Source organism: Neopelma chrysocephalum, unplaced genomic scaffold (assembly GCF_003984885.1).
Source record: "Neopelma chrysocephalum unplaced genomic scaffold, ASM398488v2 Primary Assembly neopelma1_66, whole genome shotgun sequence".
NCBI lineage: Eukaryota > Metazoa > Chordata > Aves > Passeriformes > Pipridae > Neopelma > Neopelma chrysocephalum.
Window position 1 is genome coordinate 9,671,109 of NW_020897725.1, and position 72,089 is coordinate 9,743,197.

The following is a 72,089-nucleotide window of genomic DNA, read 5'->3' on the forward strand; positions in this document are numbered from 1 at the left end:
TTAGGAGGGACCTTAAAGATCATCTAGTCCCAACCCCCCTGCCATGGGTAGAGATGCCACCCACTAGATCAGGTTGCTCAGGGCCCCATCCAATCTGGCCTTGAACACTTCCAGGGATGGGGCATCCACAACTTCTCTAGGCAACCTGCTCCAGCACCCAATTAAACAGGCCTTCAATTAAAATGGAGCATTTGCATGTGTCCAATTTAAAGGCTACTTAGTATTTTAAACTACCAAAAGTGACGGCATGAATTCATGTAAGACATAACCAAATTCAAATTCTTTCATAAAATACTTCACTGAAATGTTCTGCTGCTTGACTGCACCTTGGCAATGCACCCAGAGGCAAAAAAAAAATAAAAATAAATAAATAAAAGGAATCTTGGTTTGCTCAGCAACTAAATATGCAGAGCTATCAGACAAAAAAGATGTCAGTGTTCACTGAGCTGGTAACAGAGACTAATCCCTTGCAAGGCTGGAAGAAATGTGTCTTGGGTCTTACATAATCTGGACAGCTTAGTTTCAAAGGGATGTATTTTTACATGTCAGAAAGTCAAGCTCTGGTTAATAAGGCATTTAACATAAATGACAAAGAAAAAGTGACAAACAAGCAGAATGTGATGCCTCCCCTACCCTCTGGCTCCCTCCAAAGATGTCTTCAAATCTCGTGCTAATTAGATGCATGTACAAACAATTGACGTGTCATGCATTTAACAAGCAAAGGTTTGTTTTCTATGAGCTAATTTCACTAAAAGTCGTGCAGATCCTCTTGTCTTATCAAAGGGAAGGGTTGCTAAGGGTGACTGGGTACCATATGTTGTGGATCACTTGCCTTCAGCCTTCTGGTGTCACTCACCATCCGACTCCCACTGCCTGGAGAGAGCCTGGAGAGCTCAGGATGAGGCACCCACTGTCGGACTGCATCCACTACTACCAGCCAAAAGTCTTCAAACAAGTGCCCAGGATGCTGCCGTCTTTCTTCACCTCTCCTATATGAGCACTCCAAACCAGAAGGCTGGCTGTCATCACTGGAGTGTTAGGCTATGGATACTGCAGTGTGTCCTAGTTAGAGCAGCCAGGAGCAGTTCATCACTGTGTGGGTGTAACCCAAACTGTGTATTCTACACCCTCTATGTCATTTCCCAGGAACTGTTAATAATAGACCATCTGCAGTAGCTGCCCAGAGCACACCTGAACCCTCAGGCTATAGTTATGGGTGATGTTAACTCTCCTCCAGGGAGTCATGAGCACCTCCACACCCAGCCTGAGGGGTCACGTCTGCTAATGGACCACCAAGGATTCCAAAAATATCTCAAGACTCACAACCACCCATTGTGGAATTCCCCGCCCTGGGGGAGGTACTGGGCATTCCCACTCGAACCTGAGTGTATATAATCTTGGGGTCTTGGACTTCTGGTACCACTCTTTGGATCCAGAGGAGGAGCAGAACCTGGACTGGACTGCGACCACCACCCTCGACCAGACTGTGACCAGCACTCTTACAACAGGTTTCCCCCCTGTTTTTACTTTGAACTCAGGGGGACCACGTGGGGCTCAGCACAGGGGCCAACAAACACCATTCTGTTCATGCCCCAGGGTGCTGGGTTATACGTCTGGGTTTTGTGGGTTAAAACCAATTGTTTGTCCATATAATTGTATTATTGTATTATTTTTTATTAAATTGTAACTCTGACTTGTGGTCTTTTTTAAGTTGGGTTCATTTCTCCTGCTGGTTTACCTTTAAACCAGCACACAGTGGGAGGCTTGTAGGAAGCCATGGATCTAAACTGTATCCTACTTATGAAATCCAGCATAAGCCAACCAAAGGTTGCTAGCACACCCAACTCTCCACAAGTCCCCCCTCCCACTTACCTTCAACCTTTCTGTTCACCCTCATCCTCTAAATGTCTATAGAGTGTAAAAAATGGTAATTTGTCAGACTGCCATAGTATGGGTATTACAGTGCATTATGACCACTGCAGGAAGAAACTTTTTTGCCTTACAACCCACATGTTCCCACTTTGAAACAGGAAGCAGAGGGAGTGAGGACCAGGATCAGGTAACTCCATCAACCCTGTGAGGATAATAGAAATCCTTGATGAGAAAGAGGCAGGTAAAAATAATCTCAGGAAGCTTCAGGGTATATGTCAAGTCAATTCTTCTTGTCTCACTTCTGCAGGATTTTACAAATACAATCAGTGGATAAGGTCTGCAAAAATTTATATCAGACCTTGTTTACAAGGATTCAACACCTATGCATGGAGATGGAGATGCAGTTGAATTCTTCACAGTCTTTCTTGTATTGAAATGCCAGAATGAAGGAGGAGACCAATAAAAACTACCCGAGTTCATAAGGATTTAGTGGAAGAAGAATTAGGACCTGTTTGCAGTTCCTGTATTCAGACCATAACTCCTTCTCCTGACTGATGTTCTCAGGTTCATCGATGTATTTGCCATTTAAAATGCTATATTTGGACCCCCAAGTCATGCTTCACTCCAAACCTCTTTACAATAGAATTCACAATGAGTTTCCTGACTAAGGTCTAAACAACTCTTGCATTTTTTACGGTCTGCCATATTTCTATATCACACTATCAGAATAACCAAGGTTAAACTGTCAAAGTCTGAATCCCCTGACACAGTGCAGTAATAAATTTAATGGAGACACTGTAATTGCTTCACCCTGAAATGCCAATGAATATGTTGAATGTGGTAAAGCTTCTCACTAACCTCTTACCATTTCCCAGAAAGATACATCATATGCAGATATTAATTTGTTAATTGTCATGCAGTCAAAGGCATGCAAATGATGTACAAAGTGGATCTACTAAAGACTATTGACATGCAAATGGTAAATTCTTTCAAGTCTAAAGGGAACAAGAACATTCAGCTCTTTCGAGTTCTAGTGCAGAATAAGAGTTCATTACCTTTAAAAAAAAATCAAAAAGGAATTTGCAAATGGATTTCTAAAGGTGAAAGTCAAAATTTGCACTGATAGCTGTTGGAGAACGTTTCTGCTGGAACGACCTTCCAATTGAAAATGACATTTTTGAAAACCATTGTACAGCCAGATTGCTGTGGAAGTGAAAAGGTCCCAGCAATTTACTCTCAGGCAGTGACATGGACAAAAGTGCTTGAACATTTTGCCCTTAGTGCCTTTGGAATCTCAGCATGTTCTGCTTCCTCCTCAACTCCAGTCCAGAAGAGGGGAGGACACTCTCTCCTCTGCTTTCTCTGCAAGTGGTGATGTCTTTTTTTCATCCTATCTGCCTTCATGGGAAAAAACATCTTGTGCATTTAACTCATTGAACTGCATAAGAGCTGGATGGGAAGCAAGGAGTGTCTATTTTGTGTTTTTTGAAGGACATGTGTTTTTGAAATTCTCACCTTTGTGTTTTGTGACCAGTCTCTGTCTTCAGCATAATCAGAAATGCCACTTCATTCTACTTTCTGTTTGTACATTTCCACATAGCTTAAGCAAGTTTTTAAGCAAGAACTGGTGTGTTCAACTTTAAACTTCTCCAGGGTAACAACTAAAGGGCTTGGTCACTTACTGAAAAAGTGAAAAAAGGCATCTCACATTAGATACCAAATACAGAAGCAACTAAAGTGACCAGTCACTTGAAAGATTTTCTGTCAATATTTCAACTCAAATAGAAACACTTTTAGTGAGTATATGGAAAAGGATGTTCTAGTTGATATAATGCATTCAGTTTTTCAGAAAGCTTTTGACAAGGTTGAAAGATTATGAAAGGAACTAAGCTGCCATGGCATAAGAAGGAAGGTCACCCCAAGGATTAAGAATTTCTTAAAGACAGGACAGAGTAGGAATAAATAGTCAGTTTTCACAATGGAGGATTATCTGTGGATCCCTAGGGAGACCTGGGCTCAAAGTTGAGCCTCTCAAATGGTCCAGAAAAAGAGATGAACAATGAGATGATAGTATTTGCTAAAATAAATTTTGAGGTGATAAAATGGCTTGCAGGAATCATATCTGAAACTGCCTGAGAAGAGCACAAAAATGTGTGGAAATCCCAAGGAGTTGAGTGACTGAAGGAAACAATAGTTTAATGTCTCTAAATACAAAGGAGAAAATAACTCTACCTAAACCAGCTTGATCTGTCTACATAGTGGCAGGTTCTTGTCTACCTATTAAAACTCAGGAAATAAAATCTGAGCTCCCTGTAGGCAGTTTTATAAATATGTAGGCTCAGTGCTTGACAGTATTCAAAAGATAGGAGACCATTACAAATCTGTAGGAAAATGAGAGATAACATGGGGCTATGTGAAACTACGGAACAAGCACTTCTTAGATTTCTTCCTGGTCATTCCTCAATGTATAGAAGTAGAAAAGGTTCTGAGGAAAACAACAGGATGAATCAAAGGAACTAGGAATCCCCAAGGTAATGTTGATAGGCTTAAAATAAACTAAGGCCAATATTTGCAGGATGCATAATTGAAGCATGAAACTTGTAGCCACAGGATACAGAATGGAGGTTTATAAGCATAGTTAGTGTGAAATAATGACAACAAAAATTCACAGAGGAGTGTTCCATCAAAGATAATTGCATGTTAGCCCTTAGGTCAGGCTTTCCTACAGCTGCTGACTGTCTGAGATTGTATCAGGGAAGGATCACTCTTTTCAACATTTCTTATACAGAACAGGGTCAAGTGCTCCCAGCAGGGTATGCAAAATTGAATTTTGCCTCCCTCAGGATGAGGAGGAAGGGGCTGGGCTCTGTTGGAGTGTGCAAGAGAACCACAGTGTCAATCCTGCCTCCCTCAGGGGTTAGCAGGTGTGATGGGGCAGTCACACACAGCCCTCTAGAGTGGTGGCTACATTGCTATTCACTGTATTCACTGGCTTATGAAAAGTCCTGCTTGAACTGAGCCACATCTTGGGCCAAATGTACTCCTATGTGGCTTCAGCTGGTTTTCCTTACACCTACTGCTGTGGGTCATTACATAAGAAATTTATTGGTGTATTTGTGCCTCCTACCCTCAACTGAATGATACCCTCAAGTGATGGGATTCGGAATTATATCCTCAGCTCTGCCACTATTGGATTGAGTTACTGAGGTTTGTCACTTTATCTGAACTTCTTCATGTGCTCACCCATAGGATGGGGATATATTTTCCCAGTTTTGACTCTTAGTTCACCAGTAATTTCAGCATCTATTAAGCTGAGATATGTTGGGAAGCTTTCAGGCCTCCTCAGGAAGTGAGTAGGGACTAGATAAACCAATAGAGCTCAGCCCTTTCTGGGAAACTGCAGGATATTATCCATGGGGTCCTGGAGTAAAGGACCTGTGGATCTGCGTGCTGGGGATTTCTTTCTGCAAAGGCATTTTTCCGTAAGTGACTCATCCTGACAATAAACCATGCTAGATGCAGAATTTAAGAGTTAGTTTGCACATCAAGCTGTTTACCCAAATTCCTTTGGCAAAAGCAAATGGCAAGTTCCTGCGAACATAAACCAAGAACTCTAAAATCAGCATGAAAGATCCAAACCACCTCCACATTCACAAGAAGCAATAGCCTGAAAATGAACTGGTGGAGTCTGGCTTAGTTCAGGACTGAATGGTACTTTTGAAGTGGGTGTCCTGCTTGCATCCATTTGCTGTTCCCTTGTTTGCAATGTCAGGCAATAGATTCCTAGAACCACCTGAAAAGACCCACTGTCATGTCCCAGTATGAGCAAGGAAGTACAGGAGCATTGCAGTATAAGCCGTGGGGAGAACATTCATACTTGTGCTCACACACAGGTGTTCATTCCTTGGACACACTTAACAACACTTTGGATCCTCCTTCCCAACCTGACAAAAGCTCCAGGTCAAAGAATACCACATAAAGTTTTTACAATCAAAGAGGGAAACCTGGAACCTCGGTCTGTCTGGCCAAACTATGCTTTTTTTTCCTGATTGAAGGGGCCAGTGACAAATTCAAGAGCTATCAGGTGCTGAAACTAATTCTGTAGCTCATATAACAGGCAGACTTACCCATCTCTAACTAGGTGTAGTAATTTGTTTTAACCCCATGATTCAGATATTATATCCAACAATAAAATCTCTTCTAATTCAGATTATTTAAATGGTCATTTTTGTCAGCTGTCCTTGAATCTTACACACTGAACCCTGAACTAATACAATGGGAAAGAAGAAAGAGCTTCTTTGTCTATCAAAAGAACATGAACTAGACTTCAGATTTTCAGTGATATCAGGGTTAGGTTGACCCAGGGAAATTCATTTGTCTGAATAACTGCAACTTCCATGACACACATTTCTCTACTATTTATGAGGAAATATTAAACTAAGTAATCTATTTGACACAGGCTTTGAAAAGCTTCCTTCAGTCATTAAATCCTTTCAATGCCTCATTAATTCTAGCAGTATAATCTGGTTTTGATTAACCAGGTTGTTAAGCATCCAGTGTCAAACACTGATAAAGAGGGAGAATTTGCTTTACAGATCACAGGCATGTAATTATGTGTCTCATCACAGCTGATAAAGTGTGAGAAATTACCTCCAGCCCCACAAAAATCCCCCCAGCACAGTCAGCACCAAGTAATCTGATGACACGTTCACACCTATAAGGCACACATTAACATGCTGCAGGAGCCTTTGGCACTTCACTACCACTTTAAGAATGTTCAGGCTGCACTCAAGATTTGTGAGAAGGAAACTGAAAAAGTTTAATTGATTGATTTAAGATACTGTAGACCTGTACTGGAAGCGCACTTGGAAAAGTTTTGAGAATGTTTGACAGTGATTTAGTTTCAAATATGAATTTCCAGATTGAGCTAAACTGTAAGCATAAATTTAAACAGACATATGTTTTTATTTAGAATATTGAAAAATAATTTTAGTGAGATGAATATAGCTTTTACTATAAACATAAGGGAGGGTGGAACTTTTTTAAGCATTTTAGTAGCTGAAGCTGTAACTAGATACTGAGCATAAGCACATGTAAGGAAGTTCTGAAAATGATGCAGGATATCAGCATCTTTAAATGTTCACAAGTACAGTACAAATTCTCAGCTTCATGGAAATTAAAATAAAATGAGTGAAAAAAAAGGGACTTGATTCCCTTAGAGGATTTCCACTGCAGAATGGAGTTTGGTGCAGGAAAACCAGAGACCTTGGATTTCCTCCATAGTTGATGTCATGCTTCACTTCAGCTATGCTTCACAGGTGACTGATAAATCTCCATGGATGTTTTCCCTTTGAAAATTTTATACTGCTGATGCACTTTCATTTAAATATGGAAGCATATTGGAACTTTATTATCAATCTCAGTTAAATCCTTAATTAAAAAGTCAGATGGCTGCCTGCCTTGTTGCAAAACCAGAAGAGCCAACACTAATTTATGTACACTGTCAAACAGGCATAATTATGCTGCTGGTAGACTTGCAGATGGTTAGCACTGAGAGCACAACAACAAGGGTCAAAGCACAGCCACAGCTCACATCTTTCTAGCCAAATGTTCACCAGTCAACTCTTCTATATACATATTTCCCGTGAAGTTTCTGAGGAGAAAGATGCTTAGAGTTTAGAGCTGTGGAGCTTTTAAGTGCTTCTGTTCATATGATACATGCTATAACTTCTGAGACTTTTTTCCCCCAGACACTCAGGCTGTACCACACTGAAAGCTGTATTTCCAGTATCAGCAGTACAACTCCCAGCGTGGACTTGGTTATCATGATTTTCCAATGCTTTTGTTAAATATGAGAAGAGTCCCTTATAGGTTGAGATGCTTCCACACAGTGCCCCATATGGAAAAATTGCCACCGTGCAGATCTGAAGTCATCCAAGGGCAAACTATTTATTATGCCAACATCCAGACAAAGCAGAGGGCTGGTTCTGTACTACACCATCTCCCTAAGGAAATGGGCTTTTGACTTTCAATCGCTGGCCAATTCCCATCACATCAGGGCTTCCCTATGGAGGAGCTGTAGAGTAGTTTCTTAAACCAATGTGTGGCTCTCTTTTAAGCTTTGTGTTAGAGCCTGTTCTGTGGCAGGGGGTCGTGGCTGTTGCCTATAGGAAGGGCTTGTAAGGCAGAAGAGACTATGCCCAGACTTTCTACCTTGCTTTATATTAAAGGAAACAAGGGACAAAGTAACATCTCCAACGGTTGGGTTAATGGGGGACATTATTTCCCTTGCTTCCCTGTTCCTTCTAATGTCTAAACGTTTTATAACTAGTTCAGCTAATCCATGGTGGTTTGGAAAGCGATACAGTTAACAGTCCCGAGGCCTGATGTGGTTTTCTTAGTGTTTTAACTGTGACAGGTTTGATGGGGGAACAATTTGTACAGAACCTGCCTCAGAGAGATCCCAGTTGATTATCATAGTTTCAGTGCACAACTGTGCAACAAACAGCGGCACTTCTGCCACTAATAATCTATTTGATCATTTCTGCTTTTTAAAAAGTAAAACATGAACTGTCAGTTTCAGAGTAAGCTGTGTTTTCTAAATTATGTCATACCTTTTGTCCTTGTTATTTTAGATGCTGTTTTCTCAGATTTCAGCTTCATTGAGCTTTTAGTCTGCCTGGTTGTATCAGAGGTGGAAGGAGACAGCTGGATTCTGTCAGTATTGTTTAAGTGCTGCAAATGAGAACAATAAGCTTCAGCATGCTACAGATGACTCTGTAACAGAAGAAATACATTTATTCACAAATAATTTACAATTAAACAATAAATAGGTGGTGCCCAGTGACAGGACCAGAGATGGTGGGCACAGATTGAAACACAGGAGATTCTCCCTAAATACCAGGAAACACTTTCTTACTGTGAGGGTGACCGAGTGCCTGCACAGATCACCCAGAGAGGCTGTGAATTCTCCATCTCTGGAGATATTCCAAAGCCATCTGGACATGGGCCAGGGCAACTGGCTCTAGGTTTGAGCAGGCAAGTTGGACAAGATGACCACCACAGGCCCCTTCCAACTCTGAACATTCTGGGATGCTGGTTTTTTTGGGTGAAGTTAGTTACCCAGTCTAGCTCTGACAGCAAACACCTGGTCTTTAGCAATTGTCCAGAAAAAGGCTTAATGCTCGGGCCACCCTGCAGCTTTCTTTCAGTATTCATTAACCAGGAAGAAATGTTATCTGCAACTCACCAGCTTCCCCTTCAGCTTCCCCCTATGGCAATTATCAGTTGAAACATGCAGTGGGAAAGCACATTTTGCATGTCCAATGCTGTTACCCATACTGAGTATATTCACAAATACATCTAAGACTGTAAGACAAAAGGCAGTTTTGAACCAAGCTTTGCTATTTTATTGCATGTTGCTCTACAATACAGCTGTAATTGTAAGTGCAGGATAGCTCTACCCTGTCATAGTGTAACAAATTCACTTCTGCTTTGGCTTTTTTTTGACCAAGATGAATCAATTTAGTGCTGGAGGGAACTGGACACCTTCTGTTTTGTGCATCAACAAAACCCTCTTGTTCTGACTGCAAATCCCATCCCAGTTATAGAACAAGAGTAAGATTTTGCAGAAATCCAAGGGCACTCCTGAACCATTACAGATCTTTCCTCTTAATACTGCTAGAATTTGTCATTAACCCCATCCATCCTCTGTCTAATGAATGATGAATAGTTCCGTCCACTGCATACTGCTAAAATTCATCCAGTCATCTTGTTAGAGGTGAAATATCACAACACACACTCCGTGCTGTCTGAAATTTTAATCTACTTAACCCAATTACATAGTAAGAGATAATGCTGTACATTCAACTGCTGAGTCTGCAGTGGCAGAATGAGGCAAGTGGCAAGTCAAAAAGCAGCTCTTTGTTGCCTGCTCTAAGTAGGAGCATCATGCTGCAGATGCACAATGGATTTGATCAGCTGCCACGTCCTCAACTGGTGGAGACGATGTCGGAGTTTCCTTCTTTGCTCTTCCTTTTCCTGGTGAGGGCCGTGACTATCTTTTATTCCTTTTGTTATCCTCTTTGCATTTTCACTGTACAGGGGATATTTTATATACATTGGCCACATGTCCTTTCTCCTCTTGCTTTCTTTTCTCAAAGCTGCATTACCTTAGTGATCAGTAATTGATACTTTGTGAGGTGTGTTTATGCTCTTGTGGGCCACTGGTGTTATCTTGTGTTTATGCACTTCATTTCTCCGTGATCAACCTCTGTTCATGTTCTCCCTGGCCCATACACACACTCTGAGAGTTTTGTTGAAGCTGATTCTTAGAATACACTCCATTTTCAGACTGGACTCAAAATTATGGTACCATATGAAAGAACTCTTTCTTCAGTAGTTCCAAGTATATTTTGGTATCTGCTATTAATTCTCCTATGGGGTGTAATTGTAGCTCAATGCAGTTTTTTGTTTGTTTTTTTCCCAAAACAGCAAAATATTCACTAGAATCTAGATGAAAAAGAGATCTGAGTTGGAATGGGGAAAGATCCAGTTGTGTTATCCTTTGGTTTGGCAAAAAGGATCAATTTTTAGAGCTCTTTGCTTATGAAAAAAATAAAATAATCATACGTGACCAGATGCCTGTTTTCTACAACCTTCTGAAACTCTTGACAGGTTCATCCAAATTGGCAGAAGGTCTGAAAGGTGGATTGTCCCTACATGATTTTCAGAAATAAGCAATGAAGAAAAAGAGAGAAGCCTGCAATGGGTTCAACTCTTAGAAACTTCAGAAAATCCCCACAGCAATCAATGAAACTACAGGAGACAAATTCTTGGATGTGCTGCCAAAATCTACTGGTTTTTATCCTCAAACAGGGAGGATAAAAGGTCAGCAATATTCATACTCCCACACAAAATAAAAGGAAGTAGACTCAAAAAGAACAAGAACATGAATTGCCCATCTGATTGGTAAAAATTACATTGTCTGTTGCCTGTTTCCCTACTAGGGCTGCACAGTTACATAAAATAGCACCAACTTTTAGGACCCTCCAGGCTTCAGGGTGGTCTCTGCTACAGTGAAGTCTTCCTGGGGCTGCCAGGGGGTGACCCCCACCCAGGACCTGCAGCTCCCCCCTGCCCTCCTCCTCCTGCTCCAGCTCCCCTCAGGGTGCCTCTGCTGCAGCTCCCTCCTTGGCTCCTCCCCCTCGGCACAATTAGGCATTTATAGCGAATAGGGACATATTGCAAAAGCAGTTGATGTTTTTATACTCCATTAACCAGAGCAGAGCTAATTAAATAGATTTCAGGGCCGAGAGGCTTGTATCATGGAATAATGTATTCTCGAACTGGAAAAATTGAGTCAGTTCATAAGAAAAATCAGAGATGATATGCCAGTACATCAGATGATGCCCAAATTCCACTTTGGTCTATGTCTTTGTAATACATAAACTTTCTTTTCAGCACTCAGTATAGGCAGCATTAGTATGAAACTTCATTTTTTTAATCCTATATCCATTTCAAATTGCAACCAAAGAAAATGCATCAGTTCAAGCCATCAGCCTGAGTTGATGGGTATATTCTGCTTCTCTTCAGTGCACTTTAAGATAGACTATTTATCTTTATCTTTCATTAAACATCTGTGAAGAATCATAAAGCACTTTAGAGTGGCTAAAAATTCCCAGAATTCAATACCAATATTTTCATTCAAACTGCTGAGTTTTTTTGCATGATGTTTTTCACAATTAAGGATACAGCACTTTTAAAGAATGTGTCATGAACTTGACTATGTGCTGAGGGTATTATGGGCACTATCTGAATCTAGACTGCTACTTAAACACTATAAGTGGAGTTTTAGTGGTTCAGTTATAATTGCAACTTATTAATTTTCTATCTTATGGATGAAAACAAGTTCTAACCAGATAATGCGGGTCGATACTTCCTGACTTAAATTTGCCTGCCCTATCCCATTTGACTAGAAGCAAAAGCTGATTTAAATCTGAAGCATTTTCTTTCTGCAGAACCAAATGAAGTCTTCCTTTACAAAGAAACAATTTCAAGAGCATTAGCAAGGTAATGTAGGTCACTTTTTGCTTGAAGTTTCTCTTTATTCTCTCCCAAAATCTTCATGGAGTGGCATTGTTAAACCAGCTCCAGAATCCAGGAGCTGTGCATTATGCAGGAAAATCCACTGATGTATGGTAGATTACAGCAATGTCCCTCGCTCTCCTAATGCCTTATTTCCTTCTACTGTTGTCCTTCATGAAAATGAAAACACTGAAGGAATGCATAGAGATTTTTTCTATCCTTAGTTTAATAAGAATAATCATAAATCTGGTTACAAGTGCTTTCTTCCTTCCTTGTCTCTTTTTCTACAATGATATATCATCTTTCAACCCAGACAGTAAATTCTTTGAAGAAATTACAATCTCTGATATATGACTCCCATTCTGATTTCACACTAAGTAAACAATGTAGAAAAATGAATTTATATAGCAATATACTAACAGAAAATTCAGCAAAAAACACAAGCATAAAAAAGTTATTGATAAGAAATGTAACGATATTTCCAGCTCCAGCTCTATTATATTTGCTTTACACATAGGGTTCCAAAACCAACTCAAGCATACATACTGCACATATATATGGAGAGAGAGAGAGGGACTGTTTAAGGACGTATTATAGAGGGACTGTTTAAGAATGTTTCAAATTAAGGGAGGAACATCTTCATCATTTTCAAAATCAACACAACTCTTCTTAGCTTCTGTAATCCTCTCTGGATGTAGCTTTATAGGTCCCTGTCCAGTTCGTTCCTTTTCTTGGATTATCTTTGTCACATCAGGGAATGAATATTTACTAGGATCCACTTCTAACTTCTCAACTTTTCCACTCCTGAAACAAGAGGGAAACAAATGGAAAAAAACTTAATTTCAGTGTCAAATAGAAGAGAACTATTTGACTTTATTCTATGATTCCATGATTCTATTTTGAGTGCCTGTTTATAAAAAGATTGACTTTAGTGTGAGGGTTGTTACTAAGTCCAATTAAACCAGGATTAAGAGTTCTTGTAACTTGAAAATTCATTACTATAAAAAACCTCAGCGTAAACCCAGAAAAGTACTACAAAATCTCTAAGATTTTGTAGAAAAGAATCTTTAGTCTATGAACATCAAAATGTAATTTTTCATATGTGTGATTTGTTTTATATCAGAACGTGGTGACTGCTGGTATCACACTAAAAATGGTTGGCTTTTAATATAAGAACATTTTCTTAATCTAATTGTTTTTTAATTTTTTTTCTGTTCATTTTTAACACACTGGCTGTCTATTAATTTTTATGTGACAGATTCATCTTTGGAAAACAGAAATACTTTTATTTAGAGAGAAAACAAAATTGCATAAACTTTTTGATTTGATCATCTAATTTTTATGTTTTGGCAACGTCAATCCTCACCATGTTTGTACTATGAAAAAAAATTTATAGGAAAGGTTAGAGTTTTAACAAAATTTTCAGATTCTACTGCTATTAAGGATACTCCTTTAGATTACACTTAGAAATGTGTACAGGCCACTCATTAAGGCAACTTACACACATCACATGATGATCAAAGATTTGAAATATACTCTCTGTATTTCAGCATTTAATCTCATTGTTCTTTTCTAATAGAGAAGCTCAATGATTAAATGAAAAAAATCTAGCTTGCTTTCATGCAATTTGTGTTTACATGAAAAATAGCAAAATGGAAATTTAATAGTACAATGTTGTTTAATTTCTTCCAATTACAACATGATTTGTACATCTTCCTACTCCATTGTATACTGAGTGGTACTTTGGGTCACAGTTCCAAGCTCAGTATGGCACAAGACAGATGTGAGAAAACTATGTGTGTACCCAGGAGATCAGAACTAGAACAAACAGAAAAGAGGCAAAGTCACTGTATGAGAGAATGCACTTCTGGGATCACAACACAGATGATGAAAACATGTAAATAAAGTATATTAAAAGATTTTTAACTGAAAATACACCATCTTTAGTTGTTAAAACAGGGAGAGTTCTCCCAAGCAGTTTCCAAATTCTGCCAGTGCTTCTTCATCAAGGCTCTGTCAGATCTTAGCAAACATCCCAGCCCACGTCTGTGTGCAGGATCTCTGTCCCAGTGAAGAAGCAAAAGAGTTCATGGGAGGCTTCCTCCTATGCTGTGCAGAGGACAGCATGACGAAAGAAGAGGCAGTCCCCAGCCCAACCACCTCTCAGCCCTATGCCACTGGATTTCTCTTATACTACAGGAATCAATTGATCATTTTGCTGAGGGGAAAACAACCAGAGAAGCAGCCTGCTTTAATAACCTGGATAAACCTTTTCCAAATAGTGGCATAAGCAAAAACCACTCAGAGTAGAATTTTATGAGTAATGAAAACAAATACAAGAAAAGTCTTATTTCTTTACCCTGAATGTTCTTCTATTTATAAGACTAGATTTTTTCCATATATTACACTATGCTATTTAATGAAATAAAAATGGATTCTATTTGTGGCAACATTCTGGAAAATGTTCATCTCCAAAAATTAACAGACATTTTTGCTTCCTGTGTAATTTATGAAATGTGCTGTGACCTGCAATCACTTTTTCAGTAGCTGTTGGTGAGATGGCAAAGAGAGCAGACCCTGTCCAGAATCTTAATCTAATCATTAACCACTAATCTGAAGCACCACAGAAAAAGCTGAAAAATCATAAATATGAAAAGAAATTAGGCTCAGTGTTTGTTTCCATCACATTAGAAAAGAATTTCCTTGATTAGAAGTATTTTAATTAGCAGTGGTATTTCTCATTTATTGAGCAGCTCTAAAATTGTACAAATTGTTAGTCATTCAAATACAACAAACTCTGTGGAGTTTGAGTAGTTTGTTTAGTAGCAGAATAAACTTCAGTATACCAGAAATGAATTAACAGTAGTTTCATAAGTAACAATCCACATCAACAAGCTGTGAAAGGATTATATACATCAGCCATTCTCAAAATTCCATCAACACGTAACCTGGAAGCGTCTTAGCAATAGACGCCAGGTAAGACTGAGTATCAAGCAGATGTGATTTTTTTCCAGAAAGGAAGTGGATTTTTACATACTTACATGAACATGATCAAACATTCTATACTTGTTTAGTAAAGCTTCAGAGTGGGATCACAACTACCATGGTACAGCTTTGGCCAACAACAAGACTCGGTTATGCTGAAGTCAGTGCAGCTACAGCACAGTATCTGCTGAGAATCTGCTCCTCTCATTGTGCAATCCATGCAAAAAGAGCCTGGGTATTGATGACATCAAGACTAACCCACCTGAACATTTTTGGAAGAAAGAATGAGGGGGTTTTCCATGTAATTCTACCTAGCAGAAATAAAATCATCTTCATTCTGAAGCTCTTCCATGAGCAATGGTAAGACAACTGTGATATTCCTTGCAGGACCAGCCACAGCACAGATTTGAAAATCTCAGTGTTTCCAAATTACTTTAAATTCAGGTTTAAAAGAAGATCGTCCCAGTTTTTGGCACTACTACCTGCTGTTGAATGTTCTCTACTCAAAAAATTATGGTCTAAAGACTAGAGCACCATACAAAAATAAATAATACTGGATTAAATCCTTTCTTTTTTCCTGGTATTTATGTTCCTTTGAGAGGCTATTTCTAACTCCACACAGTTTGATAATGCTTTTAAAGTTAAAATGAGAAGACCACAATAAAGAAAGTTAGTGCCTCCATTTTGCATAACTATAGCAGCCTGCTGAACAATCTGGTGTGTGACAGAGCACATATCTGATAATTCGGTATTTCTTGATAATTTACACTTTTTGTTCACACAGTTCTTAATGCACATATTTGATACTTTAATGATTTGACAGTTACATTCCCCTGCTTCAACTTCTGAATTTCAATAAAATTTAAGTTGCTAAAGATTTCTCATATGTTTAATCCAGAATATACAATCATTGAGATTTAATTGAAAGTTTTGTTTCTGGCACCAGGATATCCAAAGATATTTACAAGTCACAACCAACTGCTTTGAAGAGGCACTTTTTCCAGTCTTCTAACATTATGAATGAAACAGCATAAAAATAATATCATCTTAGAAAAATACTAATAAATTCTTTTCTTGAATAAGAAAACAGAATGATTCTGTTATATCGAATATCTTATTTGAGAGCTTAGAGAGAGACAAATCTTTATTTATGTATGTCAAAAACTGATGGCAAATGTCTGACTTTTACCATACTCCCGTCTCAACTTTTGAAAATACAGACTTAGAAAAATCTACTAGGTAATCTAAGCAAATAATTATGGTAATACCTCTTTCATTGTATTAAGAGGCCTTTCAAATCTCTCTACATAGAGAAATGAAACCATAACTAGAGTCTTCAGACTGAGTGGATCATTGGAAAAATATAAATACTGGTAGAATCAAATTCGTTTTTCAGGGACTAAACTACAACCAAGAGGAACTAACAAATCTCTGGTGAGCAGTTCTGATAAATGAAAGGCTGATGACGTCTGGGTCATTCTGTTCTAAAAGACAAATACATCTCACAAATAGGATTCATCAGACTGAGACCGTATATAATAACAAAGTCCAAGTTTCTAAAAGTTAGACAGAAAATCATAATCACTGTGACATTTTAAACTTCACTGTTCCATCCCTTACCTTCTTATGCATAATCACTTCAAGATACTAAATAAACTGACCTTGTCTGTTAGCAAGAAATATGTTCCAATACCTGCAATGTGCAAATTGACTCTGAATTTTTACATGTAGCTGTAATATCATCTTATTTTCACCCCTTTAACTGTTCAATTTGACAGCCAAAGTCGAGTCCCTAGTGTGTTAAACATTAGGGAAGCTTATAGTGACACAAAATTTTATTCTAACAAAGTCGTCTACAAAGTTATGGAATTTTAGAACATGACTTTAAAGTTCATCTCTGCCCTCAGTCTTTTGTCCTTGTCACGTATACACAACTGGAGATAACTTCAGATTGTAGTGACCAAGACCTTACTGAACAGTGTCTTTGAGAATGCTTTTCTCCAGAAGGGCACGTTTCTGAAGTCTCCTTGCCCTTATTACAGTTAGGGATTATCAGAGGCCTGTGTGCGAAAATTAATTTTCAAATCACTTCTGAGGCACCCCACCTTTTGTTCTCCTCATTAGTCAAATGATAGAGGTGTATATCCTCTACTCCATGCCTCCATGAGAATGTAAATGAGTCCATACGTAAAGGTTAATTTGAGTAAAAAGCCTTTGTAATATGTTGCTTAGTCATACCTGACTCTACATGCTGGTTAAATAGTCAATTGAATTACAGTTCCTATGATTCCTCCTTTCCCAGACATTCTAGAAGTTCTCAGTGTCTTCATGACAGATAGCAAACTTTGTAACCAGAAAATATTAATTCTGCAAATCTATTCAACTCTCAAGATTTGTGATCTACTCCCAGGTACTTAACGACGGCAAACACTACATCTCAGTATGTCTCATCTTCAGCAACACTGTTACATCTCAAGTGAGGCAACTGTAGAGAGTTTTTGAAAGAATCAGTCTTTTATTCTTTACTCGTTAATAAATGAAAAAAAGCTCAACTAAAACTAAAATCTTCTCCAAGGAAAGTAAAGTAATGCTTGTTTATCACCACGAAACTACAAACCATAAAGGAAGTTTTGCCAATGACTCTTATCATGATATGCTTGCTAGAAAAAGGTTAGAATTAAAAGCCAATACAGTGATTAAAAACATTCAAGTTTTCCTGGTCCCAAGTTCAACATAACTTAAGAGGCAATTTTATATATTTTATGTCTCTCACAATTAGTGAAATTTGGTTGAAACTGTTCAAAGGCATTTATGGGTGTTCCAACAGACAGAGTGGATATTCCAGCAGTATATTTTTTGGTTTTTTCCCCTTAAGAATCCAGACAAAGAACCAAATCAAACCAACAAACCAACCAAACAACCCATCAAAACAAAAACTCTGCAAAAAGGCACACATTACATACTGCCACCAAGAACTGATTTCATTAGAACCCAAGTCAGATTTCCAACCTAATGCATTGCACAATATTTCCGACAGCTCCTGCTGGCTTAGTCATCCAGTGCACTCCTGCTTAGCTAAGAGGAAAAAGACACTTTGAGTAGGCAGCCAGATTTGCAATGCCTGAACTACACAAATAGAAATTACCTTTACCTTACATTCCTTATTACATTATACAAGATGTGTATAGATCAAAACTTGCTGACCAGTTTTTAATTATGCTTTGTGAAGCAGAAATTGCCACTCTATTCCTTTGCCTCTTCAAATTAATCCATTCTCTGGCTGCATTTCTCAACTTCCATATATTAAGATCTACAGTAAAAAAACCAAACCGAAACAAAAAACAAACAAACAAACAAACCCAACAAACCCCAAAAAAACAAAGAAAAAAGAGTTATATTCTTATATATCTTTCTTTACTGGAGGAATTCAAGTGTGTGTATATTTACATTTAGAGACATTTTGAGTTTTATTCCATTTTTTTTCTTTTCCAATATGCTAAAGGAAGCATAGTCTAAAGCTGAGACAAGGATTATTGACTTTATGTAACTGTTACTCTTAAAATTTCCAGTATTATTCAGAAATGTCAGTTCCATGCAGCTGTGGAGAACTCAACTTCAGTACCTCACAGCTGAACTGTGAGGCCAGTTCCAGTAAGGACTGGCATAATGAGCTACATTAATAGAGGCTTTGTAAGTGTAATAAATCAGTCTGTCAAATTCTTTTCACAGACACTTGCCTCTCTGAAGGTTTGAAATACAGTTCTGTATACAGTCACACAAGAAATCCCTCATATGTGGCAGAAGTAATGACAGTATCATCATGTAATCTAGCTAACAAGAGTTAAAGAGATTTAAAGCACTACATTACAGTTTAGCAGATTATATGTCTGACAGCATTCAGCTAAGACATCTGTAGCTGTCAAGTGTAATCACTGTAATGAATGTTCTGTAATCTAAGAGACAACTATTCAGCAAATTTTTTAACATCTGGCTACTCAGCGACTTTTCAGCTAAAGAGGTCAAAACTTACTATTTTTAGAAAGAGCTGTAATTCAGAGATTCTTTTCCTACTTCTACTTTTGCGATATATATTCCTGTAATATTTTAACCCTCAAAATCTGCAGGAAGCATATTCATAATTACTTAAAACTGCACTGAAATCCAACACCCCTGCAATGAGCAAGGACATCCTCAACTAGATCAGGTTGCTCAACCTGATCTTTAATGGTTACAGGGATGGTGCATCCCCCACCTCTCTGGGCAATCCTCATAATAAAAAATTTCTTTCTTATATCTTTCTCCTCTTTTACTTTAAAACAATTACCCCTTGTCCTATCGCTACAAGCCCTATTAAAAAATCTGTCCCCATCTTTCTTATAAGATCCTCTTTATTATGCAAGGCTGCTCCCTGGAGCCTTATCTTTTCCAGACTAAAGAACCCAGCCTTTCCTCAAAGGAGAGGTGCCCCAGCCCTCTGATGACTTTTGTGGCCCTCTTCTGGACTGGCTCCAGCAGGTCCATGCCTTTCCTGTACTGAGGACCCCAGAGCTGGATGGAGTACTCCAGGTGAGATTTCATCAGAGTGGAGTAGAGAGGGAGAATTCCCTCCCTCGACCTGCTGGCCACACTGCTTTGGATGCAGCCCAGGATAAAACTGGCTTTCTGGATGCAAGTGCACATTGCCAGCTCATGTCCAGTTTTCCATGCACAAGTATCCCCAAGTACTTCTCAGGGCTTCTCTCAATCCCTTCTTTCCCCAGCCTTTATTTATACCAGGGGTTGCCCTGACCCAGGTGCAGCACCTTGCATTTGGTCTTTTGTCTTAGGACATTCACATGGGCCAACTTCTCAAGCTTGTCCAGGTCCCTCTGGATGGCATCCTGTCCTTCAGGTCTGTCAACTGCACCACCCAGCTTGGTGTCACTGGCAAACCTGCTGAGGGTGCACTTGGTTCCACTGTCTATGTCACTGTCCCCTGAGGGACACCACTTATCACTGATCTGCCTCCAGACATTGAGTCATTGCCTACTCCCCTCTAGATGCAACCATGCTACCAATTCCTCATCCACTGAAGCAGTCCATCCATCAAATCCATCTCTCTCCAATTCACAGAGAAGGATGTTATGGGGGACTGTGTCAAAGGCTTTACAGAAGTCCAGATAGATGACATCCATAGCCCTTCCCTTGTTCACTGATGTGGTCACTCCATCATAGAAGGCCCCTCGGTTGGTCAGGCAGGACTTGCCCTTGGGGAAGCTGTGCTGACTGTCCTGAATCAGCCCCCTGTCCTCCACATGCCTTAACACAGCTTCTAGGAGGATCTGTTCTATGATCTTCCCAGACAAAGCAGAAATTTCAAAGGTGAGGCTGACAGGTAACTAGTCCCTAGTGTCCTCTTTTTTTCCTCCCTTTTTTAAAAATGGGTGCAATCTTTCCATTTTTCCAGTCACCAGGGACTTCCCCTGACTGTCATGACTTCACAAATATAATGGAGAGTAAGAATCCACCATTTAGACTGGACCTCCTAAAAATTTTTGAAATACTCAGTAATCAAGATGATGCACTGTTGTGATGACTACTGACAAGACAGGGTGCAGTCCTATCTTCTCATCATGTAGGTTATTCAAGAAAAGAAGTTAATGACTGATTTTTATTAGAAATAACAAGCAACATTTTTTTTACTATCTGCTTAGTCTTTTTGTCAACATTCACCACAATGAAATCAAACAAGGAAACAAGTGCAACATTTCAAATACAAACAGATAAACAACTTAACAAACTCTGTTGTTATCTTATCTTATTCTGTTATAAATACCATTGGCTATAGCAAGAGGAAAAGGAAGGATTAAAAGAGATATCATAGTATTTTTACTTAGGCCAAGTGTCCATCAACCCTGGTGTCTATCTACATTAAGACTTGCTAAGGGTAAAACCAAAAAATCCTGCATCATGGATACTTGCTTCTGGCAGTCACTAACTGGAAGATTTCAAGAGCTGCAGTTTACACCACATTTAACAGGATGGATCTATGTTATAAACCCTTGCAGAATTGCCTTCTGAACCTATTTACTTGCACAGTAGCTCAACCTGCATATCAGTGAGAAAATACATTCTCGACAGAGGTTCGAAATCATTGCTTTCTAAAAGGTTTTCAGACTTGGGTTCCATAGCAAGGAGCTCTGCAGAGCCCATTCTCAGTAGGTGATTTAGTTTTAGTATATACCAGTTAATAATCTGAATGAGCTGATGGTACAAAACTGATGGGCAGAAGTGCTTTTTTGGCTCTGCTATTGGAGGAGATCACTATAAACAGCATCAGACAGGCTATTAGTCTAAAGCTTATAGAAATAGTTTTACTCTACACAAATCAATGTTTTCATATTTTCAGCAATAACATAATAAGAAGCACATTTTCTGGCATGTGAATAACACACCGACAAAAACAAAACAAATGTGGAAGAAAAAAAGGAATTACCTTCTTGCATTTTTTTGCAGTGTATTGCAGTCAGAATGTTTAACTGAAGCTGAAACTTTTTGCTTAGCCAGGATTATTTCTTTAGCCTGAAATAAAAACAGACAAAAAATAATTCTCATAAAAGTTGACACTTTGCTCACAAGCATTTAAATAATCTCTTAAAAATAGAAAATTGAGAGTGTCTGCATAAATTTTCTCTTGTGACATTTATTCTTTCTGTTAGATTTTAACACTCTTCACTCAGCATGAAGCACAGACATAAGGCAAATCTAACCAAATTATCTGAATGAAATTATAGTCAAACATTTATAAAAGTGTATATATATATATATATATGAGGGTATTTAAATATATACATCTATTCATATTTAAATATATGCTCTCTTGTTTAGTACCATGTTAATAATGCATATTACTTATTTTTTCCATAGCTAACTAATTGATTCATGATGTGCCTCTCACTTGTATTTCAGTTCTGGTGTCCATGTGCTTGTTGTTCAGACATTTTTATTACAGACTCAGCTACAGTCTGGACTTCTCCTCACTCTTTATAAAAATGACAAGTGACCACAAACTCCCTCAGCATGTTTGCTAAAACAGAATCTTAAGTTCAAAGTCCAAGTGAATTCTCCTTCTCAAAAAAAGTCTGCCATCATTTTTTGTAAGATGTGTTATTGACAAAAGGGTATCTCATTGCAAAGGAGTCTCTTTCCCTTCTTAACAACATCATGGGAAAGGGATCCCTTAAGCATTTGAAAGGAAGGAGAAGAACAGGAACTCTACCAAATAGTTCATTTTATTGACTATTTCATAGTGTAATTGATTTGAGAGCAGTCTGTTCCAGAAGCCCTGTGAATTTAGAGTCTCCATTTTAAACCCCACAAGAAATAAGACAAAACCTGTAGCTTCTGTCGTTTGTTTCTGGAATTCAGTGTGAAGAGGTTGATGCCCTTTCACTCTGTACATGCTCTGTTGAAGGAAACTCTGTTTCTTTGTACTCTCTTTTCTCAGGAGGCCCTCAAGTGTTCTGTTCTGTTAAAATAATTCATTCCACTGATCCCCTTGAGAATCATGTTCCTTACTTTGCCCTCAGAGCATCATCAAGGATGGTAAAGAAATGTGCTGGTTCTGTGTGGTAGCATTCAACAGAAGATACTTCCTTGACAAGAACTGATCTTGCAACTTAGGTAAGGGTTATTAGGATTTGCCTACTAGAACATCTATCAATTATCAAATATTGCTTGACATAAAAGCTCTTCTGCTCAAAAGATGTCCTCCTACCTCTGTTCAATTAAAAAAAAAAACAAAACCAAACCCAAAAACTAAGGGACACTTTGTAATTTTAGTTCTTTCTGAAAAATGGTACGTGAGCTTCACCAAGCCAGTAACTGACTGTTCGTCCCTTAGTGACAGTGATCACTGAGGAAAACTGCTCTGAAAAACAGAACTGCCATAGCTTCAATTGTGGCCAAAGGTAAGACTTTGGGCTCAGTAGAGAGATAACCGTGTCAAATTTAAAGCCTGTGGTATACAGGAAGATGGACTAAATTAATATGATGAAGCTTTCTGGAAGCTATTCTATGAAACTATTTCTAATATTTACATTAATTAGAAAACAGAAACAACACCATTTTTAAGATCATTATCAGAGAATGCTAGAAATAGGTGTGTTAAATAGAATCTGGAGTATATTTGAGAAACCAGTAGAAATATGTGAAAACCATATTTTTATTCATATTTTCAGTCCACACTTTTTTCCCACAGTACTTTCTTCTTCTACAACGGGAATTCCATTGAGTAACAGAGTTTCACTGAAACACATTTATTCTGAAGGATTATTAGATTTCCAGGGCTCCAGAGCTGTATGTCTCCACATGCCTTTGATGGTAATGAAATATTACTGCATTTACCATACCTAGATAAGTGAGAATTATATAATGTAATTCTATCAAATAACACTGACATGCATAATATATACCACTTCTATTTTTAGATTAATTAAGGAATTTAACTCTCACTGATCTTAACATTTCTAAATGTTTTTGAAGGCCCAGGCAATAAAAAGCTGTCAGAATTCATTTGTGATCAAAAGTTCAAATTTTTCTCTCTGATTCACTAAAATAAGAAAAGGAAAGTTTTAAAACATGACACAGAATGTCTCAGAACCCTAAATTAAACCTGCTTGCTAATAATATTGGGGTTTGATGCTTTTTCTCAGACATTAATTAAAATGCTACTGGTGTAATCTATGATGACATTTTATAAAATCATATACGCCAATTTCGGTCAAAGTCTTTTAAAGGAACTCTCAGGTTTTAATTTTCCTCCATCATCTGCAAAGATGATGCTGCCAGGAACAGATGTTCAAGACTTGAAAAGCTTCAAGTCACAAATATTTTTCCCAGAATGTGAGGCACGTACAATGTAGTCATGCAAAATCTCCGTACAGATGATTATTACAGTACAAACACTACACTTTAAAAGTGTCACTGTATCATTTCACTGAACCTTGTGTCCTTCAGTTTCTTTTGATGACCTTCCAAAAAAATGTCGATAGACATGACACTGCCTTAGAAAGGCACCCATTCTGTGGGATTTGACGTGTAGTAAACAGCACAGTTAAAAAAAATGTTCCCAGAAAAGAAGGTGAAAATTATTTGATTTCTTCTACTTCATGTGGAATTTACTATCTCCAGCATCTGTGGTGTGGCAAGGTCACTGGAGAGGCAAGGAAAGAGGTTTTGTTTTTCTTCTTAAAGTCTTGAGAACTATGAACAGGCTGGAAGATGAATGTGAAAGGTTTAGTAACTTGATTAGAAACTCACTAAAGGAAGTGAAAAACACTCAGAATTCAGTTAGATTTCTGTTCTGTTACTAAGAAGAGTGAGATATTTTTAGGATACTATGGCAAGCAGCATGTTATAGGACACTATTTTTAGGTCAGTGGCATTTTTTAATATTTCAGTTACCTAAGGAATGTGCTAGGTCATTTATCTAGTTGCAAATAATTTTATTTTGATAATTTTTTATCAGGAACAAAAATATTAAATGTAGTGCAATATAGGCTTGTCTTATTGATACAGCCTGAAAGAACTTGCATGAACTCTGGTCTTCCAATTATCTTCTTAAAAGGAATTCACATTAAGTTGGTGATCTCAAATTAGTATTCTCAAGCATTGTTGATAAAATCAGCCATAATATTCTGCAAGAAAAATACCTATTGGTCTTCCAGTTGTTAATCATTATTCATTATACCTCGCTTCCTAGATTACATCCTATTAATAATAATAACAATAAAATTTTTAAGCATAGAAAGCATCTGAGAAGTATATGTATCCCAAAAATTTAACCTGAGAACTGTAATTCAGTCCTGGTGGAAGAGAACAGACTCTGTGACTACAATATAGAAAAAAGAACAATAGGTTGGTATTACACGCAATTGTTTGTGAAGTAACACAAATCCATCTTTTGTCAGCAAATCCATGAAGTTCACAGGATCACAGAATGGTTGAGATTGGCAGGGACCCGTGGATGTCAATTTGCCCAACCCTCCTGCTCAAGCAGGGCCACCTAGAGCCAGTTGCCCAGGACCATGTCCAGACAGCTTTGGAGTATCTCCAGGGCTAGAGAATTCCCAGCCTCCCCAGGTGACCTGTGCAGGCACTCGGTCACCCTCACAGTAAGAAATTGTCTCCTGATGTTCAGAGGGAACCTCTTGTGCTCCAGTGTGTGCCCACTGTCTCTGGTCCTATCACTGGCATCACTGTAAAGAGCCTGGCTCTGCCTCTTTGCACCCTTCCTTCAGGTATTTACATGTATTGACAAGATCCCCTTGAGCTTTCTCTTCTCCAGGCTGAACAGTCTCAGCTCCCTCAGCCTTTCCTCAAGGAGAGGTGCTCCAGTTCCTTAATCATCTTCATGGCCCTTTCCTGGATTCTCTCCAGCATGTCCATGTCTCTCTTGCACTGGGGAGCACAGCATGGACACAGTTCTCCATGTGTACCTCAGCAATGCCAAACACAGGGGAAGGATTGCCTCCCTCAACCTGCTGGCAACACTCCTAATGCAGCTCAGGATACAACTGGTCTTCTTTGACACAAGAGGACATTGCTGACTCATGTTCAATTTCGTGGCAACAAAGACTCCCCAGTGCTTTTCTGCAAAGCTGCTTTCCAGGATCCAAGTGTTTGGATCCAATGACAACAAAGACATTAGACCATGCAGCACTCCGATCATGTATCTCTTGCTGTGTCCAAGCTACTAAAGTAGTTTTTAACCAAACTAAGGCAAAGCTGAGAACATTGACCCAGTTATTCCACAGTGCTTCTCTTTCCTCATGTCTTACAGATACCTGAGAATCCTGTACTCTTACATGAAACACACTCCAGACTCTCAGGCTAGGTAAAAAACTTAGGTGTAGCTAAAATATTAAGGCAGGTTACATATAAAGTTAATAATGGAATAAAGGCAGTTCTCAATCACAGTACAAAGAGATAATATTAATTTTGCTGATTTAGGTATGACTTGCTAGGCAGGCAGCAGAGTTGAATATATATCCAAAGACTCTCTGAAACATTTACATTTTCTAAGGCACTGATCATCCACAATGAGACTAGCAAGATGGATGAGTAATAAAAGCAGAGTATGGGATAGAAAGCTGATAGCACTTAAAATATGCAAACAACAAGTAAGTAGTAAACAAGACTGTTCATATACATTTGAAAATGACATTATCCAAAATGGCAAATGTCACGGCCTCATTTTCAAATAAATTTATGAAAGCATAAATTCTCATATGAATGAATTTTGAACATTAACAAAATATGGACCTTAACCAAATGAGTTCAATTTTCAGTATTCTTTAAGCTCTTGGTAAAACTGCACACTTGATGCTAGAGTGATAGTTTGTGATTTAATGAGAGGCTCTCCTCATAGGGACAGACAGACGTATGGGACTGGAGCATGGAAGGAAATATAGAAGGTAAGAACCACAAATGGACAAAGCCAAAAATGAAAAATAACTTTTTAGTTAGAACTACTAGCTGCATAGTCTTAAAATTAAATCAGAGCACAAGGAGAAAGAACTGACTCCAAATAGCAGCTGAAGTTATTTCAGCTAAATAGCTTCTTCCTTCAGAAGATAATGCTGTAATTGATATATTCTGGTAGACTCACAGGTAGCCCCATGTACCCCTGCTCTTACACAGCAAGGAAACTTCCTAAAGGCCAGAAGGGTAAGGCTAGAACACCAAAAGGTTAATTTTTTACTGTAACTATCCTTGGGCAGGGTTACCCTACTCTGAAAACTGAAAGTATATGATGTAGTCCTAGAGCTCTTAAAAGCAGCCCAACCCTCCTAAGGCATAACAGCAGAAGAACACTTGATTAACCTCTCCCTCAATTTCCAGGACCCCACCACAGAATTCATTCTCAACTCTGGAACTCTACCTCCCTAAAACTTCCAGCTCTCTCTCTGCTCCAAGTAGTTTCAACTGAAATATTGAATTGCCACAACCTTCTTGCTCTATGACTATGACACTTTGTACAACTACTCAGTGGATCCTTTCCAACCAGGGAGAGCATGAAGGAGAAATGAACTAAACAACTCTTGTTCCAAACATGAGATGTGACCGGAGTGTCACAACATTGCATAACAATGTAACCTTCATACATATGTGTGCCACACAAATTTTGAAAAACTGAATTGTTTTGCTTGTTTCACAAGTGGAAAAAGAAAGTAAGTATGTTGCTTATTTTCATTATTTCAAAAAAAATTATCTTCTTACACATTTGCATAATACTGCATGTTTTGCAGAGTCTTGTTTAGCACATAAAAAAGCTGGGTTTGTTTAAAATAAAGGAAATACAAACAGTTCTATTAATACTGATTTTCATAATCTTCCTTTAAAGGAATTTTAAATACTAAGGTTTGGCTCTCTGATTATATTGTCCTTATGCAATGTTCCTTTTTTGGAAAATATGCCCTGATGGGAAAGGCTAGCCTGTATATCTTTATCAAGCCAGATGTTACCTGTAACTCAGAAATATTCCCAAAGTAGTCACAACATTTAAGGATTTTCGTGTGATGTCTCCTCAGACTACTTTACATACCTTTGGCATGGTGACAACCAAATGACCAGTTGTTTGTGATCTTTTAGCAGAGCTGCTGTCTGGCTTCACTTCCTCAGGGAGGACAAACTGAAATGGCTATGAGAAAATATGGGATTGAAGTATATCATGCTAATTTTTTTTTTCTTTCTTTGATATGGACAGAACACATGTTAAAACATCACTCTCACATTCTTTAATTTTAAGGCCAGTATAGGTCTAAATCTTCTCACTTTATATAATCCTAATAAATTATTAGCATGCTAACCAGCTTTTACTTATAAGTATAGTCAGATGTATATTCCTGAATTGCTGCCATTCCTGAAGTGACATTTCTAAAGAAGGTTATAAAATGATGCTTGACTTACATTAGCAATTAAATGAGAAAGATTATCCAGTCTATTTTGGACGTAAAGCAATTCTGAAGTTTTGTTTATTCAGCTGGTACAGTCAAAAATAGGGATTTTGGTTTACTGTGAAAGTACTTTGAATTTTTAAAAAAATTGATGACAAAATTAAAACCACTGAGAAGAGAGAAAACTAGAATGACATTTTAAATGCCCTTTCAGAAGAGTATACATCCATTGGTTTCTGTCAGCTATAAATTCCAGATTGTGAAGTTGCTAAATTCTAGCCTAGGGCAACTGGGAAGTTCTCTTCTAAAGTGAATTATGGTACACTGTGTGGGAGGAATAAGAAGAGAGAAGGAGAGAAAGACAGTGAAATTTCAATTGCAGGCTTTGCAAGTCTTCTGGTTAGGATGTCCACAGTTTATACGAGGTCCAAAATATTTACGTGGTCCAAAAAGGTATTTACAGAACATTCTTTCTGCATAGATACAATTGGGAACTCATAAAAATCAGATCCGAAGTCCACTGAACAACTATGGTAAACATTAACTCCTGGTTGGAAATGAATGCAGTAAGAAAACACCAACCTTTCCCTTCACCAGTACTCGTACGTAAGTTGGCTGCACATCAACATCAAGCAGAGAAGTGTCCAAATATCTTTGAATGAAATATAAATGAATGAATCAATCTATAGTAGACAATATACCTCTTTTGTGATGATTTCACAGGTTATAAAGTACAAACTTAAATTTCAGTTATTGAGTTATATTATTAGAATTTAAAGTCTTCGGAAGAAAAACACAATCTTCTTGTGAATGTCCATTAAAATAATGTCTAAATTCTGTCAAGTCCACCACATTAGCTATTGTATAACTGCAAGAATTCAAAACCTTTGTGGAGAACAAAAAGGTTTTTCATCTATTAGTGTAGTGCTTTACATTAAAATTGCAAAACTCTTTTCTTACTTTTCTTTCTGAAGGCTTTACTAGTAAATTTATAATAGGAGTTCTCTTTTTTGCATAGAATTTGCTGGAAAACAATGAACAGAAACACTTTACGTTCCCAGAAAACTTTTAAACAATACTTTTAAATTTCAGTACTGTCAAATAAAATTTGTGACCTGTAAAAACTCCACTTTAACATCTGCTCTTCATCATGTGACACCTGATGTGAGTCACGTGAATGTACAAGTATGTATTCCTATTTCCCTTCTTTAATAACATTACTTCTCAGGTGAACTTTTCAGATTATTTAGTCTGCATTTCTTACAAGTGAGCACAGAATATTAGGATATGCACTGCCATGGAGGTGGTGCAGTCACCACCCCTGGAGGTGTTCAAGAAATGACTGGACACGGCACTCAGAGCCATGGTTTAGTTGACAAGGTGATGATGGGTCAAAGGTTGGACTCCATGATCTAAGAGGTCTTTTTCAACCTAAATGATTCTGTGATTCTGTAATACATCAAACAATTTATTGCACCTGAACAGATTTTCTGAGGTTCCAAAAAATCTGTATCTTATAATTCAGAAACGTGGAGCAGGCCTCTTCTGAGGGAAATTAATGAGCTTTAAGGGAAGAACACCTGGCAAGAACAGTATTTCTGTGCTGTAAAACTAGTTCAAGCTTTATTCTAACAAGTTCCTATTATGGGTAGATAAACTTGTGGGTTTCCAGCCTCTTCCTGAAGAATGGAAAAGGTCATTGTACTGCTTAGAAGTATACATGCTACCAAATAGTTATCAGTTCTCTTCATGATACTTTGGCCTGGTTCAACCAAATTTATTTCAGGCAATGCCCTGGTATAGTTCAAGAATTAGCCATGGACTCTTTCCAGTAAGCAAGGAAAGTAGGACAAGTCTACCCTACTCTTTTTCAGGGAGGAGAAGAATTGAAGTACAAGGATGTGAATTGTACTGGAGCACTTCTAGGGCCAAACTCACTCCCTACAACCCTGATCTGCAAATGAAGAATGGAAAAGATTTTCCGTAAGTATAAAAGGACAGGCATGGAGGAGACCTGCCTGTGGACTACAGAAAACATCAGTTCCCAAAAGGACACAGTCCTCATTCAGGAGTAACAGAACAGCCTGAAGGGTCTTTAGCTTATTTGGCTTAACTTCTGTGGCACAGGCTTCAAGATTTATTCCACCACCCCTTTGGTTTTTGTTTTCCTCTTGAAAAGGTCCCAGTACAGGGAGGAGTGTAACTGAAACACTGTGTATTAGATCTTATGAATGGCAAAAATTAAGAGGAAAAAAAAAATCTGACCTGTAAACAGCAAGTTCCAAGATGAACTGGTTCTTTTCTTCATCATCTTTCAAAGAGAAATGAAGCCTAATAACAATTATAAGAAACACTTCCAGTATAAATACAACTGCAGTGAATAAGCAAACATTACAGCACACTTCAACTGCTAGCACTTTTGGATGAGTGCAAATACCATTTAGACAATATGTCATGTGATCATTTTAGAAATGGTTGCAACTTGCCCCATGAACAGAAAAAAATACTGGCATTTGAACCAAAGTAATTCTTACATTTATTTTCTGTTCTTCCCACTCGATCCACAAGAAAATGAAAAAAACCCCACTGCTGAAGGTCAGTTAAAATTAAGCTCATTCTGTCAATGCAGAACGAGAGACATCTGCTGGTGAAACCTGCCTGCTCTGTTACATCTTCATAGAAAAAAATCAGATATAAAATGCATGAAAAGCCCAGAACTTGGCAATTCTAACATTATGGTATGTTAAAAAAAAATCAATTTTGTTCATAGCAATTAATTTGCCTAGATATCTGTCTGTGCACTTCCAAAGTAAAACATGATTTGCATAATATCCTCGGTTCTATAAGCTTTGCATTTGTTGAAAATGAGACTGTAGATTGTATTATCTGCATGTTTGCTGGCTGAGTTCTTAAAATTATAAACAAATCTTACCAGTTATAAATTGAAAACATCACCTATTGCTACAATCTAAGGAGATCTAGTCTAGACTTAAAAGTTCTGCTCATATGCTCAAAAGTTTTCCACGTATTAAAGTAGAGAAAAACCAGAATAAAATCACCTATGAGAATATTTTTATAAATTAGTTATTAGTATAAAATGAGAGGTGTTTGCTTGAAGTAATTTATCTGGACTATTTCATTGACATTAAAATACTCAGATACATTGGGTTCACGTAATGGAAAGATGCTCAAATGTTAACAGATAAAAGAGTAAAATTTTTCAGCATTAAAAATATTTGCCAGATATACTTTTTACTCTTTTCTCTCCCATATTCTGATACAGTCAATTTGCAAGAAAGTTTATGGAATAGTAGTTTATGAGTCTTTTTTATTGGGAAAGTGCAATGAATACAAAACAGCTTCTTTCTCCTACTGCATTACTGGTTTTGAGAATTCACTAACACATGAAGGGTGAACAAGAGGACAGAACTGTAAAATTTTCTAGGAGAAAGCTTAATCAGAACTGAAGAAGAGAAATAGTCTGTCCTCAGTAGCATGCAGCCATTTCTCTTCCTAACCTTCCAAAAGAATGGCAGAGAAACCTGGACACTCTTATGGACATTAGACTTCCACATTGAAGCAAAAACTTTGGAGAATACCATCTGCTTACTCGTATCTCTCTCTTTATGCCTCTCCAATTCACTGCCAGATTGCACTGAGGAGCTGTGATATTCTTGTTGAAGCCATGACAAAAACTGCTCATTGGTCTGGCTTTACGTGGGCACATCCACAGACTAAATTCTAATCCAGAAAACTTGGGTGACACAAACAGGTCTGCTACTAACAGTGAACCCTGTATGTTTTCTAAAAAGACAGCTAGGGCTTTAGTCTACATATCTCTGATTTTTAAAGGCATAATCAGCTTCTATTAGCACAAGATTTAAATTATTTTAGGCTTGTCTTCCCTGGACTAGAAATTTATATATATATTTTTACTGAATATTGTATACTACATATAATGTAGGTTTTCAAATTCTTTTAATTTGCATGGATTTATAAATTTCCAAGATTTGGAAAGCAGGACAAGTGTTTTCATAGCTTTGGTTTTGCAGCTATTTAAGTCTTAAGATGGAAAAACTTCTGCAGAGCACAGCAGACAGGTAAGTGGCCACTTTCTGATACCAGTCTCTTGTAGGAGGCTCTTTGGGGAGCTGTTTGTAAGGGAACATTTGTGTTCTCAGTCTCCTCCTTTCCCTTAGAAAGGAAGGTTTGGTTCAAGTGAAACTAATGACAACACATGGCTGATATCCCTGAAAGCTCATTCCAAAACACTTCAATACCCAGGTGCAAGAGGCTGATAGAACATCAGCCTCTGTTGCTATAGCCCTCAGTCAGTGTCAAAGGGCCTCATGCCACAGAAGCTGATAACATATCCTTCCCAATTCTGCCAATTTTACAGCTGTCATCAGAGGACAAAACAATTTCGTCCAGAAATATTACTTGGATTTTTTTTCCACATTTAAAGTGGCTGCTCATACACATTTAACTTTAATAGTCAAACCAGTTAAACTTTTTCCACTATTAACAAGATGCTCCAAGAAAGAGCCTTACCATAGAAGGGAAAAGACTAAAATATATCTTTTACCGAAAAACAAGTTGTTTAATCATTTCAGACCAAGATGTTAAATTAAACAATCTTCAACACTTTACTCACTGAAAACTGATTCTTTTTCCAGCATCCGAGTACAAATTTAGAAGATAGTTTTCCCAAAAGGAATATAATACTCCAACAAGAATTTCTCATCTCTCTTACTTTTGTATTGTCACACATCTTGAACTAGTTTCCCAAATCAGCTATAGAGAGATTAGACTGTTTAACCTCTTAACCTTACATACTTAGGCACATTCACATTCAGAACTTTTCCTTCTGCAGTGACCAATGTCCAAGGAGCCTTCTCACTCTTTTTTGATTCCCTTAACAAAACAGAAACAAAAATGGTTTATGGTTAATGGTTAAAATTTTGCTATTATTATGTTTAATAGCAAAAAAAGAGCATGGTAAGAAGTAAGAATTATCTGGTGTTTGATGTTCAGGCTATAACCTATTTCAGGAACAAAACAGAATATATCACATTTCCAACTGCACATTAAAAACATTGGCTAAAGATGAGCAAATGCTTTGTAATATCACATCTTACATGGATAATAACTTCTTTTGCATGTCACAATATCCCTATCAAACAGTAATATATCAAATTATCTGGTATACCATAAGAAAACCGTGGATTGCTTAAACATCTGAAAATTCTAGTTATGAACAGTCAAACCAATCATGAAGTGTTGTTGCTGCTAACTGGTTTGATGTATGTTTAAGCAAGTCTAAAGAAATTTTATTCATGCTCACTTAATTACTGCTACTGAACAAATGCTTGGCCTGTCTCCAAACAGCATCAGTCTCTCAGTCACTTCTGCACTAGTAAAAAGAATTTTAATGGTCAAAAGATTACAAGCAGCACCAAATATGATACAGTAGGGTCCAGGTGCAGACATACACATTATTTGTTGATGTATTTATTACATTTTTTGCTGTGTTCTTCCTTGAAAAAATACAATACATATTCCTGATGTATTGATGATGTACTTATTAATATTCACTATCCATTTCCAGCTATCAGCAATCAAACTATGGCTGACTTTCAATTAGTGTAATAAATAAGCTACCTTAAATTTATCTGCCCAAACAAAGCAGATCACTGTAAGATCATTAAGACTTGTAGTACTGGTATTTTTTCTGTTTAAATGTTCAGCAAGGAAAGGAAGAGTAAGGAATCTTATAACATGAAAAAGAAAAACCTTGCTTGCATGTAGGTAAAAATATGGCTGTTAAAAATACAGCACTGCAATTGTCATGTTGTATTAATCTACTCTTCAGCTGGTCAATATAGTGGGTATGGCTACTTCAGCCAGCATATTAAAAAGAAAACATTTCTCAAAAAAACTCAACAGCAATGCATTGGGTTTTTTTGCTCCTGAACCTATTTCTTACTATAAGTCCAAGGTTAAGAGAATATTAAATGCAAATCACTAATGAGGGATATAAAGTATACTTAAGATTTAGAACCCCTTGGGGGGAAAAAACATAAAAACAGATTTGGTCTATAAATACAGTGGATTTGAGGAAGAAATAAAAACACTCAAGTACAGCTACTGGAACGACTACATAAAAACAATTTCTGTTTAAGAAAGATTCACAGTTATGCATGTGTTAAATACTATTCTACAGTATAAATCAGAGTTCTAATGTGGGATTTGTGGGCTAACAGTTTCTGTGCCTGAATTTCAACTCTTGACTTGAAATAAAAGTGAACGAACCACCACCCTGCTCAAAAGATATGTTCATGTCAATTTTATACTAAAATACACATCCTTTTATACTGAGTAACTTATATTAAAGTTGTATTTTAGCCTCTGTCTACCAGCAACGACAATTTCAAGTTGTCAGGGCCACTTTTCTGTTCTCACCTTTCTCATGCTACCTAACACAAACATCAACACTAAACGAAAACAAACCCCAAAAGGATATTTAACTCCTTCAAATGCCCTCAAAATTTAGAAAAATCCAAAAAATAATTATTCTATCTTTATTATAATACTATTTGGACTCTCCTTGAATCCTTACAGGGAAGCATTTGGAACACATTTGCTTTTGAGTAGATCAAGGCACTTCCAAACATAGCAAAATTCTAACTGGGTAGGACCTGGATTCACAGTAGTTCTTCAAGGAAAGCGTCAGACCTTGAATTAATAATAGCAACAAGTTATGCACACTTCCAGATTTCTTGGAGAGTTCCCTAGGACTGACTTTTTCAACACCTAGGCTTGATAAAACTCCCAAAAAGCATGCCCTTAAAAAGAACAGCTAAAAAAATCTCTGGTACAAATTATGTTATATAAGTAAAAGAAAAAAAAAAAGACATTGCTTACAATGTTTGTGGAACTGATAAGACAGTAGCAGTACAATAGTGTGGCTTTTTGCTAGCATCTGCATGAATGTTCCGTGTTCAGCAAAACCAGTGACAACTTTAGAAAGTTCTAAAGGCTTTTCAGGAGTCAGACTTCTTCAGATTCACAATGCCAAGTAGCCCAGATAACATGAAGAATCCTATTACTTGTGACAAATATCTTTTATGAAGTATGTGAAAAAAATTCTCAGTTACACAGAAAAGGTTCCTGAAATGCCACTTGTGCAAAAATTTTGTAGCATGGCCTTATGGCATTTATATAATGCAATCTGCATGAATGTTTTTAGCAGAATATTAAATGTAGAACTACACAAAACATATTAGTTAGCTGACAGAAAAGTGAAACTTCTCAACTCCATAAAATGGAGTTGAAAAGAGAAATTACATTTAAAAACTCTATTTGAGGAAAAATAAAGAGTACCATAAATGAAGTTCAGAAAATAAAACAAAGCAAAATGAACAATCTGAATATTTAATTTATATTTTATAAGCCTATTTTCACAGGCAATAGGGATTTAAGCTGCGAGTTCTCAGTAATATTTAATGTCAGGCAGTCACCCACCTGTCCTCTGTACTTTAGAAAATGTCTCTTTCTTCAATTCATAGAATATATTAAAACAAAAAAGCACCTTATATTGTCTTTAGCTCTCCGCTTTTCTTCAATGTATCTGTGAGTTTCTAATCTAGATTCTGGAGTATATGGTGTAGGTTCCTCCCAAAATCTTCTGTCTTCTTCATCATCTTCAACTGTTCTGCACGTTTCCTGCTCTCCATCTCCTTCTGCCTGATGGTTTTCTTTCTCCTGTGGGGAATCGGGGCTACACAAGAACATTGGAATATCATCCCAATGAAATGAAGGAAGAGTAACAGTTAGTTCTTGCTAATGAATAATTGCAGTCATATTTTTTCCAACCCAGTAATAAAAACTGTATAATTCCTACCAAGAACAATATCTTATATATTGGGGTAACGTCCTCTGCTCTGCTTTTTCCGTCAATCAACAAAACACATTCTGACATAATGTTTTTCATTGACTTGTCTAAGAAGTGATAGTATGGCTATGCCTAATCCTCTGAAAACCCTGATAGATAGTTCAACAGATTTAATTTCAGAGGCAGAATTTTCAGATACCCTCACAACTTTCAGGTGAGAGAAAACTTTCAGTCTATGTGATGTTTAAGTATTCCCAATATCAGGCAGCAGCAGATTAGAAACTTATAAGGTAGCAATAAGCATCTCCTCAAGTGCCATCTTAACATTGAGTAATTTTTTCTTCTAGCTCTAAGCCTCTCTAATTCTCTATCAACAGAGGGAGAAAACTAAATTTATGATAGAGCTGTGATCTATGAGGACAAAGTTCCGCAGGCAGCTCCATGGAACTTAGTCTCTATTGGATTAAAAATAAGATGGATGGCAACTGCAGTGTAAGATGATCCCAGACAAAAATCCTGCTGCTGTCTAGGGACTATCAGTAATATGAAGTATGAAAATCAACACTGCAAAGCCTTTTACATCTCCAAAGACCTGCTACATTCCATTTCAGTCTTCAGATCTAATAATGCTAAAGCAAAAACAGTTATAGGTGAACAGATGCTTTCTCTGGAACCTCTGCATTACCTTAAATAACAATTTCCAGCTGTTCTCCTGGAAGAAGCAATCAATTATACTCTTTTGGCACCCAGACAACTGAGCTTGGAGTTTTGGGACAAAAATTCTATTGCACTGTCTGCAGGTCAATAACAAACTGTGTTTGTAATTAGTTATATTTTTCATTAGAGATAACATGCACAAGGAGAAATAATTCTGCTTGAATCAACAATAAAGATGAACAAAAATATTTACATGAAATAATATAAACTCTTCAATGAGGAAAAACAAACTTCTTAATAAAGAAAGAGAAGAATGATATTTGCTCACAAACTATTGTTGCTTACTGTTACCTGTCAAATCCAAGCTTAGATTCCATTTGTTTTTGTTTCTTGTCCTTTCTTTCTTGCATCCTTCTTTGAGCCTCTTCCTTTTCTCTGGCCCTTTTGAGAAGGTAAACTTGTTCCTGTTCTCTGATTTTCTGTTTCACTTCTGGATAATTCTGAAGTGCTTTAATCCTCTCTGAACGTTCTATTTCTTTACTATCCAAATACTTCCCAAAGCAGAAAAAATCAATATAGATATGTGAGAAATTATAAGCACATTCAAATTAATAAATCTATTAAACTGTAGGTTAATTTTTAAAATTCTGTACACAATTAGAAATGCACCTTTCAAACCTCCATAGAACTATGTTATAATCTATTAAAAAGAATTAACAATAACTGTCTATTCAGCTGTGAAAATGGTTTGTGGTGGTTTTGGCCATTGCACAGAACCTCACTCTCAAAGTAGCTATTTACAGCCAATACAACATAGCACATTTTTACATCAACTTGTGCCTTTCTACTGCCTTGCACAGCAGGTTTAGAACATATTGTTGGTATGCTACCAACAACCTGGTAACTTTCTGCAATCATGATAATAATTTAAAACCCACTGCGTATATAAAACAAATAAGAAAAAAAAAGGCCAGAACGGTATAAGCATTTATTTCTTCAAAACTTTAAGGATCTCAAATAAGAAAGACAGAAAAGTTAACACATGCATGTGGTTCCATCAAAACAGAACTAATTACTAGAATTAATTTATTGCAGTCACTTATTCTTCGGAATATAATTTAATTTCCTGTGGACAGCAAAAAAAATGCTACTGGTTTTCCCAGCACAGGTATTTATTTTATTTAGGATTAGTAGGTTTAGTCGACAGTGCTCATTTTTTATTTGGATTTAATTTTTTAAATCTTACTTTTAATTGATGAAGTGTTGCCACTACAAATTGTCTATAGCCTTCAAATTCAGTGCATGGGTTACCCGTTAGAAACAGTTCCTTCAGATGTATGTTATGTTTTAGGGATTCAATACTGGAGAGTTCACCAATGAAATTTGCTGTCAGGTCAAGTTTCTTCAGTTCTTCACAGCCTAAATTTTGGAAAAATCTTAATTCTGTTTGTCCATAACATAAATGTACACGTGACATACAAACACACACACATGCATGCACCTGGATATAAAACTCTCCATTTGTGTTCTGTAAACTACTTTTATTCTATCAGAATACATCTTTTCTGAGACTCTGAGTGCAAAGAGTGACTCACAATATTTATAGGAAGGAAACAAACTCAATAAAATAAAAAATACCAAAATATTATTGGTTTTATCAGTATCAAAACTTTGTGATCATTTATAGACGAGATATTAAATGTTTTTTCTAGAAAAGCTGGACTTCACTTTTAACAGTCTGATTGCCTTGATACCCCCCCTCAACTGAGTCTTAACCATGTTACTAAAACACTAAGTCCTTCAAGACAGCAGAATCAATTATGGGTTTCATTTTTGGCTATGGTTAATCTTTGGTAATATTATTAAAGTGAAAAGTCAAGGTTTTCTAAAAATTCACTCCAAGTTAAGAAGAGGTCTTCCATAGGTTCCACTCTATGGACTCACAGAGTGAACCAAACCAAACCAACCAACCAACCAAAACAAAAAACAGCGTCTTTTTTTTTTTTTTTTTTAAGTGTTTCTTTTTCAAGGTGGATATCTTAAAGAGTCAGCAACTGGTCTAATCAGAATTAAGAAACAGAAAACAATCAAGTCATAAATTATTCAAGTAATATGGAATGCGTTTATGGGTGGCTCTGTGTTAGATTATAATCTTGGAAAATGCCAGATCTTTGCACGTGAAATGTGCAAAAGTGATAGGAAAGGATTAAACACAGATAAAACAGACAGGATTTCACGCAATGAGAGAGAAATAAATCATCTGAAAACCTCTTTAAAAATAACCCACACCCTCAATGCAACCTGTGCTCACAGCAGAACCTTTCTGTGTGTGGCATTTGACTGCTGAACTGAAGATGTTTGTTGAAACATTACAAAGAGACATTTTAAAAAGTTCAATGTTTAATTTTAAGAAAGTTCAATGAGAAAACTTCAGCACTAGGAAGCACTTGCTACAAAGCAGCATTTATTGAAACCCTGCATACAAAAACACTCTGAGTATCAACAAAATACCATCACTGGTGGATATGCTTAATGGCTTCTACTCTCTTTCACACTGTCACAATTTAAGTGTTCTAATATGAAAAGGTAAAATGGTTTGTTTAAAAACTGACCTTCCAGATTTTCAATTCTTTCAATGTTGTTCAAAGCTACATTTAAATATTCCAGCTTCTTTAGTTTGTTCACATTTTCTGTAACACAACACAGATCCATTATTTCAGTTCTCTGCACCGGAAAGGGCATTGTCATTTTACCTGCTCACTTTACTTCAAAGAAACAATAAAGCAGAAAAAAAAGGAAGGATAAATCAGAACAAACATCACATTACTGGGCATTAATATTTTAATATTAATTAAAGGACAAAACAAAAAAGTTCTCTGAAAACATAAATTAAAATAAAAAAGTAAAAAGAAATAAGGAATCTTATACACACATTTTTAGCACAAATCCATAAGACACCTATGTAATGCAAGAGGACTGGCCAAAAAAGCATGGTGAGAGCATGACAAATGCAAAAAGCACCTCTTGTGAAACTCAGAAAGGATCAGGTCATACTTGGACAAGCTTTATAAAATTAAAGTTTTACACTTACTTATATAGAAAATATTGGCTTTTTTAATTTATCTGTAAATTTTTGACATCTTTAATCTACAGGTTTAGTACAAGAAACTTCCTCTTCCCCCTTTTTAAAAATTTTACACATAAGGATTTCTGTGGGTTCAGTATAAACAAAACAAAGACACACACACACACATTCCCTTAGCTTGGAGTCTAACCTGTATTATTTTCACCATGACCTATTGGAACTAGCAGGTTCACAGTGAGTGGGGAACATTTCCTCTTTGGAATACCAAAAGGGGGTAAAGAGGGAATAGGGTAGCAACAATCTTCATCACTCCCAAAAATGTCTGGAAAATGCAAAGACCACTTGAGATAGATGACCCACAGGTCAGAGACTTAAATCTGAGACAAGATACAGAGGCTAACTTGTGTCATAGTTACCAATTTCTTCCCAATCACCATGTTTCAAGGATCTGACTGGAAAACCTGTCCAAAGAAGTCATCAAGTTTACCTCAAATTCTAACTCACAAGCTGCACTGAATAACTGCTGTACAAACTGTGCCTGCTGGGGCAAACAAAGTAATTCAAGCAGAGGGAGCTTCATCTGACAACCACAGATCATGTCTGCAGCTGAGTTAGTTGTTCAGGCTCTTCTACGATCAATACAGAGAACTAGGCTGTTCAAGGTGCAGTTTGTCTTACCTTAAATTGGCTGTCTAGAACTAGTGAATCAAATCATGCACAAAAATATGCCTTTTCTTCATGACTGGTTATAAAGGGAAGATACTGTAAATTGTAGACAAAGATGTCTACAAATTTGGTGACATGAATCCTACCACTTAGTACTAAGACCTTGGACAGGTATTTTCTTCATAATTCACAAAAAATGATGAAATTATTTTCTCAGCAAGAACTTGTGCAGCTTAGGTTGGATGTTTTTCTTGCAATATTTCTGTAATGGCAGTGCCTGTACACACAAAGACGTGAGAGAGTTGAGTGTTGAAGCCAGTGATATCTTGGGGTTTTTTCCATTTATAGAAGAGAATCGGGACGCATCCATACAGTGGGTGCCTGACAACCTTGCTCAGTAGGCAAGTCTGATCTTGAGGCCTGCAGAAAGGTTTTGTTTAAGAAGAGAAAGGACACATCCCGACAGAGTCAATATAAACCATTCCGGGACAATATTCAGAAGCATCCTTGGAAGTGCTGTGCCCTCTGCAAGGACATGTTGGTATCCACTGGAAGAATTATTTCTCAAATTCAATACTTTGTCACATAACCCCTGTTGGCAATGCTTTTGGTCACCCACTATAGTGCAGGGACGGTGTGTCTTCATGTGTGTTTGTTCTGGATTTTTATCCCATTAGTTACTAAGGTATTATCTTGGAAAGCCATTACACTATACAAGAATATATGACTCACTAAGTTGCACACTTTTCCAACTGCTACAGTTAGATTATGCCAAGATAAAACCTGTGTGCCTCAAAAATGAAATTGCTGAGAAAACTTCGTGTCCAAAAAGCAACAATCTGAATATGATATCCTGTACTAACCTAAAGGAGGCCTGAGTGTTGACAGAAAATCCACAAGATGAAAACTTGTTAAGGACACAGTAACAGAGAGAAAACCAACTTCAGTTTCAGTGCCATTTGTGATGGGGCAAAGCATCATAAAGTAGTTTCAAAAAACTTATTCTCTCTGGGAGAAGATTCCTTCTCTCTAAGAAATGCAGATGGTAGCAGTATAGTTTCGTGATGAGCCACTGCAGAGAATTTAACGGACTTGCCTACAAGTTCTGAGCACAGAATTTCATCTTAAAACTTCAGTATTTAATTTCTTCCTCTTAAGGAACTTCAAAGAGATATGCTAATATAATTCCTGAACACTTCCAACTTTTCACTGTTCATCTACGCACTATCTGCAGAGTGTAAGCTTTTCCAGCCATGGGCTTGATGTTGCATCTTTCAATAGAACGCCAATGAAACACAGGAACCAATGCCAAAAAATGCAGACCATATGAAATTATATCCTCTCCTGTGGTGCAGGAAGACCACTGAGACTGTGTTGTAAAAAGTTTGGTTTACGCATAAAAGCAAGTATTTTATTCTAACGAAAATTATTTCAATGTCAACAAAAAAATACCATTTGCATAAACACTTCATTTAAAAATGAGCCTGAAGAGAGCTAATCCTACGACACCATAGTCCATGGCTAAACTCTTTGTTTGCCATAAATATGGGACATTTAATTATATCTTGACTTTTGAGATTTTAATCAATGAAAGGTGTTCCACACTCATATTCTAGTGAGTATCTGTATCCCAGTAGTATCTTTTTCATTTAAAATTTCTCTTGCAAATTTCTGAACTTCTTAGAAATTTAATAAAGAAATCAGGAAAGGAACTCTTGTAGGAGCACATCCACAAGGAACCTCTCTGTAGTTACTCACTGTACATTCTCTTAAAGCACTTTTTTTTTCCTGATTTCAAAATTATGCATGTAAATCCATTTTAAAATAAACATATCCAGAAAACACTTACCAATTTTTGGAATGAGATTATTCTGAAGATAGAGAATTTTTAAATCTCGACACCATTTGTCAAGATACTCTAGTTTTTCTATTTCCTGCTGATGTAAAGAGATTTCTTCCAGTGAAAAAATTTCACAGTTGTTATGTTCTGCACGTCTTCTAACAAGATCTTCAGTGACTGAAAGAAACATTAGATGTCATATTTCCCCTTAGTCCTTTTCTGCAATCTGACTTATAAAAAACTTATAAATTCATTAAAATACTTTTTTCCACCACATCAAATAGCCCAGTAGGAATGCCAACAAAAATAAAATCTGCAAGAAAAGATACTGAGTACCAAGTAACCTCGAGCCACTCTGCCACAGTAAACTTTTTGTGAAACACATTTATGTCACCTGTAACATTTGGAAAAATCCATATGAAAACTGCTGAGTGTTCCATAAGAGTGTGATACAACCCTTGCAGAAATTAATCCAGCAGCCATTATTTTCTGCATAGCTTGGGTTGCAGACTGATTCATGTAGACAAGAAATTGAGTGTTTTATGCTGTTTTATTTCCAGATGCCAGATGTTCACATCACAGAGAGCAGTGGGGGGGTGGGAGGGAAGTAAACTAACTACAGTGTGTCATCATATTCTTCAGCACAGTGTGCACAGAAATAAGCAGGATATGTGTTGAAAGTGGGCAGATATTTTTTATGGCAAAGCCATAACTAACTCATGCTTATGAATGTTTGTTAGAATGAAATGTGTACCTGGACATTTCTTAGGCAATACCAGCTCATTAGCAGCCAGCAAAGGAATTTCAGTGGCTGAAAAACACCAGAGACCTGGATTCAGAGTTATCCTGTAGTAATATTTAATGCCAGGCAATCTTTCAAACAGTGGAAAGGCTCTGGATAACGAAGGTAAAGAAATTCTGTGAGAACCAATGCTCACTCTTGAGCTAGATGTTAGTACTTTGTTTCCAGCCCACTGCACCAAAAAGTGCTGGCGTTTTCTTCTCCCTGACAAGGAGTGAAGAACTGATGAAAAAACTAGCGGTTTATTAAATTAGCATAGGTATTTCCAAGATTGCTAATGCCAAAAGACCCACAAAAAACTCACAAAAAAACCTGAAAACAAACTCCCTCCTTTCCCCCTCCAAAAAAATTAATCCTTTAAAAAAGACTCTGAAGAAAAATAAGTTAAAAGAAAAATTACAGAGAGATCTGTGAAAAAAACCTGTTCCTATCATGCATTAACTAAAAGTATTCTTTCACTTCTTTATCTCAGGAAGGGTTTGTGACATTATCCAGTTGTAGTAGTGGTCCTGGAATGGCTGCACACTTTCACACAGACAGGTCTGCTCCAAGCTGGGAAAACTATGCACCAATACAGCCCAAATGCACATGCGTCTGTGCAGCTCCTGTACCTACAATCTTTGGGAAAGGGGTGAAAATGGTTTTGTGTATATTATATGATTTAGAGATGACCAGGGTTAAATCTCCCTTCTGCTCAACAGATTTACATCTGGCATGATTTACAGAATTAAACGTGATGATACTGATATCGATAGAAGGGGGGAACCTGTTTGCACATATATCATATTGGGAAAGGTAATGTTGCATCTGAACAGCCACCTTCTCTTTAATGGACCATTGACTGACCTTGATTAAAGTAACAGAGAAAAGAGAAAAAAAAAGGTAAATAACCATGACTAAATACTTTAGTTTTCACAGAAATTATGAAAACACTGGCATTTCTAATAAGTTACTTGGTAAATCTGCTGGAAATTAAAAGGAAAAAAAAAAAGGCCTTCTTACTACTTTGTTTGGAGCAGATTTTTCAGTGCCACTATTTCCAGGTAATTTTGAGCAAGGAAACAATATTCCTTAATCTGCATACATACACACTATGGCAATAATGCTCTAAACCCTTTATACAAAAAGAAGTCGTACAAACTGTTCCTGGCCGTTTAATTACAGCCAGATTTCCCTTTTCTGATGAAAATTGAAATTATTGTAGCAGTAATTATGCAAAAATTTCCACTTCCATTACCAGATGGTTTGCAAAGCAGAGACAATAATTCACATAGAAGCTACTGTGGAGCCTTAGGAACCTATTTTGGGGTCCTGCTGCAGGCAACTGAGTGAATATTTGGCATTTTGTATATGATCTAGTTCATTTAAGGGGAATGAGGGAAACAAGCTTGTAAGAAAAAACAAATTTTAAATAAAATTTAAAACAATAGCATTTTCAGGACATTGACAAAACACACTGAACTCAGTGAAAAGTTCATTAAACAGATTTTCTGACATTATGTGCAGTAACAGGAGACTGGCCCAGTGACCTGGGAGGTAGCAGCTACTCCCAGGTTCCCATGAACACAGGAGGAAATAAGGGATGGCATCACTCAACTGGAGATAACAGACCTTGAAGATCTAACAACTGGGCTTCCAAAAATTGCATGTTTTACTCAAAAAAGGAAGCAAATACGAAGGATAATACTAAAGAAATTGGAAGAATAAGCAGGTGGACAGCTGCAGGTGTATCATGAAACAGTAGGGGCAGCTGCATTGCAGAAAGGTGAAGTATGCAACCATTATTTTAGGACTCAAATTCATGCTGTGCTGTTCAGGAGACAAAGCCATTCTCCTTCAGGCAGTGCCTGCTCAGGGAAGGCATCTGACAGCTTCATGCAGGGAGAAGGAGTTCCTTTCCAAAGCACTGTTTTAGCCCTGTACGGGACTGGCAGTGTGCAGTGATGATATACAATCAAAATAGATTACAGGAAAAATCACAGAGGAAGGGAACTCCTCAGCAGTTTATGAGCGGTAGGTGTGAGCACTCAGTCTTCTATATCATACTGCTGTACCTGTAACAGATGATGTACTCGTAACAGATGATCAATTCATAAGTAACAGTAGGGAGTATTTTAACCCCATTTGGGTTTTTTTCACGTCTGACAGCCCCAGGCTCAGACATGACCCATCCTGTCCAGCATCTCCCCTTGCAGGGGCTGCCACACACACGGAGGGGTCTCCAGCTGGGCCACCTGCGAGGCCTCTCGGGGGTTGTTTCAGGAGACAAGAGAACCCCTGTACTGTATGTGGTGGAATTAAATGGGTTCTTATTGCCAGGGAGAAGGGAAACCTTATAGTCGAGCCAAGCTGAGGAGAGCGAGGGAGGCAGGAGGGGAGGGGGCAGCCAGGGGAGTGTGGGAATGGCAGGGAAGGGGAAACGTGAATCATGGAATCGTTCAGGTTGGAAAAGACCTTTGAGATCATCGAGACCAACCCAGTACTACTAAATCCACCACTAAACCATGCCCCTAAAGTGTCATACATGTGCCTTTTAAATACCACCAGGGTGGTGATTCCACCACTTCCCTGGGGAGTCAGTGCCCTTTCAGTGAAGAAATTTTCCCTAATATCTAATCTAAACCCTGGCATAACTTGAGACCATTTCCTCTCGTCCTGTCACTTGTTACTGGGAGAAGAGACCGACCCCCATCTCACTACAACCTCCCTTCAGGGAATTACAGAGAGCGATAAGGTCCCCCCAGAGCCTCCTCTTCTCCAGGCTGAGCCCCCCCAGCTCCCTCAGCCGCTCCTCATCAGAGTTGTGCTCCAGACCTTTCCCCAGCTCCGCTGCCCTTCTGTGGACACGAAGGAGGTGTCCAGGGCGCGGGGCAGGTTCTGGGGATGAGGGAAGGAGCCGGGGAGGGGAGGGACGCGGCTCTTTGACACTCACTCCGCACCATGGCCGCCCCTCCGCCGCCGCCGCCGCCATTACCGGACGCGGCCGCGCTGCCGCGGCAACGGGCCCGGGCGGGCGGCGCTGAGGGAGGTGCCCAGGCTTTTGTACAAACATACGAGAGTTTCACCGCTGCTCCTGCCCCCGTTATTCGTCTGGGAAGGCTCAATAGAGGTACCTCTTCCGCAGGCATAAATCTCACGTCTGTCCTTTCTATGACACTTTTTTCCTCCTCCTGCGTGTTCGTCAGCCAGTCTGCCTCACGCATTTGCGGCTGAAAGCATGTTTATGGAAGCTGCCTGTTCCCGTGTTCATAGTATCATAGAATTTTAGAATCTTCGAGAGCTGTTCAGGTTGGAAAATACCTCTAAGATCACCAAATCCACCTGTTAACCAAGCACTGCCAAGTCACCACTAAACCATATGCCCAAGTGCCACATCTACACGTCCTTCCACCCCTCTAGGGATGGTGACATGGTGACTCCACCACTTCCTTGGGCAGCCTATTCCAATTCCTGATCACAGCTGTCATCAGATCAAAGGGGAAACAGCAGCAAAGTCACTCCATAGTTCCTACCTCTTTGCTAACACAGGTCTTCGTTAACCTAAAGGTCTAATCAAACCTAAAGGTCACCTTCTACTAACAGGAAAGTCACGTGTAAGTTTAAATAAGGCTGTAAGATTTCTAAGAATTATCAAATTCATTTATTAAATCATTTGCCTCTGATGTAAATGCAGCTCTCCACAGCCACTCTGTAACTTTCTTGCTGTATTGTGGATTAGAGAATGGAGTACGAAGGTGTCATTGAGTTCAAGCTACTGAGTTTTGTGGAGATAATGAGACACAAAGGAGGAGAAGTAGTTTATGCACTTTATTATAACTGCATAGTATTTGTGCAGGCCTGTCTGACTGGCTGAGTATCAAATCCATGCCGAGGACAGGGATGTTTACACAGCTGACCGGAGTCACCGCTGTATCCCAAGGCCCCTCCACAGAGCCACAGAGATTAAAGGAGGGCCGCTGGTTCCACTACCTGCTGGTTCATATCAAATTGCAGGCCTCTTCAAATAAGGACTTTTATAGCTACTCCTTTTGCTAGTACTATTAATTCTTTACTTGGGAGCAGAGATCACAATCAAGGTAATCAATTTCAATAAGTAGAAGAAGAAAAAAACTTGTTCTTGCTGTGTACAGTATTTTAAGTGCTACATTGTATTACATGGAAGTACCTATGTTATTTTGTTATTCTAAAAACAAGGGGGGAGGGTGTTCATCCCTTTTGCTCAGATTCTGTATGATAGTTCTGAGGAAAGAAATATACAATATGCAGTTAAATAAATTGCCAACTAGTAAGGTGTGGTGAGTTGGCCTTGCCAGGTGCCCACTAGCTGTTGTCTCACTTCCCAGCCTCAACAGAAGAGGGGGAGAAGATCATGAATTGAAATAAGAACAGGAACATGACAAAACAATTACCATCATAGGCAAAACAGGTTCAACTTGGGGAAATTAATTTAATTTACTGGCAATTAAACAGAGTAGGATAGTGAGAAATTATAACAACTCTAAACCCACCCTCTTTTATTCCTTCCTTCTTCCCAGATCATCTTCACTCCAAACCCTTTTACCTTTATGTCCTGAGTGAAGCCATGGTTTGTTTTAATCAGTATAGATGTAGGTCCTCTTTGACAAGTCTACTTAAGCTGCAGGACTACTTGTTTGAGCAGGTAACGTCTCACTTGTGAGAAGTTTTTGAAGACAAAAGAAGTATTCTCTGTACACCAGTGACTGAAAAGCTCTCAGTGTGTGTTTATTTTTCTCTTGTGAAGAACAGTTTTGTTTATGACTCAGGGTTAAATTATTCAGGAAGACAGAAAGCAGAATTTTGGAGCATGTGTTTGCAACACACTGGTCCTAACCTGGTGGCCTGGCACACGTAGGGCAAAGCAAGATGCTGAAGTAGGGGTTTTTTTGTGTTCACTATTTTCACACAGTTATTTTTCACTCAAATTATGTACTAAGAGCTTCAAATAGCACAAGCCTGAAATATTAGCATGAAGCCAGAGATAATGTAATGACCCACATTTCAAACAGAAGAATGGAGTAGAGAAGGAAGAAAAAGGGTCACATCTGGCATGCCTTTCCTGAAGAAATTCAGTTTACTGCTTTAATACATTACAACTTTATTTGTCAAACGCACAAAACAATGCAATATAAAATATGTTTCTATGTCATGACAAAATTAAGCTTTATAGCATTATTATTACAGTGCATCAGAAGTATTTTGAACATGTGTTGGCTCCATCAGTATATACTCAGGTAAGGTGCTACAACCCCAGCAAATTGATATCCATGGCTGAATTTTAGCTGTTGAAATGCTGCAGCTCAGAGTCTCAGCTGGTGTAAATCAGCTGATTGATACCCACTCAGAATCTGAACCTATATATTTCTATTTATTTCCTATTAAATTACTGATTTTTAAAATATTACTTATTATTTTATTTTTCTATGGTGATAAGTAACTTATCACCATGGTATAACAAACCAAGGCTTTATGTTTGCACAGAAGTACCAATAAATCCTTCCCCAAAGAGCACACAATCTACAGGGCAGGACATAAGCTCACAAATAAGAAATTCACTGAGATATATGAAATTCCTAATGATAATAATCTGCATTACTGACAACACCCTCAAACACAGGAATAAATGAGAACAAGAACAACTGTACTGATATGGAAATGCCAGAGATAGGGGGGAAAAGCATCATGAGAAACCATTAAAAAACCCTCCTCAATATAAAATGAAGTAACAGTTTTGCTCAGTGTATATTAAAATGTGCAAAGAGGTCAAAAAAACAGTGCAGCCAGTTCACAAAAACCTACATCAAAGAGCAGACTCTGCAGAACTGGACTAAATGGTCATAATCTGTATTCTGTACCAGTGTGGTTTATTCCACATCACTTAAATAAAAGATGTTATCCTTGTGTGGGTTGGCTTCTATGAGTAATGCTTTCATGATAACTACAAACCAGACCTGCTCACGGACTAGGAACATTATAAGGTAAGAGAAGCCATCAATATTATCATCTTCAACATGAACATTCCCACTATAAAGCACTACATGATATATACTCAGGAATGACCCTGAAATTCAGCTGAACACAGCAAGAAATAAGGAAGTGTAAGACAACGTGTAATGACAAAAATAAATTTTAAAAAAGTAATAAATGGTTTGAGGTAATATACAGAGAGTTATAAATCTGTATCTTGAAATTTCTATTTGATTCTCTTTTTCTAAATAATGTGCTATGGTAAAGTGGAGTAACAGTTTAATCACTGGGGAGAAAACCATGAAATTCTCGTTGTTTTCTCTGTTTGTGGATGTGTCAGTTAATCATTAATCAATAAGTTGTTTTACTTTGCTAGAATTACGTTTCACAATTATCAGTTAGTTAACAGAATCTGCAAATACTAATTGCCTCTGAAAGTCTGAATTTAAACATAGAGGCTGCAAAACGTTGTTTTCACTTTTTCATCAGGCAGACCCTGGGTTCAATTTTTGATCCAACAGGAATGAACGTATAATTGTGCCTCTTTTCAGAGAAAACAGGTGAGGCCTGTGTTTATGTCCATTGGAATATGTGGAAGGGAACTCTCACAGCCAACCAGTTTGGTATCTGAACAGAACTTTGTTAATTCAACATTAATGAATGTCATGGAGGGCAGGTCTTAAGAGATCCTGAGCATTTTATTTTTAGCTCTTGAACTCCAGTTGGGAAATTGCTCTTGAAGTTCCTTCTCTCCAGATCAAAACCATTCTAATTTACAGTTTGTATTTATTAATAGATAGATTATAGCAATTCATTTTAGACCAATTTTTTTTTCAGTCTGAGTCAGTTTTTTCTTCACTAGTTTACAGGGAATTAACTAGTTTACAGTGACTCTGTTTTTCTAGTTTTCAGCATAATTGCTTTGATGACTGTAGAGTAATTGCAATCTTAGACTTTTCTCTCAATATGGGATTTGATTTTCCAGATTATTATTCCAGGAGATTATTTAAACACTAAAGACTTTTATAATTCTTTAGTTCTAAAAGTGCATTTAGTAATGGACCTTTTATAAGTAGTCATAAAATAGGTAACAAAATATTTATAGATTTTACTCAATCATGTTTACTCTCAGTTGTCTCCGTGGTTTAAATAAGGAAGAGGAATTATTTAATACTGACAAAATTTTTCACCTGCATTAACTGCAAGTAAAAATGAGGATATTATAAATACTGTTTTAGTTACATAATACATCATTTTTATGAAGAACATTCCATTGTCACCATTTATTCCTGGTGTTGTTATATCAAATGGTCTGTCTTCATGCAGTCAATTTAATGGACTAGAATAAAGTGAATTGACTATGCAAATTGGTAATTTGGGTGAAATTTCACTCTTTAAGCTCTTAATGCTGAGTTATTGATGCTTATCTTCAAAATATAACCAGCATATACTTACCCTTTGGAAGAGAAATGTACATTTTAATTTCAATTACTCTTTTCCTCATTGCATCATTTGTTTGGATTTTTGATGCTAGAAATAGTTATAACCTCCCTGAGTTTGGCTTAGACACGGTGTTGGACAGACAGTGGTGTTTTACTTATGTTGGTTTTTTCTTCCTCCAGAACCTGTCGCTTGTACAGTTTTTGCTGCAGTTTTCGAATCCCTGTCATTCTGCCTGCCAGCCTGATTGTACCTCGTGGGCAGACCCAGCCCTTCCACAGGCAGCATTTCAAATCAGTGCTAGCACCGCTTTTAGCACACCAGGGGACAAGGAGACCAGAAGCAAGAGGAGTTACAGAATGATTTGGTGGGCAACAGCATCTTCGCACATTATCATCGCTTTGTTGCACGGGCAGACGAAGTCCACGCTGTTCTAGATAAACTGGCACACAGGGAGATATTTTAAGAAGCAGATTATTAGGAGTCACAAGATAACAGGTTTTGGCTCTATTTGTAGTTTAGTCTGTTGTAGCAAAGATACAAGCTGAAGAACAGGGCTCAGTGTTTCCAAAGTTAATACCTACAAGTCTCGCATTTTGGTACATGATTCCAGGTAATGCAGATTCGTCATTGCTTTTCCACATCCTGATTCCTGGTTTTCTGAAGAGTGCTCTCCTTCCAGTAATATTTCTTTTGTCTTTTTCTTTTTTTTCCTCTCTTCTTAATGCTCGGCATAAAGGCCAAAAGGCAGTTCATATACATGATATAATAAAGCTTCTGAAATATATTATTACATGTACTCAGCCACTGTCCAAATCCATTGTCTTTGACAGCATGTTGTTACAAGAAATGTATAGATAAAATATGGGATAACATGAATTTTTATAAATAAAATTATTTCATGGGGATTAGAAAACACTTTTTACTATCAATTTATTGTCAAAATGCTTGTAGTCCACATGTCTACACAGAATTTCATTGACATAAGAGACTATATGTACAGCAATATTTTGCATGGCTGCTTTCAGTCACCAAGAAGTATGGCCTCACTCACATTTGACCAGAATAAAAATAAAGCTAAAATGAATTGTATTTGGAGGAAGAATACTAACAATTCTGGTTGGATTTTTTTCCACAGGAACATGTGTAACAATGGCCATAAGGAGGTATACAGGAGTTTGATGCTGAAGAGCTGAGGAAAATAAATTTGAGGAGGAGGAAAAATGAAAACTTTTAGTGAACTCATTTCAAAATATACCAAAGTAAAAACTCTGCTTTTAAGTTTTTATGAAATGCAAGAGACAAGCTTACTTTGAACAGTGGGAGCTCCTGTCTCACAGTAACCTATGACAGTCTGTATTGAGTTTACTCCTGCTAGGCAACAAGTGCCAAGTTCTTTACTCCATCCTGTAGTACCTGCTTTGGTTAACATTGATACTGGCTTTCAAAATCAGAGTCAGCTCTCAAGCTCTGGTGTTACAGCCCTTACAGGAACAGCTCCACTGACTATAAGAAGTGTCATATGTAGCGTCCACAGCTTGGCACACTGTGAATAGGATGTCATTTTAACCATAGGCTTTAACAAGTCTGCAAAGTGATCAAATGCCTGCACTCCTTTCTAAAATGCTGTTCTCAGGATTAACACACTCCTTCTGAGGGCTGACTGCAAGGTTTTTCAGGTTGTGTCTGCAGCTGTGCAGATGCCTTTAGATCTCAGAAGCTGAACTGCACTCAACCAGGAAACTGATGACCAAGCTGCTCTATCCACACTGTAAGGAACACAAACCCGGGCACAGCCCCACTTAATTCCTTCTTTTCATTTTTATCCTTATAAAGTAAAGACATAAAGGAAATAATGGAGCCAGGACTGGGATGGCCAACTCCAAGTGGAAGTAAATCAGTGCTCCTGTTTTAAAGGTTTGAGCTGCAGCAAGGCTTAATAATGCTTGAAAAACAGAAACTGGAGTCTGAGCATGAGGCTTTAGTGAAAAAGGATAGGGAATAGAAGAATCTGTAAGTGTTTTCAGATATTCTGCACTGATTCATGTTGATGCTGCTTCACTGCTTCCGTGGAATGCTACCGACTCAGAGCAGCACAGCACCTGGTCCTGCTGTTCAGTTCAAACTTGGAGAAAGGAAGACTTGTTTTGCCTGTAACTAAAAACCATGTTTTCTCTGGGCTGAAGCACAGCAATTGTTAACAGCTTACACTATTTAGCCACTGTTGTCAAACAATTAAAAAAATACTTAATCCAAATGAAGTAAAAAAGGAGTTGTAGACACCAAAGTGGAGTAATTTTCAGTGGAAACTGCAAAGGTCCTGCAGCTAAACCTTTTAATGATAAGTCCATGGAACCTTTCTGAACCCTGCTTGAACCCTGTCTCATAATAGAGCTCATCCCTAAAAAGATAGAATTCTTTCTACACTTAAACATATACTCACCAATGAGTCTTTCTTTCTTACTGTATTCTCTGGGGGAAAAATATAATAAGTTTTTGTATGTCTTGATTTAAACCACAGATTCTTATAATCAGTATATGTTGTAGGCCCTGTTTGACAAATTTAGTTCAGTTGTAGGACTACTTGTTTGAGCAGGTAACTTCTCACTCGTGATGAGCATAAAAGAGGTTATTTTCTGTATACCTGTGGCTGAAAAGCTCTCAGAGTGTGTTTATTTTTCTCTTGTGAAGAACAGCTTTGTTTATGACTCAGGGCTAAACTATTCAGGAAGACAGAAAGCACTTTGGAGAATGTGTTTGAAACACACTGGTCCTAACGTGGTGACCTTGGTAAAACCAAAGTTTTAGGGACTAATTACATAGTACAAAAGTGGGAAGTAACATCCTTCAGTATCCAGGGTGGTGTGCTAAGACCCTTGGGTGGTCAAAAAGTGAGACTATGATTGCAATATGGCTCTCCAAGCTATGCCTTGCTGTTTCTCACTTCCAACATACTCAATTCAAAGGCTGAAAGGTCTGTCAGATTATCTTTTTGCCCTTGGGATACACTGAACTCCTGAACACTGACAGTGTCAGAAACAATAAGATCCTCTTGAGCTTCACTTTCACCCCATAAAAATTCAGATAAGCCCAAACTTTTTAGTCTTAACAGCATTTTAGATTTTAGACCTTTAGAATTTTCTGATACATAAGAAGTAAAAGAACGGTAATTCATAAATCGAGCACATCCATATGTGCTTTCAGCATGAAGGCCTATGTGTGAGCTTCATTTAAAGATATAATTCAAACCCTCTAAACATGTAAGAATTTTTCTCCAGAAGGATTTAAAGCTACAGCTCTGTGCAACACTTGAAACACAGAAATAATGCAGTCTGAAACAGCAACACCTGTGCCTTTATTCAACTGATCGGACTGATTAAATTCTTTCTAAGACATTTTTCGGATTGCAGTATCAGCCAAAGGAAAAGCTCTCCTGAATCTAATGGTGCATTGGGTTAGTGAGCCCAACTTATGTCAATTCTGTAGTCCCTGGAAGGTGGTGATGGGGCTGGCATCATAATTAGCTGGTTTTACTTTTTCCCAGTTAAAAAAAAAAAGGCTCTGTTTGGTGGCCTGAGAGTGCAAGGACTTCAGTGCAAGGCTTGACAGCACATCTCTGGATTCGTAAGTTACTCTTCTTGGTCTGTCTCTGTCTGTGTTATGACATATTAGGTTTATCTTCCTTTTCTGCAAACAAATAGGTGCTACAAAATTTGTTGCACATTATGAAAAGGCAAGTTTTCAAAATAAACAGAAAGTTTCTATGAATACAAATCAGTAACAGGAAAAGCCAAATACTCCAACAGTAACTTCAGACCTTGTCTTCTCTCTTCTGACATGAAAACAACAGCAGGAATCTCTCCTTCCTCTTCTTAATATAAAACTTCTAAATTCCCCTATTCACCACATGACACTGGAGCCACTTACCAAAACTTTGTGGTTTTGAAAGAAGTGTCAAGACTGAAGAAAGATGACACAGCAGCATCTTGAGACAAAAGACCTGGGAAATTCAAATGCAAAATCCTCTAATAGATTAAAGGTTGCCTTCTGTGCCCCTTTGCCCACATACTGCTCTTACTGGCATCAGTAAGAGCCATGGATATACATCCAAGGATGGATTTTGGTTCTTGGATGTTTTTTCAATAGAAACTCCCTCTTATTTAGTAAAAAAACTCTGTGCTGTATATAAAGAAATTCTATACTTACAAACTAAAGTTATCAGCAATAAAGTGGCAGGCAATCCTCCCAGAAAATATCTGAAAGCATAAAATTATCCAGAAAGTTTAGAAAAAGCCACAGGATGCATATTGGGTTAAAAGAGTTGAAGCCTGGGTGGGAGGAGGAGAGAAGGTTTTTGCAGATGAACCTTCTGAACTCTGGTAGGTGAACTGCAATTTGAAACTTTTTAAATTGCGTAAACAATTGAGGATAATCTCCAAGAAAGAAAGATCTCAGCTTTCCCAGACTGAAACATCCACTTAAAAAGACATGGATGCATTCCGATTCTTCTCAGCCTGCCAAAACCCTTGTCCAAACACACTTGGAAAGGTGGTTTTCATATCTGCATACATTTCTTATTTTTGTGCATATCTATATAGTTCAGATAATTGCCTGCATCGACTATCATGTGAAAATAGATTTTCACAAAAAGATATATGGAACTTTGAAAATGTGACCCTTAATTTAATTTTTTTTTCACCAGTTGAAATGGAATAACTACTAATGTCAGAAACAGCAAATAAAAGAAATAAAAATTACCTTGTACATATTGAAATGATTAAACACATGATCAATGCAACCATCTGAGAAACGACATTTTGCACTGTCCTGGATTCTAAAATAAAAATCAGAAAAATAATTTTAATGAGTTTTCAGGAAAGTAAATATATGACAGGAGGTGTTTTGAAAGACTACCTTCAGCCTGTGAGACCAGTCTCTTCAGTTCCTTTTCAAGAGAACTTGCCTAGAGTAATTCAAAGCAGAAACCTAATTTTCATGCTCTGGGTGTCTCTCAGGAGTCTTTTTCCCCCACAACCACAGAGACACTATGCCCTCCATGCTCTCAGAAAACAAGCTTTTCTGCATAATTGCCCGTTTCAGTTTTTGTTCCCATGCCCTTTCCTCCATTTTCCTCTTCGCTCCACTTTTTTTTTTTTTACAAAAAATGGGAGAGGAAAAGCTGTAAGCAGAAGGGAGTAAACAAGTAAATAACAATTTTAATATTTTGTTAATTTTAATAATTCATTTAAAATATATGTTTAAGGGAATAAATTCTATTTTGCAAGGGACCAGATCCATATTTTTAATGTGAGTATTTTCAGGTCACTCAAAAATGAGGCATGTCAGAATAAGAACGCAACATACCTCCATTGCTCAAGGTTTCTTCATTTGCATTTATCATAAATGGTGAGAGGGGTTTTGAAGCACTAAATGGTTTCTCAGACTGAAGAAACTCATCATCTTTGGTGAGAGATGCTCCATTATGTGCTGGAATTTGCCTTTGTGACACATGGTTATTATATCCATAAGAAAAGTCTGAATCACCTACAAAAAGTGCACATATAACTGTGATTGCACAAAAGAAGAGCTTTGAGACTTTGTGTTAATGAACTAGGGAGGGAGTTAATTGCTTAATCACAGGAGGGGCCCCAAATTGTTATGGGTAGGGAATTGGCAGGTCCAATGTATGCAGGAGAAGATATGCAGAGTAAAGACAAAACTGCATAGAGTATAACATGATGAAGTTATTGAAAGACCCAGGTGAAAGCAGACAGTGCCAGATATTAATCACACCAGAATAAACAGTACTGATGATGACTTTGGATTCAAATTGAGCTTAAAAATGCCTCTTTGGAACAAAAGTCTTTACAAACTCATGTGCTGGTTTAGTGCCAGGAGCTTCATTCCCCATTTTGAATTCTGTTGAGCATCTATCCTTTATCTGCACATCCTGGCAGACAACCCCCACAGAACTTACAAAAAGAGATACCCAAAGTCCCACTAAATACAGTCTGTAATATTGTAGTTTGATTACCTGGTACCTGATCAGGGCTTACCAATATCGCTGTGACTGGCTTCTAGTTTACTGCATCCATCAGGCCAAGGATCATCTACATGGGAGGAATCCATATTGCTGGGAATGGTGGAGCTGAGCCATGAGCTGGAGGCACTGAGGTTGAACAAGCTGTCAAGAGAGCGACGGATTTTCTTCCTTCGCCTGAATACACTAGAAGGAAAAAAGGAATAGAGCTAATTATTCTTGCTGAGCTCTAAAACTTGCAGGAAGGACATGAAAGAACCAGGTTCTGGGTGCTACTCCTAGCCCTGTTCTTTCCCCTGGGTGTGTCACTAGGAATTACTCCTGCACACCACAGTATGTCAGAGAATGTATTGGCAGGAGGGCACATCGTGCTGTTGTGATACTGGAATCTGTGATACTGAATGATATCACAGCTACTGGTCTCAGATACTGCTGTGAGTGTCTCATGCTACTCATGAGTTTCACCCTGCCATATGAATTCATTGAACTTCAACTTTTTTTGAACTACATTTTATATACCTGGCTAAACTGATGTTCTTCTGAAATCAACAGAGATTTTTCCTTGTGTAAGAATTCCAGGACAAGACCTTTTTATTTTGTATATATATGTATGTTTGTGCGTGTGTTTTTTAGATATAGATATATAGACATTTATATGTACTTTTTTCTTGGTCCTTTTCAGAGCAACACCCCATTGGCAAAATGAGCTGTAGCTCTCCTTTTTCGCTATTGGAAACAACTTCAATTATAGCAGCAAGTGTGTACTGAAGAGTTTTTGGGTAGTAAGACATGACTGAAAATCAGGTTATTTCAATCACTGCACCCTCTAAACTAAAGCAACCGGGATGTTCCCATTCAGAAGCAATGCTGATCTTACACCAAGCAGAACGTAGACAGACACAGATACCTCTGGATAAGGCCAGAGAGGTGGAGGCAGTTGCCAACACGGAGTAAAATCTGCACATAGTTCACTTACCGAATTAAATTCTCTTTATATGTAACTCTTGTGTGGGCTGGTGTCAGTGTTACGTTGCCCTCTTCATCAGACAGAAAACTGTCTTCTGTCAAAACGTAATAACCATTAGAAAGCAGCCGAGGGCTGCGGCGACTTGGGGAAAGGGAGCCTGTCAGAGGGCTTGTGGAACACTCATAGGCAGGATGATCGTCCAGAAAGGCACAAGCACAACTGAAAAGGAGAAATGAAAGCTTCTAATTTAGTGAAGGTCTAGACAGAGCAAACCCACCATTTAATAGCAATGAATTTGCATTCGCAGTTGATGCAGGCTGGTAATGACATAGGTTTAAAATATATGTATGTAATGATATTTTGTACCAGGGGGTTTCATCCAGCTGAAGTGTGCCTGCCTCATGCTTTCCAGAGCTTCAGATTACAGGAGGGATACATGCCAGAGGAGCATTTCATGCTTGTGTGGAGCCAGCTTGAGCTGAGACGTGCATGGTGTGTTTCTGTGGCAGCGCTCTTGGCCAAGGAATCCTGCCACACCTACACCTATCTGGGGCCATCAGAGGCATCCCAGTATTTTGCTTCTCTGAGTTACTCTACGTGGCACAAGCTGGGTGCCTCTGAACAGACAGGATTTTTTTGTTCTTTTATAGCCTAGCCATACTTGGAGAAGATTTAAGGATACATTTAACTCTCACAAATCCTAGAATACCATGCAGCTAGAACAACATGACATAAAGTCTACACATGGTGATAACTTCATCCAGCACTGAAACACGATTGACTCTGAGATAAAATTTAGCACAGAAAAATATACTATGTGGTATTTAAAATAGAAGTAAGTAGTGACAGAGGTGAAAGAATCTAAATGTCATAGACATTTTACTTAGTTTAAGTAAAATTGGATTTATGGTTAGTCCTTTCTTCTCAACACCTCCAAGTTCCAAATTGCCATGCAGTGACATCTTTGAAAGAAAGGAAGACACTGGATTGATTCAGTGTCTGACCTGCCTTTCAGTAGCAGGTTTAACTATCCCATATGGCATGTCAGAGAGTGATACCATAATTTCAGTGTAGGGAAAAGCAGATGGAAGAGAGATACTCCAAAACCCTGTAATTGCAAAGCCAGTGTTTCCAACCTCCACAGCAGTACTTCTGAACTTCCATTTAAAGCAGTAATTAAATTAATATCGGCACTACAATTCTAAGTGGCCCAAAAGGTATTTTTACAAAATCTACAACAAAGTAAAATTAAGCGAGTGTGACTTTCCTCAGTACCTTAGAAAAATACGTTGTGAGAGTCTGCGTCTATGCTCTCCATTAAATGCTGTTGAACCTGCAGAGGCAAAGGTGAAATATGAAGGAGTCGTTACCATATTCACTGGCTGCTACCTTGTGTATATCAGAAAGATCATAAAAAAGCTAAAAAATGAAAAGGAAATGAATAGTTGGATTAAAGGAGATAAAACAGATGAAAGAATGGGGGAAAGACATAGTGTTTATAAGAAACTCATCTGAATCAGGACAACACAGAATCAGAGGCAACCAAAATTAGATACCTGTGCTCTGCACAGATTACAGACTTCAGAGAAATAATTGTGGGCACATATACAATAACTGCAGTAATTTTAATGGTGTTTTACCAGAGATCTGCTTCATGCCAAAACCAGTACAGGTACTGGCAATAGATACAGAATAGAATGGAAAGGACACTGTTACCATTACATTATATTTTCAGATGAAAATTGCAGACATAGCACAACAGGCACAGGGATTGTGACAGTGACAAATATTTGACAGTAATATTGTGGCAGGAGACTAAGGAAATAGGATTTGTCTGGATTACCATGGCTCAAGCCTGCAAAGTGCTGCTGGGTGTTCAGCACCTGACAGAATCAATCTTAGGAAATATGTGCAATGGCTATCCATAGGGAAAATTTATATCTGTTATTACATGAAAAGATAAAAGATATGATCTGCTTCTATATTACCTTGCTTCTTCTATATCTTTAGAGCTTCAGACTTACAACACTGTTAGTAAGTGTCCATCATTCACCTCCTAGAGGAGATAAATCTAAGAGAATTTTATTTTTTTATGTTCAGTTATGAGCTGAGGCAAAGAAAAGACACTAAAGTCAGTGTTTCCACTTTGGTAATCTTGTTTATCCTCATTTGGAGTTCAGTTGTCAGTCACACCCTTGGGACCAGGAAGGGTCACCAAAAAAGAGAAGTAAAACTGTCAGGGTATTTATTACAAATCAGTCCTATTGCCCTGCTCCCATACATACTGTTTCTCCTACCCTTTAAAAAAATCACTTTACCATGCAAAAATTATGCTCTAATGCTTCCAAAAGGAGGAGACTACTGGAAGAAATTTGGTGGAGGTACAGAGAGATCAAGTACCATCAGTCAGAACACCACAGAGCAAGTTGTACAAACAGTGAGAGCGGTGGTGTCTTTCATAGTCTGACATAGAGCTACTGTTTTTCACATACAACTAGCTTCTGAAATAATTTCTCTTATTTTAGGCAAAATCATGATTTTTAAAGGAGCAAAAATATTGTATTAAAAACCAAGAAATCCATCCAAACTCTAAAAGAAAATACAGGAAGAACTCAACAGGTAATTTGTAGATCTGGATATAAACTAAACCCAGCAAAATCGCAAATCTTATCAGTCAAACAAGATCCCCTCCACAAGATTTTTTTTTATTAAAAGCTCTGACAAATGTGCCCAAATTTACTTGCTCCTGGTGTCAGTGCAACATGTGATAGTCCATACATCTTGAAAAGGACTGTTTCATACACCCTCGGTTAACAGGGAATATAGATTATCTGGAAAAGACTTTTAAAAGAAACATAAGTATGTTTCATTTTGCCTTGTTTGAAAATTAGAATCTGTAAGATGTATTCTCAGGCAAAAGTGATTGATTCTAGAGCAAATTTGTTTGAAAAGGGATATAGAAGCGTATCTCATGATCAGTTTTACCTACTACAACCCTCTAATGATCTGAGCAAAACTTTCCAGCAACTGAAACCCACAACACAGCTGTATTGCATGTGATTGTTTCAGTTATGATAATATAAAGTAGCAACCGCTAAAAAAGAATAACTTCTAAGAGTAGCAGCTTTCATATGGGTAGTGCTTTCATTAGAAAGTGTTGACACACTGTGATCGCAGTGGCAGAACAAACCACAGTCCTTCTGTTACTCATTTGAATTGTTTCATAACTTTGCAAGGTGTGTCTCTGCAGGATGCTTGTTTATCCACCACCCTCCACAGAAATAAAGTTCAAGATAGAATAGAGTATATACATCTATTTATAAAAGACAGTGAGCAATATACACATGCAATTATATTACTGGGAGGTGATGAATTTCCCTCTTTTCAAGAACAGTTAATAAGCAGTTGTAATTTGCTTTCAAACTGTTTTAAGTAATGATAATACCAAGCTTCTGTGAACAGTCGTAGAACAGGCAGTCCAACAGATTTTTTTGCTGCCCTTGATCATGAAAATTTTTGTCTCATGAATAATGAAAGAGTTCCTGAAAATCATAATTCAATCAATGATGGAGAAAACATGGAAACATCATGTTTTAGACAATGCTGCACAGTGTTCTGCTTTCATTTAATATTCAGTCCTAGTTTTGGGCTATTAATAGCGTGAGAAGCTATAGTAACGACATAAGCAAGCCAAAACAAAGCATCTCAACCACCACTGCACAATGAAGCACTAGTATTGTATCTGTAACCCACAAAATGAGCCATCAACAGAGAACTTTTAAACTATGGCATGAGAAAAGACCAACAGCTCTATGAACTCTCATTAAAAGTGAATCTGAGGTGAATGTGGTAATATTTTATATAAAGAACTCAAATAAAAATTTAAGGCAACAACTCCCCTTGAATTTCAAAACACATAAAAATTCATGTTATAATATAAACAAAAAGTCACAGTCCAAGCCAGTCAGTTTTAAATATATTTCCCTCCAAAAATCAGTGTTCAAGCCAATGATGCCATCAGTTTACAATCTAAATATTTACATTAGTACCTGCCAAAATATAGTGCTAACTATCAAAATAGCTGAAGCCCAGGCAACCAGTTTTATTCCATTGTACCTATCAAACACAAGTGTCTGCAAAGAGAGTTTTATTTGTTCACACATATCAGTTATTTTTGAAGAGCAGTTTAGTCTTTTCTCCCTGCAGGTAATGATAACAACATTCACAAGAACACAAAACTTCCTGAAGAGCAGCATAGAAATGAATCCAAAGCTTAGTTATTCCTCAGCTGACAAATCTATTAAGAGATAAATAAGTCTAAAATCTTCCAAACCTGGAAAATCCATCTCACAATTAACACAATGTGTGCAAAAAAGTTTCTTATGATCAGCCCGAGAGCCTGTTGATGGTTTGTGGAGGGTGTTCCTTTGGCAGCTTCCTGGGAGAGATCAGCTCTGGCTCTTCGGAAAGGCAGGTTATGAAGTCCCCTGTTTCCTTTTGAAAACAGCCCTGTGCAATCAGCGACACAGAGACCGAATGAGGTCACACTTCCTGTAAAGTAGCCTCCCATCAGAAGCATTCGTTTTGAAGATTAAGATTAGCTCAGTGAACGCTCTCACAGGCTCTTGTGAAAGAGGAGATACACTACAAATAACATTTCACTCCAACGATCATATTGAGAACAAAGATAGAACCTTTTCTCATAAAGAAAAGTGACACATTTCTGTTTCAAATTTACTTTTCTACCTCATGCAGTTCAAGTGGTGTATCCAAATCATTCCATTTGTTGAAATAATTGTCAGCCTGAGAGGCTTTGATGTCAGAAAATGATCCCGCTACCAAAAAAAAAAAAATCCATGTACAATAATGACATTTTGCAAAAGCACTATTGTACAGAAGATGCTTTTGCTGGGAGTTCAGAGTTGTTTAAGTTTCATGGTCAAAAACATAATTGCAAATATATACCATGCAATGTTAATATAAATTCCATTGAAAGGAGAAATGAATAAAGCCACTTGTAAACATATTCATTGTTGTATTCTATAGGTTTCATACTGTGTAAGGTATCAATCCATCATACCTTGAAGTATACAAAAATAAAGTCAAATCCACATAAGAGAAATGGAGCCTGAATAAGATGTCCTGGCAATCAAAAGGATTTGGCTGTAGAACTATTACACACAAAAGTAATATAAATCGGTTGCCTGACACTGAAGAATTGTACAGCCTTAGGGGGTAAAACTTCATCTCCAAATAGATAAAATATTCCACTAGTTATGTCTCTAGATGTATCTATGTATCACTGACAAAAGAAGAAAACATAAATCTAGTAAAATATGATTGATTTGATTTAATGATAGTTTGTGGAGTTTTTTCCCCTTGCAGAAGGTAAAATATTTCTGCTGATAAAAGGAATATAAAAATCTCACCGCACAGAAAAGAAAACAAAAATAGGAATTAGGCAATTAGGATGTTGCAAAAGACCTTCTGTTTGAGAGTTAAACTAAAATGAACATTTTATGGTCCTTTTGCTCAAACATGAAAACACAGGATCATATTCGATCTTCACATCAGTTCTTTTAATTTAGTGCAATTATGCCCATGAGGAAATTTAGTCCAACACTATTTCCATGGATGCATCACAGCAGCATTTCCCTGGCCACCCTGTCTCTCTACAGGCAATGAATATAAATTCCCAATGATCTTTAAAAGTAGGTCACCTACAGAAGGATTTTTTTTACACACTAATTTACTCCTTGGGCATATTTTTGGTTTCTTTTCATATTCTTCTCAACAGAAAGCAGTTAATTCCAATCTTGGACTGCTTTTGGAAGGACTGCTTTTTTGAAGGTCCTGTTTGTCTATATAGTTAAAATATATTGTGTCTACATCATGTTTAGACTTGGAAGTGTTTTCTTTTTTAATCACTACTATTTGTATCTGAAACTCACTGTTCCACAAGCATTTGATGCATAAACTTTGTGCATTGGTGAATATTTTATAGATGAGTGCTTGATTATAGTTAGTACACACACACAAGAGTATATATACAGCTTTTTCTGTTCCCCTCTCTGTTGGTCCTCAAATTTCCCACCTCACCCCAAGCCCCGTCTCAACCACCAGGTTTCAGATTCTACAAAATGAGTAGAGCAACAAGATCACTTGCTGTGCAGTAGTTTTGTGCAACTCACAAAGGGAAGGAAATGAAAAATTACAATACTAAACACTACCCATCTTTCTACTCTTCTCCGAGGCTTACTCTACTTTTGATGCACCATATTGTGCTGGGTCTGACAGTCCAAGAGGGGAGAGGCTGGGGCAGCAAGGTGCTCCTTGGGAAAGGTCCAACAGGGAGTCCCTTCCTCTTTAGTCCTTAACTCAGGTTCCCACCTGACTTTGTGCCCCTGGATTCCTCTGGGCTGATGGCTGCTGCAATGGGAACAGCTGGGGCAGGGCATTCTTTGGGCTCCCCCTCACACTGTTGTCTCTCTGAGCTCCTCTGTGGGTGTGCAAATGAGCTTTTAGCACATATTACACCATAACTCTGCCATCTCAGCAACCCACTGCAACTCAATGCAGTGCACTATTAAGCTAAACACACAATTTTCAGGAAGGGTATTTTCCTGGTAGAGTTAATTGGCTGTGGTGGAGGGAGTAGAGTGCTTATTGACTGAATGCAACTGAAAGTAATCTGATGCTTCTGTAACTCTCTTTGAACCTCCTGGAAACCTCGCAGCCTTTAGCTTTTCCACCAGCTTGAGTGATCAAATCAGGCCATTTGTCCCATATCACAGAGCTGTGCTAATACTTTTTATATAGTATTCAACAAGTAAAAAATATTCTGAGATATCTGAAATTTAATTGAAAAATTAAAAAAAAAATCCCCCAAAATGGCAGGGGAAGGGCTGACCATGAGAACCTCAGAGCAGCAACACTGGGTCAAAATGAAGGTCTATGAAACTGTCCTTGCCTGCAGTCTTGCTGCATGGAAAATTAAGACCCATTTCCATACACCTTCATGAATGATAACATTTTAAGCTAAGTGCATTCCTTTATGCAGCAGAAATACTTAGCAATGTTTGAGGTACCCTGGTAATTTAAGAAAAAAATAATCTCACAAACCTAGACATTTAATTTCAATTTTAAGAGAAGGCTGATCCTGCATTAAGTTAGCATTACATTGTAAGTTACAGAACTGACACATCATAAATGATTTTAATAACCTTATCAGGTCAGCTGTATGAACAAAGATTAATTTGCTTTAATGAGGAACAAAGTAATTTTTAATGTCATCAGGTGGCAACTCCGTCATACTCTATCAGAGACTTTCTTAGATTCAGGCTTGATTTCTTTTCTCCCCAAAATTAATTATTTTAGCTTAATTATTCCTGCAAAACAGGCAACAAAGGGCATTTTTTTTGTTTGCATGGTGGAGTACAATGCATAGACCTGTAAAACTTGGAATTAGCTCTGAGCTTGCTGATACACCCATGCTGCTTGGATCTCAACAAGAGCTTACCTGCAATAATGCTGTGTCAGCTACCTCTGTAGTAGCACACAGATAGAAAAAAAGTGTTTAGAAAAGATCTAAATCAAGTGAACCTGCAATGTACAGTGATATTTCTCTGTACAAAGCCATGACCAGTCTGTGTTGTATCTCCTTGCTCTTTGATTATATGGTAGCAGAGGGAAATTTCCTTGATATTTAACTTGTTGTAGACATGGCAAAATGCCACATCATGAGCAGTGCAATAGTAGATACGGGGAAAATAAAAGAAGTGCTTCCATTAGAGTCTGCAGCTCCCTGACCTGGCATCTGAAAATACTGCTTTAAAAATTTTATGAGAGAAAGAAAATAAAAGGAAGAGGCTCAAATCCATCAGCCAAAGCAGAATTTAGTCAAGGTTTCTAATAGAACTCAGGTGGGTCCTCATTAGAATTCTTCATAAATTTCCTCACAAGGAGAACTGACTGTACTGAACAAGAAGGTAGGAACACTAAAAAACACTAAGAAAAGCAACAAACACACAAATCTGTACTAAAAGCTGTCTGACTTATTTTTATTAAGAATGAAAAAAGTTCATGAATCAGCACACTGCACTGTCTGCAGTGACTAGAAGCAGTCAGGACAGAGTCAGCTCCTCACCAGTTGTTCTCCAGCAGCACCTTATTTGCAGAGAATAGAAACATTATTGCACCAATTGCTGGTCTGAGTGGAGAATGAGTGGGAAGAGTTTTGATGTGGCAGGTGTGAATGGTGTATGGCTTGTTCCTAAGTAGCAGGTCATCAAGCTTCCAGCACAAATCTACATGACACATTTTAGGACACCCAGACTGAGAGGGAAAGGACAAGGACTAAAGCAGGTAGGACAGGATGGGGAGATTGCTTATTCTCAGCTCTAAAGGGTGTAAAAGATCATGTCCACACACATCACTATGTGGTCAACCCAGGAAGAACTCATAAGACATGGTGGAGACTTGATTGCCCATGTTCCTTGTCTTCCATGTCACTGCAGTTAATGCTGGACAGACCACCTGCATAGCAGCACCTTGGGGGCTGAAAGCTGAACAGGCCACTTAGATACATGCAGCTTTAGGGACCTTCTAGGTGCTCTAACTAGATACGTAAAATCTCAGTCTTTGGTTGTGAGTTTCCTTGTGACATTTTGAGTCCCAAAATGAAAATTAATATTCCTCTGGAGATGGTGCTGCACTGCTGCTCACTGTACCTGAGAACCTGTGCAGTTTCTGTGACAATCCTGATGTGATCTACATGGACCAGAGGGTCTTGTACCAATGTACTGTGAAGGCTTTTGGCCAACATATAACTATAAAGGATCATAGCATGCTTTATATATATTGAAAACCTACAGTTGGGAGGTGTTGGTACCACTCATTCCTGAGACAACAGTACTGGCAAAATACTGATCATACTGATGTCGTGGTCATTTCTATAGTAAATCAAACTGAGTGAGGCACAAATGAAGACATAACAACTGACAGTGATACACTAATGACATTCTTTAAAATGCCTGTCTTTACACAGTGCCCTTATCAGTTGTGTCTCTGTTTGTAAATAACCACTGTAGTCTGACAGTGACCGAGTTCCCTTCTGCCTGTCTACCAGTACTTAAGCGAAGTCTAAATTTGTGAAACTGGTACCGAGAATCCACCGGCCTTTCTTGGAACTGTTTGCAATTTTTCCAGCCATGCTTGTGCCATATTTGCATTTTCACCTGGATTCAAACTGATGTCCTGGACTAATTCAATGTCTAGGGAAAGGCAAAGGCACAAGGAGCCTCGGTATCCAGGGAAGGATCACGGCACGCTAGAGGCAGAGTGGTTTTACAGCTTGGATGCTCTCCAGCATTGCATAAAGATGAAGGATTTGAATGTGGCCTACAAGGCAATTAAGGACAGAGAGCAGAACTCTGATAGCCTTCCAGGAACCTGCCCATGTGATGCCAGCACAGACACAATGGCCAAGTATCAAGAAACAAGTGACTCCTGCCATGAACACATGCTCCCATGAACAAATGCTTTGCAAGCATTTTACTGGCAGGGTTGGGCACTAAGGGCTAATCTCAAAATCAACCACTACCCTTCAGCCCCTGAGGACATCCCAGTTTTCACAGGACCACGAAGAAGACAGGAAAATATCACATTAGTTTTACAAAGTGATTGGTATTGCCTGCTGGCAGATGTGATGAATACTTTTTCATTCTTACTCCTGGACTCCGCCAGGTTGGAGATGTGAGTTTGGGAGTTCTGTTTTCCTTCAATCCAAGTTGCAAAGTCTCTCTACGCATTAACACTGTCTATCTGACTACAAGCCCATCCTTGCCAGGCTACAGGGTTTGCAGTGCTTTGCCTGTTAGGCTCTCCTTTCCCCATACAGGACTCCCCAATATCATTATGATGCTGATAAACATCCCATTGCTGAGTGCTCAGACAGCGCCTCCAACTCAGCCGTTGCCTTGTCAGGACGTTCCTTACCCACCCTGAGGTCTGTTCTCAGAAATGGCAAACTATGAAAAACACACCACTGAGATATGTTTGTAAGCCAAGGGCGCTGTTGATCCACCATAAAGTATATGCTGAATTTAAATCTCACAGAGAAATAATCTAGGAAATCAGTGCATTGAGCAGGTATGATTAGTATAGCTTTTGTTCAGCCCTGCTCTCATCAAGGCTTTGAAAGAAAAGTCAGTAAAATATTTACTGATGTGTTCTAATCTACAGAATCTACCCTAAAAACAAAACACAATCCAAGACAGATGGCTGCAATATGTAAGGCAGAAGTAAGTGATGCATTGCATAGCAATGTTTGTAAGGCAAAAGCACAATTACATCTCAAGAGGTCTAACATTCATTGCAAAACAGTATTCATAGCACAGCAAATGTTGAGTGTGCCCCCAAGAAATATCAAATGATACACAGAAAGTGGTTCAACGAGGCTTCAACATGACACAGCAAAACTGCCTGCATCCAAAACAGGTATCTGCTCCCTTCCAGCCATGCAGAGCATCAGGGTGAGCAGTTCACTCTGGTGAGCAGCAACCTCTGCCTCAAGGATTCCCTTAAATGTAAATGTTTGCTCTTTCTTCTCTTTCTTTGCATGGATTTGGAGACTCTTTCACTAATGTTGGAACTCTGATAAATGCAAATTTCATTACCCTCCCGGGTTTAGCACGTTTCATTCCTTAGCATCCTCACCTTACTGTACTTTACCCTTAAAATACTGCCAGTAGGAAACCTTTCTTTTAGTTCACAGGTTCATGTCACCTCTCCAGCATGCAGTGAAATGCAGCCAACAGCCAGCTCTCTGAAAGAAATCATTTATTGAGTTAAAGACACTCTGCAAAGAACCAGTGAGCAACTGAGTAAAAAATGTCCAGCTTCAGTATCTTTCAAAACTGGAAAAAAATGGGGTTTGTATCCCAAACCCATGTGGTTAGTATTTTGTTTGGTGTCCATAGCAATGGGTGGGAACTACTTTCTTTTCCCATACAAGGCCAGATGCTACAAAACTCATCCACTTTAGGGTATTTCCCAGCTTCTGGAAAATTTAGGGCTTTAAGAGGGAAAGAGAAGTGTTTGGTGAGATAGTGGAAATCTTCACAAAGGAGGGAGGAATTTCTGGAGGGGAAGGAGTTTCTGGGATGAAAAAAGAAGGGCAGAGAAACTGAAGAGGAGGACACAACAACTTGTTGTCACACATGGTGTCGAAGTAGACCAAGGAAGTGGCAGGAAAAGGAGAGATGATGACGGAGCAGAGCCAGGTCATGACCAAGCTGCTTCCACAGATGGATAGAGCAGGGCAGAGGTGCTGCTGCACGTTTGCTAGACTGAGACTGTGCAGACACTGTTTGAATACAAGCACCAGCAGTCATCTTAAATATGTCTTTCTATTATAATAAAGGTAAAAACAACAATTTAGCTTTATTCTGCTGTCACCTCGTGATTGCAATATTTGACATTTAAATTGGTTCCTTTAAGGACTAACACAATTGCCCACAAGAAAAAATAAATGGAAAAATAAATAAACCAATGTCTGAGTTTCTCACCGTAATATCTTTCTTTTTTTCCCCAGGTGTTTAATTGTGCTCCCAGACCTTTCCTGAACCCTTCTAGTTTTTGGATGGCTTTTCTGAACAGTAAGTTATTAAAATAACAACATACTGGTGCCAAGTGCAGCGATAATGTCACCTCTCTACTCCTACTCTGTGCTTCCATGTGCATGTGCTTCGCAAAGACTGCATTAGTCTTTTCAGCATCAACAGCATATCATGAGCTCATGCTCAGCTGATTATGAAATCCTCTCTTCCCCCTCCAAGTCTCAGTGAGTCACTGACTGGCAAGATAAAATCTCCTATCCAGTTTGGTTTCCAATTTATGGTCTGTATAATATTCATGATGCTAAAGACCTACTTCGTGACAAGATTAAACACTACAGAAGTAGTGAAATCTCTTTTCCTGCACCTCTCCCTTGTCATGTTTTGGTGTCTGAAGGAAAAGAATGACCAAGTCTTTCCATCATGGTGAGGTTGACACCATTGCTCTCCCCTGTCCAGATGAGCATTTTAACAGGAAAGGTTGGGATAATGTGATGAGACATCTCTCTCTGTGTCAAGCTTGAAGTATGGCAGAAGTTTTAAGAGAAAGTGAGGAAAGATAAAATGGAAGGCAGACAGGCAATTCAACCCTGTTTTCCTACGAGACAAACTAAATATCAGATATGTTTTTGTGATACAAGAATAAAAAAAGCTTTTGGCCAAAGTTGCTGCTTTATGGTGGAACAGTGTAGCTGAAATGGGGTCCTGGACCATGGACAGTGGTGGGGAGGCACTGGGATGGGCAAGTCAGGGCCACCAGAGGCTGTGGGTGCCTACAGGGGACCACCAGGGCAGGGCTGGCTATATATGAAATGGCAGCAAAGAAATGGGCACACTGGGTGGGGCTCTTGTTTTCCTAAATGTTCTGATAATAGTGCAATGAAATGGCACCCTGTACTGCTGGACCACAAGTGGACTTTTGTTGTTCTGAAGGCAGTGTGGTAGAAGTCACACATAGCACCCTGCATTGGGTGTCCTTTCCTCTGAGTCCTTAATTTGGTTCCCACCTGCCATTTTGCCCCTGTGCTCCTCAGAGCTCAAGGAAATGGGCCTTTGATGGGCTGATTGCCCCCGGGAGCTGCCAGGGCAGGGGATTATATGGGCTCACCCTCCTGTGCCCTTCTGTGAGTGTGCAGATGTCCATATTACCAAATACCTGGGGCTTGCTGTGCCTCTGCAATCTTCTGGCAGCTCTGCCTCCTTTTCCCAACTCCCTCAGCAGTGAGACGTCACACACTGCTCTGAGCCCTTCTCATGCCACAGGATAACCCAGACAGCCTCTGGCAGTCAAGAGCATGACTCAATCACCCCACATACCCAGCCCTATCCTCACTGCCTCTGCCACCTCTCTCTCCTTGGACAGAGGCACCTTCACTTTTCTAATGGTATCCTGATACTGAACATTCATTGCCACTCAGAGAGATCTCATTCCCTGCACAACAACCTTCACCATCCTGTAACAATCCCTCTAAACAAAAGCCTGCATCAAAACTACACTCAGGGCGGTAAGAACTGAAGAATTCAAATGAATGCAATGGCAACTTCTTTACTGAAAAAAGGAAAAAAAACTTCTCACTTCCTTTCCTTTTTTTGTTTTCTTATTTTGTTTGCTGTGTTTTTCTTCAAGCCTCTTTCTTCCTTCAGTCTCTCCTGTTTGCCACCACCTTCCAGAAAATTATAACAGAGGAAAATAAAGAAAAAGAAATACCATAGCAAATACTTTAAAATATTCTACTGAACAGTCTGCTTATAAAGACTCTTCAAGTGGGAGGCAGCCTCGTAGGGATTAAACGAAGCAGATGGGTTGACCTCGAACAGCAGCCAAACACCCACACAGCCACTTGCTCACTCCCCCAGCAGTGGCATAGGGGAGAAAATAGAAAGAACAAAAGTGGGAATCATAGAGTCCTTAAGGTTGGAAAAGACCTCTAAGATAATCGAGTCCAACCATTATCTGAGTGCCACTGTGTTCACCACTAAACCATGTCCCCAGTTGCCACATCCACATGTTTTTCTGAACACTTTCAGGGATGGGGATTCCACCACTTCCCTGAGCAGCCTGTTCCAATGCCTGACCACCCTTCCTATGAAAAAATTTTTCCTCATAGCCAGTCTAAACGTCCCCTGGTGCAACTTGAGGACATTTCCTCTTGTCCTGCCATTTTTTACCTGGGAGAAGAAACCTACCCCCACCTTGCTACAAACTCCTTTCAGAGAGTTGCAGAGAGTGAGAAGGTCCCCCCCGAGCCTTCTTTTCTCCAGGGTAAACACCCCCAGCTCCCTCAGCTGCTTCTCATCAGACTTGTGCTCCAGACCCTCCCCCAGCTCTGTTGCCCTTCTCTGGACATGCTCCAGCATCTCAATGTCCTTTTTGTAGTGAGGGGCCCAAAACTGAACACAGGATTCAAGGTGTGGCTTCTCCAGTGCCAAGTACAGGGTGACAATCACTGCCCTGGTCCTGCTGGCCAAACTATTGCTGATCCAGGCCAGGATGCCATTGGCCTTCTTAGCCACCTGGGCACACACTGGCTCATGTTCAGCTGCTGTCATCCAGCACCCCCAGGAATGTTTGTAGATCCAGATAAGGACAGTTTAATAAATGAAGGAAAGCAAAAAAAATCTAAGCCAAACAACCCAACCCAAAAACCCCCCAAGCAATGCATAGGCAATCACTCACCACTTCCCATCAGCAGACCTATACCCAGACAGTCTCCCAGCAACAGTCACCTTGGAAGACTAAAGCCCCACCACGCTTCTTCCTCTGCCACAGCTTTTCTCACTGAGGTCAATGTTTTATGGCATGGAATATCCCTTTGGCCAATTTGGGTCAACTGTCCTGGCTCTGCCCCCTCCCTATCTCTTGTCCACCCCCCATCTACTTGCTGGGGAAGACAAGTGAAAAAAAACAAAAAAAGCAAGCCTTGATGCTGTGCAAGTGTTATTCAGCAATAATCAACACACTGGTGTGTTATCAACACTATTTTAGCTACAAATCCCAAACATGGCAGCAGATGGGCAGCAACGAAGAAAGTTAACTCCATCCCATCAGACCCAGTACAATCTCCACCCCTTGCTCCACACCATTACCACCATACTCGCGTCCTACATTCTCCAGTCATCACTGTCAACCACAACCGCCCTTCTGGTCCTTTGACATATGCACAGACGTCACTCCCTTAGTCTGTGGGACATCTCCCAAATGTCCATACAAGTCTAG

The 72,089-nt window shown here is 38.4% G+C and overlaps 2 protein-coding genes across 5 annotated transcripts; both read right to left on the reverse strand.

The window, feature by feature from the left end:
* Positions 1–12,166: 12,166 nt before the first annotated feature.
* Positions 12,167–45,812, reverse strand: LRRC6 (leucine rich repeat containing 6). 3 transcript variants are annotated; one of them, XM_027684478.1, is made up of 14 exons: positions 45,758–45,812; positions 42,033–42,200; positions 39,708–39,839; positions 39,045–39,122; positions 37,679–37,851; positions 36,784–36,983; positions 35,473–35,661; positions 32,718–32,795; positions 30,147–30,212; positions 28,464–28,533; positions 27,530–27,625; positions 21,419–21,504; positions 12,558–12,762; positions 12,167–12,527 (listed from the first exon to the last, which is right to left on the reverse strand). In XM_027684478.1, exons 1-13 carry the CDS (start codon positions 45,765–45,767, stop codon positions 12,576–12,578), a joined length of 1,533 nt encoding a protein of 510 aa, XP_027540279.1. In that variant the 5' UTR covers positions 45,768–45,812; the 3' UTR covers positions 12,167–12,527; positions 12,558–12,575. The 3 variants fall into 3 exon arrangements, with proteins under 3 accessions (XP_027540279.1, XP_027540278.1, XP_027540280.1); XM_027684477.1 differs by having other exon boundaries at positions 12,167–12,762; XM_027684479.1 differs by lacking the exon at positions 39,708–39,839 and having other exon boundaries at positions 12,167–12,762.
* Positions 45,813–53,583: 7,771 nt separating this feature from the next.
* Positions 53,584–61,695, reverse strand: TMEM71 (transmembrane protein 71). 2 transcript variants are annotated; one of them, XM_027684481.1, is made up of 9 exons: positions 61,591–61,695; positions 58,533–58,590; positions 57,267–57,476; positions 56,307–56,476; positions 55,615–55,794; positions 55,009–55,084; positions 54,457–54,506; positions 54,178–54,250; positions 53,584–53,937 (listed from the first exon to the last, which is right to left on the reverse strand). In XM_027684481.1, coding segments are annotated over exons 1-9 (831 nt in total). In that variant the 5' UTR covers positions 61,604–61,695; the 3' UTR covers positions 53,584–53,936. The 2 variants fall into 2 exon arrangements, with proteins under 2 accessions (XP_027540282.1, XP_027540281.1); XM_027684480.1 differs by having other exon boundaries at positions 53,584–54,250.
* Positions 61,696–72,089: the final 10,394 nt, after the last annotated feature.

Excerpts from the sequence above, each read along its gene's own strand:
- TMEM71 (XM_027684480.1), bottom strand. Across the intron at positions 56,477-57,266 it reads TATAAAGAGAATTTAATTCG|TGTATTCAGGCGAAGGAAGA; the intron begins GTAAGTGAACTA and ends TTTTCCTTCTAG. Across the intron at positions 55,085-55,614 it reads AGAAACCTTGAGCAATGGAG|AATCCAGGACAGTGCAAAAT; the intron begins GTATGTTGCGTT and ends TTTTTATTTTAG.
- LRRC6 (XM_027684478.1), bottom strand. Across the intron at positions 32,796-35,472 it reads AGAGCTAAAGACAATATAAG|GGAATCAAAAAAGAGTGAGA; the intron begins GTGCTTTTTTGT and ends TGTTTTGTTAAG. Across the intron at positions 21,505-27,529 it reads TGGTTGTCACCATGCCAAAG|GCTAAAGAAATAATCCTGGC; the intron begins GTATGTAAAGTA and ends TTTTTATTTCAG.